The following is a 72,089-nucleotide window of genomic DNA, read 5'->3' as shown; positions in this document are numbered from 1 at the left end:
CATGTCTACCACCACCCCACTCACCTCCCCATGTCTCCTGATAACATATTGTTAACAAGCATGTGATGTGACATAAGAACAGCCCTGCTGGATCAGGCCCAAGACTCATCTAGTCCAGCATCCTGTTTCATACAGTGGCCCACCAGATGCCGCTGGAAGCCTACAGGCAGGCGTACTCTACAAGCATCATTGCTTCCAGCATTTCCCTACTCCCTGCAAGCAGAAGCCAACGTAATGGAGCAGGGATGGGGAAAAGATTAAGCACAATGAAGTTCACATCACACATCACCTTCAATTAAACATCCCTATAAGCAAGCTAAAGGGAGGACATTTATTTCATTTACCTATGCACACACACACACACACACACACACACAAGAGAAGAGAAGCTGGGTTGGAAGAAAATGAGCGTGGTTTTAAAGTCGAAGGAAGAAACATCAATAACCTGCACTACACTGATGACACCACTTTGATAGCTGAGAATGCAGATAATCTGCAAGCTCTAGTAATGAAAGTCAAGGAGCACAGTGAAAAAATGGGACTACAATTAAATGTAAAGAAGACTAAACTAATTACAACAGGTACAACAATCAGCCTCAGAACTGACAATGAAGACATTGAAGTGGTAGATAGCTTCTGCCTTTTAGGATCGACTGTCAACAGTAAAGGATCCAGCAGTCAAGAAATATGCTGCAGACTAGCACTGGTAGGGTTGCAATGAAGGCCTTGGAAAGGATATTTAGATGCCGTGACATGTCTATATTTACAAAGATTAGAATCATTTGGAGAATGGTTTTCCCTGTGACAAAATCCGTAAAAGCTGGACTTTGAAGAAGCAAGATAGAAAAAGCATTGACGCTTTTGAACTTTGGTGTTGGAGAAGACTTTTGAGGATACCATGGGCAGCCAGGAAAACAAACAAATGGATCATAAAACAAATCAATCCAGAATTTTCACTCGAGGCACAAATGACCAGGCTCAAATTATCATACTTCAGACACATTTTGCAAAGACCCAACTCCCTTGAGAAGTCTATAATGCTGGGGAAAGTTGAATGCAAGAGAAGAAGATGACGACCAGCAGCAAGGTGGGTGGACTCGATTACGACAGCAATGAATGCACCACTGAGAGACCTTAAAGGCCAAGTTGAAGACAGATCATCCTGGAGAGAATCTATCTATGTGGTCGCTAAGAGTTGACACCGACTTCACAGCACTTAATTAATCAATGAACCAACCAACCAACCAATCAATGCACAATAGTCCAAATTCTAAAGCTCTTCCCTGCTTTCCATTCCTCTTCTGCTCCAAACTTGTCTGGAAAACAAGGTTCATTTTGTAGCTTTGGGTCCATCCAGTAATCTGACTAATGTTTCATAAAGCCCAAACTTAAATCTTACAAGATTGAATCTGAGGTACACACATGATCCTCCCCTTGACTACTCATATCTCCCAAATAAAATACTCACATCTCCTCCTGCACCTTAAGAACCAAAGCTTCTTAGGACCCCTTTGTTTTAATATGGATCTCTCCCTAATCACTTCTAAAGTGTTAGGTGAAGGGTCCTATTTCTAAATCAAAAGGCCTCTGCAGTGAGGAGATTGAACCAGTGCCCTCCCCCATTTCCTTCCCCTAGCATCCCAGCACTGTCCTCTCATCCAAGCTCACTTCTGCTATTGCAGCTTAGGTAGGTTTTATTTTGTTAAAAATAGTGGGATTAGTCAAGTCCAATTCCAAACAAGTTCATCCATCATTATATGCCTCAAACTTGCAGAAATCGCATGTACATGCTGGGAGACTCTTTCCCCGGTTAAACTGTTATTTCCTGTGGTGTGGCCAGTTCACCTACATGCTCCAGGTCACCACATGAACATCTCTGACACAAAGAGTAAGTCTCTTGAAGAGGTGCCTTAGCAGCTGCACATGCACGTCTGCTAAAGCCCTGTGCACAGTCGGAGTCTCATCTGACAGAAAACATATTATGAGACATAAGTCAGGAGGACTCAGTGCTTTCTATACATCTCTACCTCAAAAATGGACACCCCCACCATTGCAATGCAATAAAAATTATTGAGAGTATATTTGGATGATCAGCCTTGAGCCTCTGGGAATTGGACCATGACTACATGGTCGTTCTACACCTCATAACAGAGAATGTCAACGTAGATCTTAAAATCATTTCACAGTATCTCAAACTATCATTTGGATTCTTTCCTACACTGCTTATACAGATGATGGTCTTGAGTTTTAAAATCCCCTGGATGCCAGGAGCAGCAGTGGGAAGATGCAGCTGGTGCGCACATTTCTAACTGAGGTTATGATGACGTCCATGAGAAAAAACTGTATCTTAGAGGATGGGAGTCTAGTAATTATTACAGCCTGATGTCAGTATTTTCTTCTAAGGAGTGCAAGAAGCTGTGAGTTTTGCAATAAAATGGGCCAAGCTTTCACAGGATAAATGTGATATCCTCATTTCCTATACAAAAGTGGACCACTGTTTTGCTTTATATTGTACCATCTTTGTTGCCCTCCTCTAAACCTGCTATAATAGGAGCCACACTCAGAGGTGCTCTTACCCCTGGACTTTGGAGCCAAACTCCAGGGCCACCACACCCCCTGGGCCCCCCCAAAAAACCCTCTTTAGGTGTGGTTTGTGCCCTCAAGAATCTACATAGAAATGATGCTTAACTTGCAGCTTTAATGCATCCTCAAATAACTCCTTTTCTATGTGAGTTGGCTTTTAAACTTTTATAAATAATCCCCTCTCACATTTTAAAGATGCTTTTTTGAGGATGGAAAAATTGTGTATCTTTGTAATGAGAACACTTGTAAATGCTGTTAGTATATATATATGGCATCAATCATAGAATGCTAAAGGTGGAAGAGACCTGGGATGTCTTCTAGTTTAAACCCTCTGCTCAGTGCAGGAAACTGCTACAGCACACCTGACCCAGCACAGCACACCTACATGCTACACACTACAGAACACCTGACTCAGCCTCTTTTTTAAAACTTCTACTGAAGAAGAGCCCACCACTACATGAAGCAGATGGTTCCACTGTAGAATGTTTCTTACAGGTAAGAAATTCTTCCTAATGTCCAGACTCAATCTGATTCCTTGCAATTACAGCCCATTGGTTTTGGTCCTGCTCTCAGGAGCAACAGAGATCAAGTCCACTCTTTCTATGTGATAAAATCTTCTTCACATATTTGAAGCAGGAGTAAAGCTACCAGTGGCCTTCTCTGTAGCTGCTCCTGGGCTGTGGAATGTACTCCCGGCTGAAATCCATAATTCGAGATCATTACTGTCCTTCAGGAGAGCCCTTAAGACCTATCTGTTTGGCCTGGCCTTCCAGGGTTTAAAATGATGGAAAAAACGTTTTAAAATGGTTTTAAATGGTTGCCCTGAATCTCCAGGGGGTTTTAGCTGTTGAATTGTTGAATTGGTTTAATTTTGTTTTTATAGTTCTGATTTTAACTGTTAACTTGTTTTAATTGTTTTTTACCTTGTTGTAAACCACCCTGAGCCATTTTGGAAGTGCGGTATATAAATCGGTCAGATAAATAAATAAATAAATAAACAAACAAACAAACAATAGTTTGCTGTTACACACATTTTATTCCATAGGATAGTTGTTAAGTTCTGTTAAATCTTCTACAGTGTCTAGGAGATATATAGCCTTGTCAGAAGCTGAAATCACTGATTGAAGGTCACCTCCTTTCTCCTTCCACCCATTCGCATGTTGTTGCCCCTCTAATAACTCATAAGGTTTAAACACTAATTTTCTTTGTTATTTGTGACTCTGCATTTATTTTCTGTGCGTGGATCACAGTGTTCATAAGCTATGTTATGGCCCCATGAAACTAATACTGTAATGATGCAAATAGTGATGTTCTGTTATGCCAGTAAACAAAATTTCAAGGGCTTACATATCCTGCACATAATGCAGGTGGTGCAGACCCGGATATGCCACTGCAGAGCTCTAAATCATTCCTTGAGCGAGGGAGAGAGAGAAAAGCACTCAGCCAACGAAGAGGCAGACAGAAGGGGCATGTGTGGTGTGAGGTAGCATGTATGGTGGCACACGTGGTGGCAAGGGGGTGCCCACCCTAATATCCTGCCCCAAGTCCGCTATCAACCTGACTGTAGGCATTTGCCCAGGGATGGGCTTAGTTATGGTGAGCCAAACAGTCAGCCATCACTACCTGAAGGGGGCACCAATTTGAGTCTGGTGCTTTCTGTTCAGGGAGTGAGCCATGGCAGGGTGGGGAGGAGATGATGACACCAAAGCCACTTCCAGATCTGGTTGTGGGGGATGGGAGAATAAGCTGAGGATGGGGTGTGATGAGTGGTAAACTGTATGTTTTCTTTAGACCTCAGAGAGAGGGGAGCTGGTCTTATGGTAGCACGCATGACTTGTCCCCTTAGCTAAGCAGGGTCTGCCCTGGTTGCATATCAGTGGGAGATTTGATGTGAGCACTGTAAGATATTCCCCTTAGGGGATGGAGCCGCTCTGGGAAATGTATCTAGGTTCCATGTTCCCCCTCTGGTATCTCCAAGATAGGGCTGAGATTCCTGCCTGCAACCTTGGAGAAGCCACTGGCAGTCTGTATAGACAATACTGAGCTAAATAGACCAATGGTCTGACTCGGTATATGGCAGCTTCCTCTGTTCCTATGTTCCATCTCCAAGGGTGTTGACAAAACCACAACTGTTTATGTTAAAAGAAATGTGCCATGCCAATTTTTAATACTCCCTGTAGGGCTGGGAGAGACCCTCTCTTTTCTCTCACAAACAAGAACTCCTCCACCTCTCTCTCTCTCTCTCTTTCTGGTTTTGTAGCTATTACATTATCACTTGTGTTTCACAATCATGTTTAAATCTTTCCTCTGCCAACAGTATCTCAAGCAAGGATCTTTGGTATGGCCAGAATAGCAGCCAAAAATATGTATCCCCTTCTTTTCACATTTGAAGTTGTGGTAGGATAAGGCATCATAATTAATATCTCATCCAATGTGTTATTCCAACCTCCCAGTGAAAAATGGGCTGCTAATTCAATTTTCTAGCTTTAAAAATCTCTTTCTTTTTGTAATGAAAACAAAATCCAAAGCAGATTGGATTTTTTCACATGGTCTTAGGAGCCCGAAACATATCGAGATACGACAAACACAGCAGGAATTGAGGCGAATTGTGAAGTCTGACAGACTTTCACTAAAAATGATTAATGGCAAAAGTAATGTGTCTGTGTGGGTAAATTATAGCCTGAACTGACACTAAGACATGGAGCTATTCTAAATATTTCCTTTCCTAATTAAATATTTTCTTACTGTGATATAAAACTCAGCATAAAGATAGACAGAATTCTTTTTGTTGTTGTTTAATCCGCATAAGCCAGAATCCAAAGCACCGTATTGTAAAGAGGGCTCCTGCCTGCAGTCTCCTCTATGCAGCACTTGACAAACTGCTCCAAAATGCCAGAGATTTACAGGAATGACCTCCAATATGGTACAAAAGGCTCCAATTGGGAAAGAAACTGGGAAAAGCTCTAGCACATGCTCAGAAGCATGACCATGAGTGTCTTTAGAACAATTTCTAATATGTGAACATTGACCAGCACCCTTAGGTTTGAACCTGATCAGGAAGATTGCAACCATATCCAAAATGAACTGGACCCCAGGTCTCCCTTCAGATGAACCAGTACCGCCATCCAGGGGTGTAGCTGGGGAGGACCATGTTCACCCCTCTCAATGGCAACCCCTCAGAATGAGAGAGATTATGAAAAGAATGGGGAAAGGTGGAGCTGGGGACCCCTCAAGAGCTGGGGGCCTGGGTTCTTTGAACCCATCCACTCAACTATAGCTACACCCCTGCCTCCATCTTGTCTGGAGAGAGCGGCAGTTTAATTGCCTTCATCCAGTCCATTTCTGTTTCCAAATGCTGACTCAGCATTTCCATTGGCTTGTTGAAATAAGAGCCTCCCCATCTCTGACCATTTTTTAAAAGACACACTTGTTCACCCAGACTTTTAATTAGATACCATTTTGATTGTTGTTTACATTGTCTTATATTTTAAATTATTGTACTGTTTTAACCTTTCTGCTTTGTTGTGCTTGTATTGTTTCATGTATGCACATCTAATGCAATTTCTGAACAAGGCTAAAGAGATGTTGGACTGGAGTATTTGGGTTCAAACACCTCCCCTCATACCTCTATGAGAGGAGAGCTGGTCTTGTAGTAGCAAGCATGACTTGCTCCCTTAGCTAAGCAGGGTCTGCCCATGTTGCATATCAATGGGAGACTTGATGTCTGAGCACTGTAAGATATTCCCTCATGGGATGGAGCCGCTCTGTGAAGAGCAGAAGGCTCCAGGTTCCCTCCCTTGCAGCATCTCCAAGACAGGGCTGAGAGAGATTCCTGCCTTGGAGAAGCCGCTGCCAGTCTGTGTAGACAACACTGAGCTAGATGGACCTATGGTCTGACTCAGTATAAGGCAGTTTCCTATGTTCCTTAGTTAGCCACAAATCCCCTGGGTGGCCTCGGCCAATCACCACCTATCAGCACCAGCCCCCAGCTTGTAAAACAGGAATGTTAACAAACTCTGACAAGGTTTCTGTGATAATGAATGAAGCAATTATTATAGGATTCTGCATGCCCTGCCTGCTGTGCTTTAGAATAACTATAGTATTAAAATGGTAAACCTCCATACCTAGAGAATTCATACTGAATTAATGAATTAATTAATTCCTAATTAATTAATTCCTAATTCCTAGTTAATTCCTGATTCTTAGTTAGTTAATTAATTCCCAATTCCTAATTAATTCCATTATTTCCTAATTAATTAATTAATTAATAACTGGAGAATTAAACCTCCATACCTAGAAAATATGAGCAGTCAAATTTGTATATAGCCAAGAATTTTCCCATCTTCAAGATGTGAGAAACTACCAAATGAAGGTGTTCCGAGCATGGTTTTCCCACAGGAAATCTCTTCTGCTCACGAACACACCCAAACCCCAGTAGCTTTTCCTCCATGGCGTGTCTACCTGCAAGGAGCTTCTTTGAGGCAGCTGAAAGAAACATCTGTGAACTGCTTTCCATTTTGCTTTAGAAGGCTTAAAATTGCCTTGGGCCCGGAGAAACACATTTTTGGACAGCTTTTAAAGAACAGTTTTCTGCTTTGAACTTTTTGTTCTACAGGCAACTACTAAATTAATGTACACCAGTAATGATAGTTTGCATGAGCTCAGTTCACTTTGTTTTGACAAATATATTTCCTGAGCTGGTCTATTAGGCTTAATAAAATGTAGCCGTTTAGGGCTGCAATCTGTGCTCACTTACCTAGGAGGAAAGCCCCACTGAACACAATGGGCCACACTTCTGACTAAGCATGCCTGGGATTGGGTCATTTTACTTCTAAATATTACAGTGGCTTCTGCATTTTCACATGTCAAACAAGGAGGTCATTCACATGAGCGGCCCAGCCCACGCTTGGAGCCCAGCCTGGGTTGGACTGCTTGTGTGGAGTGCCAGGATCTGTCCCCACTAGCCTGACTTTTTAACCAAACCTGCAGTTTGTTCATGTGCACTGTTGCCAGCAGGTTAAATGGCTCCCCCCCCCCGACCTGCCGTTATTGCCAGCAGCGAGCCGGAGTGGGGGAGGAGTGGCCACGCTCATGCTGCATGGTCCTCTGGGAAATGGGAGGGAGAAGTCCTCACGTTCCCAGCTCCTGCTGTTGCTGCACCACTGCTTGTGTGGGCATGGAGTCCAGTGTAGGGGAAGGAAGCCACTTCTTGCCTGCTGAGGAAGGAAGGCGAGCTCCTTTCTTCCCCTCCGCCCTTAGGAGTGGCCACCAGAAGCAGGGGCGTAGCAAAGTTGGAGCAGGCCCAGAGACAAAATTTTAAAATGCCCCGCTCACTGAAGCTCAGCTCATGAAGTAGAGAAATCTTAATTGAGGCTGAATAGTGGTAACAAAAAGCATAGTACATGTATATATCATCATCCTAAATTATTTTTTTTAAGGTTTTGTAAACTGTGGACGATGCAAGTCATTGAATGGGACTAGAGAAAGACATGCTGTTCTGGTAGCTCCAGGTCTTAAGACTCACATCAGTTTGGGAGGATGAATACAACTGAAGGAAGCCCGGGTGGGTGCGCAGCTGGGGAAGTCAGTCATGTGACCTGCCTCTGGGGGGGGCCCCAAGGCAGTGGGCCCCCAGACAACTGTCTCCCCTTGCCCTATTATAGTTACACCCCTGACCCGAAGTCATGTGCACAACCTCATTATATAATTTATACTAAAGGGCCACTGCACTATCAAATAACAGAGAGAATATGGCTAATGAGTGAGAGCAATGCTCCCATCCATGGCCGGTGCGTTATTTCAGTAACAAAATCACACAACCACCAAGTGGATCCAACGATCCTGAATAAGACTTCTGACCTGAGAACTACTTGAGTGCAGTGGCCAGAAGAGTGAGCTGTGCACCAGAACGTCTCCGGCTCAAATCTGACCTTCGCCAGGTAACTTTAAGCATGCTGTGCCCCAGAGCTGTAAGGCAGGGGTGTTGACTTGGACGGAAATCGCCACCAGTGATATTCCCAAATGGGGTTTTCCTACTCCCTCCTGCTGCAGCTGTTCACAGTATTGAAAAGCCGCTCCTAAGAGCAGATGGACCTTCCAGAATGGTGCATGGAAAGGAACTGCAGTCAGGCAATCCACAGAAACTGGGCCTATGTGCAAGCAAAAGGGGCACTTTGGAGCCAAGCCAATAATACTAATCTACCTGACAAGGCTGTTGTAAGAATAAGGGCTTAAATACTGTGCAAGGGAACATGGGAAACTTGAGCACCACCTGCCCCCTTGTGTGCTTGCAAACAGCTGTGAAGAGGCTGTGCCACAGGGCGGCAGCAGTTGGTGGTCAGAGTGCCTTGTACAAAGTTGCATGATCTGCCACCCATTGGAAGTAATGGGCAGTGTGACACACAGCTCCCTGCACTGAGCCCTTACTGCTACGAACTGCTGCCCTGCCACCCACATTCTGTTGTGCAGTATGGGGAGCACTTCGAACACTCACAAGCGCCATATACTGTACATGCTCCTCATTATTAGGCAACCCTACATCCAAATAAACTTTGCTTGCAACTTGCCTGCAACATGGCCTTGTTAGAAGAAAAAACATATTTCACTTGTCACGTTGTGGGGAACCTTCCCTGGTGGCAGCTATACCTGTATATGCCCAGAGCCCACATTATGGAGGTGGCAACAGCAGCAACACATTTGCTCCTGCAGCAAAGCTGCCCATTCAAGTACAGTCTTGATGAATACATATCTGTTGCTCAAGAACTGCAGGAGTAAATGGAGAATGCTTAGTGAAATAAGCAAGGAAGGGGAAAAATATGGAGCATACAATAGGCAAAGGAATCTGGTGGTGGCAGCAGAAGATGGGCAAAGAGTCCAGTAGGCCTAGGGATCGTGGAGAGTCATGTGCAGCTTTCTGGGATATCGTCGCTCATTAAGCTGTGTAGGTGGGAGTGCAGAAACAGGCAATCTCAGGTTTGATGGCTAGCCAGCGGAGTTAAATGAGAATCCAACAGGCGGTGAGATCATGTAGAATCCAGGAAGGGATCAGATGCCAAAGGAGCACCAGCATCTAGGTGAAGTGGGACATGTAGAATGTCACTGAACTTTAAAATTTGAAAAGCCAATCCTGACTTTACCCTGACTTAATATTCTGTTATAGGAACTTCCCAATCAAGCCAATACTCTTTATCTAAGGATGAACACAGCTTTCAGATGGACAGAAGTTCTAATTTATTACCCCTATAAAAAGGCAAAGCAGGGATTAACCTCACCCTGCTTCCAGGTGCTGGTGCATACAGATTTTCATAAATTCCTAACTAGCAAATAATAAGACTATGTAGAGCAGATAACCACCAAAGAACCACTCCCAACCATATTTCATTTGCCTTTGATTTATATCCATGCAAATAGTCCTGTTCCTTCTAAATGTACTGCCTATGAAAACAGTAACCAGAAGAGCACGGCTCTTGAACACAGCCTACATTTATTTCGCTCACAGTGGCGTTATCTGTTGTCTCTTTTGTTTTATTTTCTTCTGATTGCTCTTCCAGTTTGTTACAGTTTCATTTTTAGGCCTCCTACCTACCAGAATTTAGAAGAAAGCAAGGCAAAGCAGGAAAATTGTTCCTTTCTTTGTACTTGCCAGGTAAACATTTTTAATTAAAATGGTTTTCTGACAGGCATACTATATGAGGGACTATGAGAGACAAACAAACTTGGATTGACACCCAAGGGCCATTTAGTCCAACCTTTTCCCACAAAGACCATCCCTGCTATGTGCCCCACCACCACACGCACCACTCCAGATCAAACTATGTGCCATGCAGACATGAGTCTACTAGGATGTGCAAAGTTTCAGGGGCCTATTTGACTTCCATTTGTTTCAGCTCAAAGCAAAGAACCATCTGGTTGGGTCATAAGTACATAAGAAGAGCCCTGCTGGATCAGGGTGAGGACTGTCTAGACCTCCCGTTTCACACAGTGGCCCAGCAGATGTCTCTGAGAAGCCCACAAGCAAGAGGTGAGGGCATGCCCTCCCTCCTACTGTTTCTCCCATGAAACTGGTATTTAGAGACATCTTGCTTCTGTGGCTGGAGCTGGCCTATAGGCACCAGACTAGGAGTCATTGATAGACTTGCCCTCCATGAATTAAGCCCATTTTAAAGCCATCCAAGCTAGTGGCCATCACCACATCTTGTGGCAGAGAATTCAATAGATCAGTTATGTGCTCTGTGAAAAAAAGTACTTCCTTTTGTTTGTCCTAAATTTCCCGGCCTTCAGTTTCATTGGATGAGCCCTAGTTCTAGTGTTGTGAGAGAGGGATAAAAATTTATCTCTGTCCACTCTCTCTACTCCATGCATAATTTTATACACCTCTATCATGTCTCTTCACAGTTGCCTCTTTTCCAAACTAAAAAGCCCCAGAGGCTTCAGCCTTGCCTCATAAGGAAGGTGCTCCATGCCCCCAATCATCTTGGTTGCCCTCTTCTACACCTTTTCCAATTCTACAATGTCAGTCTTAAAATACTGTGACCAGAACATCATGCAGTACTTCGAATGTGGCTGCACCACAGATTTGTATAAGGGCATTGTACTATTAGCATTCTTCTTTTCAATCCCCTTCCTAATGATCGCTAGCATGGAATTTGCCTTTTTACAATTGCTGCACTCTGGCTCTATTCTCACAAGCAGCAAAAATCGGGCTAGGGGAGCCTAGCCCAGTTTTTGCTGCTCATGTAAACCACTGGCTTACAAGCGGCTAGCCCACTTTTGTAGCCCTCCCCTAAGGCCGGGTTTGCGGAACGAGTGCTCTGCAAACCAGGGCTTCCCGATCGTGAGTAGCTGTGCCACAGTTACTCATAAGTAGACCCCCAGAGGGGAGGCGAAAAGCCGCCTCCCGGTTCCGGGGGTCTCCCCCAGGGGCGTAACTACTATTAGGCAAGGGGAGGCGGCTGCCTGGGGGCCCCCACGCCTCGAGGGTCCCCCCAGAAGCAAGTCACATGTGAACTCTCTGTGTGTGTGTGTGTGTGTGTGTGTGTATCAGTGAGGGGCCCATTTTAAAATTTTGTCTCTGGGTCCACTCCAGCCTTGTTACGCCCCTGGTCTCCCCAATATGCCCTGCGCACTTGCGCAGGGCATACTGGAGCTTCGGGGGCTGCGTGGCCCCCGAGCTCCCCAGCCCCCGCCGGCTCTGTGACGGAGTCGGCAATTGTGTGGCAGCCAATCCAGCCACCCAGGGCTCCCTCCCTGCTCATGTGCGCAGAGAACGGGCTTAGCCTGCTCTCCCCGCGCACCCTCCAAAACCAGGTCTCACTAATCGTGAGACCCGGCTCATTGTCTCAACAGTTTCAATGAGCTGTCCACCACTACCCAAAATTCTCTCTTCTGGTTAAATACTGACAGCTCAGACCCCATCAGTGTATATGTGAAGTTGGAGGTGGGAGAGTTTGCCCCAATATGCATCACTTCCCACTTGCTTACATTGATCCACATTTGCCATTTTGTCACCCACTCACCCAGTTTGAAGAGATTCTTTTTGAGCTCCTCACAATCTGTTTTGGATTTCACTACCCTAAATAGTTTAGTGTAATCTTCTAATTTGGCCACTTTGCTGCTCACCCCAACTTCTAGATCATTTATAAAGAAGTTAAAGAGCACTGGTCGCAGTACAGATTCTTGAGTGATTCCACCTCTGACTTTCCTCCATTGTGAAAACTCTCAATTTATTCCTACCCTCTGATCCCTGTCCTTCAACCAATTACCAATTACCAATTACCAATTCACACATGAGTTTACTCAACAGCCATTGGTGGGGAACTTTGTCAAAAGCTTTTTGGAAGTCCAAATATACTATGTCAATGGAATCACATTTATCCACATGCCTGTTGACATTCTCAAAGAACTCCAAAAGGTTAGCAAGGCAAGACTTGCCCTTGCAGAAGCCTTGCTGGTTCTTCTTCAGCAAGGCCTGTTCTTCTATATGTTTAACAATTTTGTCCCTAAATACGCTTTCCATCAATTTACTTGGCACAGAAGTTCAACTAAGCCTTTTGGTCTCCTTGCATTTCTTTTGCCAGAGTTTATGCTCCTTACTGTTCTCTTCATTTGAGCAGGACTTCCATTTTCTGAAGGAAGTCTTCTTCCTTGTATTGCTTCCCTGACTCTATGTGATAGCCACACTGGTGTCTTCCTAAACTTGGTGGTACCTTTCCTCCTTCTTGGTATACATTCCAACTGAGCTTCTATTATTGGGGTTTTGAATAAGTTCTATGCTTTCTGGAGTGGTTTGACCCTCCTAACTGTCCTTTCATCCAGGGATGTAACCAGGGTGGTACAGCCAGGGCACGTGCCCTGGATGCCACTTGAGGGGGGTGCAATTGCCATGCCCCACCATGCCCCCACCCACCACCAAAAAAATCCCCCCCCAAATAATAATAACAAGAATCCAGCAGGTGGTGGCGGTGCCAAGTGGGCCTACTGCCACTGTCTCCGGACGCCTCAACCCACACACACCCCACTCACCCCATCCCCCCACTCACTCAATGAGGTGGCATGCAGTGGGTGCGCGCTCCCTTTGGCGGGTGGAAGAGCATGTGCCCTGTGCTGATTGGGCGGCGGGCCAATTGGGTCATCTGTGGCTGCACAGCACAACCACTTGGGTAGGGACTTGGAGCGACTAATAGCAGTAGCAGGCAGCAGGTTGCAACTCATCAGCATTCAGCATTGGAAACTGAGCAAAGAAAGAAGTAAGTGTGGATCTTCTGGTCATCTTCCTCCTCTGTCCTGCTCTCCCCCCAAATCAATGTATTATATTATTATGTGTGTGAAAAGAATCCTTGAGCAGAGGGTTTCCATGGGGAACTCTCCATGTCCATTGCTAATGCTAAGGCAGGGGCTGGGCACACCACTGCTGTGCGTGAGATTGGGAACCTGGTGGTGGTCACTGGACATTTGCCTTAGGTTGATGTTGGGGATGGTAGATGTGTGTGCGTGCTTCCTGCCTGGATAAAGCACACTCCTAGTCTTCTTCTGAGTCCTGAGGGCTGAGGGACGTAATCGCAGTGGCAGCACATGGGCCGAATCCTTGCTCGACAAGCCGTCCCGGGCTCTGCTCCTGCATGTCTCGAGTGTCTCCTGCCTGGCCGGGGGTGTTTTGCCACTCCCAAGATGGCGGCTGCTTCCTTGCTCCACTTCTCTGCCCTTCCCGGGCTGTCCGCCGCTCCGGCCATCACCGCCTTCCTTCCTCCATTCCTTGTCGCCACCCACCACGTCTCTGGGCAGCAGAAGCAGCAGCCACTGCAGCAAGGAGGAGCAGAGGGAGAGAAAAAGAGAAGGGAATTGGGAGGGAGGCATTGCATAGGAGGAGTAGGACGCAGCAGGGCAGGGGAGAGGCGCGTGTGTGTGTGTGTGTGAGTGAGAGTGAGAGAGAGAGAGAGAGAGAGAGAGAGAGAGAGAGAGAGAGAGAGAGAGAGCGCACCGCATGCCCTACCCTGCTGCTGCACTCTGCTGCTGCCTAAGTAAAGCCTGCCTGAGCCTCCCCTAGTCGTAGATGTTTCATGGGCATCTGCCTCAGCTATGTAAACTTCTGGGAGAATTACTGGCACAGCCTGCATTTTGGAGGAGCACACAGGAGCAGCAGCTTAGTAGTTCATCCTCTGGATGCATTCCAGGGAACAAGTTCAGGCACCTGCAGATCTCCATTGGCTGCCTAGGGCATAGACTCCATTGTAAAGGGGAGGAAATTAAGCAACAGGCATTCAAAGAAAATAACCTTCTGGTAAATTTTTCAGTGGCAGTGGGGGGCACAGAAGGGGCAAGGTGAATTTGTGGGTGGGCAAGCTTTTGAAACAGTCTCTGCATATAACACACATGCAGCAATTTGTTGCTATGGGTTCTTACAAGCAGGGTTTAATCTGAGCCAGGTCTCAGTTCCAGGAAAACTTCAACCCCAGCAGTTGTGAAGGCATAAAGGGGATGTCTTGTGCTAAGAGGTGCTGAGGCGGGTCTCACGATCAGTGAGACCCACTTTGTCTGGGTTTGTGGGGAGAGCGGGCTAAGCTAAGAGAATGGGCTAAGCCCACTCTCTCTGAAGATGATTGGGCAGACCTGCCTGGGCGGCCGGATCGGCCACCCACAGGACTGCCGGCTCCGTGACAGAGCCGGCACGGGCTGGGGAGTTTGGGGGCCGCATGGCTCCCGGAAGCTCCAGCACGCCTTGCGCGGGCGCGCAGGGCATACTGGAGAGACCCCTGAGCCCGGAGGCTACTTTTCAGCCTCCCACCAGGGGTCTACTCATGAGTTGCCATGGCACTGAGCCATGCCATGGCTACTCACAATCCCAAAAACCGGGTTTGCAGGGCACTCTCTCCACAAATCCGGTTTAAGGGGCGGGCTACTTGAGCAGTTTACCTGCTTAGGAACCACTGAGCTCACAGCCGAGCCCGGTGGTTCCCACAGTGGGGTGAAATCGGGCTAGTGGAGGCTAGCCCGATTTCGTCCTATCGTGTGAATAGCCTCACAGTCTTGCTACTTTAGCTAGCACCTTGTCCATCCATGTCTGAGCCTATTCTACAGGGGTGGGTGTGTACATAATTATGTATGTGCGGGGCAGAGTATGCCTTTGAACAAATAATAATAATCCTACAGTTCATACAGGAAGCTATATGGGGAGGTGAAACCACATGCTGATTACTGGAAATCAGTCTCCTTTGACTTTTGAAATTCCATTAGCTATTTGCCACCACACTCATAAGCCTATTTTTGTAGTGTTAAGGGCTAGAAGCTTTGTTTTAAGTTAAAGTTGAGAGTCTTGGGATATTACCCTCTACCCCCCGCCGCCCCAATATTTGTGCCAAATCATTGGCAGTGTTTTAAGATCAAGATATAAGTAAGTGATGCTCAAATGGCAGTGACTTCTATCGGTTACTTTCTGTTCATCTAAGGTACAGAATAAAAACTATAATATATATAGTAGAAAGCTATCTAAAAATGAACACTGGCAGGTTTAAAATTTGACCACTTGGAATAATGTGAAATGCAGTTTAACTCAGTGAAATTTAAAAAACAAACATGACAATTTTGCTGGTACTCCCCTCGTGCCCGCCACCCCACAAGAGAGCAAAGGCTAAAGCATAGAGATTTGCAGTTTATCTGATCAGCAAATAAAATTGCAAGAGTATTCTAATGATGAGCTATTGTTGTTTTATATTGGAACAAAAGTAAATATTTTAAAACTGAACATGTAAAACATGCTGTTAATAAATAACAAAAATGCATTTATCTTAACAATCAGTTATTCATAGTTGTTTGTATGAATCACAGCTTAGTAAATGAAAGATGCATGTCAGATGTTTGGACAGGGGGTGCGGGGGGCACAATTTCAGTGCTTGCTCTAGGCGCCATTTTCCCTAGTTACGCCCCTGTTTTCATCTACCATTTTACCAGTCCCCTCATTTTGGAGAAGTTTCCTCTTCTGAAGTCCAATGCATCCATGTTGGACTTCTTTGGCAATGCTCTACTCGCATATAAACTGAATTGGATTACACTATTCCCCTATGGTTCTACAACTCTGTCATATTGCACCAGGTCCTGGACACCACTCCAAGAACACCTTCTCTCTGGTTGGTTCCATGACCAACTGTTCTAAAGCACAGTCATTTAGCATGTCCAGAAATCTGGCCTCTCTGTCAATGCCCAAATGTGAATTTGCCCAGTCTATGTGAGGTTAATTGAAATCACCCATCATTACAATTCTGTCTATCTTTGATGCCTCTCTGATTTGCTTCTCCAACTCCAGGTCACTCTCAGTGTTTTGATACCGCCCTTCCAAAAATGGCTCAGGGTGGTTTACACAGAGAAATAATAAATAAATAAGATGGCTTCCTGTCCCCAAAGGGCTCACATTCTAAAAACAAAAAACAAGCTAGACACCAGCAACAGTCACTGGAGGTACTGTGCTGGGGGTGGATAGAGCCAGTTACTCTCCCCCTGCTAAATAAAGAGAATCACCATGGTAAAAGGTGCCTCTTTGCCTAGTTAGCAGGGGCAAAGAGGTTGATAGTACGTCCCTAATAACACACTTCTTTTCAGTCCTCGTATTTTCACCCATAATTATTTGGGATGAAGCAAAGCAAACTAGGATGAATCCTCCACCCTTCCCCACTCAAAGCTTTGTTTTGCATCCCCCATCTCTAAAATTACTTAGAGGGCCTGGCAGGAGAAAGGCCACTTTCCTGCATCTTCACTCATAGATAGCTATCTTCCACAGTTTGACTTTTAAAATGGAGTGGTTTGTTCTTCCCCTTTAGTCCTGGGCATAGTGTGGGCACTCCTGAGATTCATAGTTTTTTCTGAGGCTGAAGCAATGGCCACAGTCTCAGGAAAGACTACAAACCCCATGAGCACTGACATCATTCCTAGGATTCAAAAGGAAGAGGAGGGGAAAACATTTTAAAAGTCAAGTCTCTTGCCACTTTAGGGAATGTCCAAAGTAGGCCCCAATTTCAATTAAATCATCAAAGACAAAGGGCCCAGATGTTGCTGTAAAGTGTGCCATCGAGTCGATGTCAACTCCTGGTGACCACAGAGCCTTTGTTAGAATACAGGAGGGGTTTACCATTGGCTCCTCCAGCGCAGTATGAGATGATGCCTTTCAGCATCTTCCTATACCGCAACTGCCCAATATAGGTGTTTCCCATAGTCTGGGAAACATACCAGCAGGGATTCGACCGGCAACCTTTGGCTTGCTAGTTGTCATTTCCCTGCTGCACCATTCGGTGGCTCTAGATGTTGCTGTAGAGTGGCCTAATTTAGCTGAAAGGAAAAACAACTTTAACGAGGAAAATCCATCCACTGAGTCTTCTCAGAGCAAATTATATTGGACACAACCTGCTGCAATCAAAATCCCAATTTAAATGTGTCACTTGAGGACTTTAAGGATGTGGGGGAAAGCGATATTATACATCAGAAAAATAAAAACATCTCCCATCCATAGCAGGTCACAGTTGAGACTCCAGAATAGATATCACAAGACATATATCACAAGCGAGGAGAGCAGGTCTGGTGGTAGCAAGCATGACTTGTCCCCTTAGCTAAGCAGGGTCTGCCCTGGTTGCATATGAATGGGAAACTAGAAGTGTGAGCAGTGTAAGATATTCCCCTCAGGGGATGGAGCCACTCTGGGAAGAACTGCAGGTTTTGAGTTCCCTTTCTGGCTTCTCCAAGATAGGTCTGAGAGAGATTCCTGCATGCAACCTTGGAGAAGCCGTTGCCAGTCTGCGAAGACAATACTGAGCTAGATAGACCAATGGTCTGACTCAGTATATGGCAGCTTCCTATGTTCCTATATATTCAATAAACCCTGGGCAGATTAAGAAAATCCTTTTAGTACATAATAAGCAGCTGATATGTGGTAAAATTTTCCCGGTCACTTGGCAGAACAATATGTGTTTACCAGTCTAAGTCGGGATGACAGAGCTCATCCAAAAGTAGTTTATTTGACCTTCCATTTTACCAGTGGTGTGCATGGTTACATAAGCACACACATGCCACAAATGGTTGTTTTTACCCTCCTTCTTGAAACCACCCAGTGCGAGGCTTTGTTCTCCTATGTTGAGAATGAGAAAAATAAGTTCCACACAGGACCAGTCCTAGAATAAATAGCACTCTGGCAAGGTGTGCCTTCTGGTTAATTTATCAGTCCTGCTAAGTTGTGTTGCTTGTATAGGATTGCAAAACCTCATAGTACCAGGAGCCCTACTGTTCCCAAACTTTCCCAGCAATGTCCATGCAAAGGTTCAAATCAAGCTTTGCTGCCTTGCTGCCTGTGCTTTCCTACTCTAGTTTTGGAATTTAGCTGAGCTCTCACAGACCATACACACAATGAGTCACCAAGCTCCCCTCATGTAGAAGCCCTTATTCTAAGAGAAGAATGAGATTCTGAATTATAGAGAGACTGTAAGCTCTCAGATAGATAGAAGCCCTGTTTCTGAGTTCCAGTTAAGTTTATTTTGTTTGTTTAATACATTTATATACTGCCCCAAACCAAAGTCTTGGGGCGGTTCAGAATCATAAAACAACAATACAAATAAATAAAACATTAAAATCAATTAAAACTCCAAAAAGTTCTTCCCCCTTACCCACTTCTTTTCTAGGTCTCTAGACATTCTCATTCACTATGAAATAAGAAACCTTCTCATGAACTTGCTTATGCTTTTATAACTTGTGGAACAAATGGAGGACAGAAGGAAATGTTCTTGGACAATAAACTTGTAGGCCTTTGAACGGCTGCCCTGCTAGTGGTCAGTTTGCGTTTGCTCAAGGATTGATTCTATCCTGCCAATTCACCTTAAGCAAAGGTAGAATGGGGAAATTCCAAGCATTGTTTGTTTAAGCAGCAGTATCTCTGCAGAGATCAGTATGCACTGAAAGCAAAACTTGCAAGTAGGAAGCAAAGAATAAGCAATTTTCAGTGGGCAGGAAAGGGAAGGGAAGTACTCACCAGCTTATCAAGGAGGCCTGGAAAAGCTGTATCGGTTGCAGCCAGGTCTTTGGCTTTGCCAGATGTAAAGAGCTATATCCCACCAACATGCTGAGGGAAAGACTCTGGCTTCAATCTAGCTCTAGTTGCATGGAAGAATTAGTGGCTCTGGAATAGGTTGTGTATCCCCTCCCATATCAGGAGATGCACTGAACATCACAGTGCCGACAAAGAAGTTTAATCAGATGTGTATCTGCATTTACATTGACTGTTCACACTCAAATCTGCTTTGCATAAGCCTGTCCCTGGATTGGGCCAACTCTTTCCTATTGCAATGAGGTTCAGTGACAAAAGGATTGAGAGAGCCGAAGCATTTGTAGCCATCATGATGTGACTAATTGATACTTGCTTCTTTTAATTTTAACATTGCTCCATGTTTTAGCTTTTCCTTCCTACTCTGAGGGAAGCATTTGTGTCAAGGTAAGTGCAGGATAACACCAGAAACCCTTTTACTCCTTATTATTTTTCTCTACACTAGAGTTGCAGAGAAACTCTTCTCTAGGGTTGGAGCAGAGACGTGCTCCCCCTTTACTGCTCTTAAAAGAATCACCTCAGCATCTGATTATCGCACCCCTTATTTTGGATTGGTTACTTTGGTTACTTATTTTTGTTTCTTGCTGTAAGAACTGAGTCCCAGTCCAGGTTCAAAGTACTGGAAATATTTTAGCTTTGGTTTAAGTTCTGGTATATCTGTAGAATGGGAAACGCTATCAAAAATAATATTTAGGTCAAGTTTAGTTTGACTCATATGTGTTTTAAAGGCAGCATTTTAAAACCAATTTAGACTTAAAAGCTTCATTTAGAAAGGCTTTTGTCTATTCTAGATGGGGTCAAACTTCCTTTCGGCAAAACAGGTTTGGAGGTTTAGGGCCAAGTTTTGTTTTCCTGTTGACAGCTATGGCCAGAAGTCCCTCTCATTAACCAGCTGAACCACTTCCAGAAGGGAGTCTAATTGATATTAGACTGTATTTCTCATAGAGATGCTTTGAAAACTGTCCATAAGCTGCAGTAGGTGTAGAATGTGGCTGCCTACCTTTTTGTGAGGGAGCAGCCATCTCATTTCTAGAACATGCAACAATTGGTGCTCAAACACTGATCTTATATGTTTCCAGAAACATTTCAAGGTGCTGGTGTTTACCTATAAAGACTAGAGTATTTTACAGAGTGCCTCCTTCCATGAGGCTGGGAGCAGAGTGGAGCTTAGCTGTAGCTGGAGGAGGAGCCAAGCTGAGCTGACGTACAGAGTGCTTCTGATGCATAGGCAGAGCTGGGAAGCTTTGCCATCTGGCATAAAAGCATGCATGGATGACTGGGCCCCCATCATGTCCCTACAGAGCCTCCTAATGTGTGCACTTTTTTTGTTAGGATGTCAGTCAGAGGGACTTACTCCCAGGTAAGTGTGCATACATTGAAGCTTATGCCTAATTAAATGGTTGCTGTGTGAGCTTCTACTGTTTGGTGTATCAGCAGATGGAAGGAAATCAACATAAGCCCTAAACTCAAGGACCAAAAAAAAAAAAAAATGCCTAAGATAAGTTGTTCTGGTAAGAACTAATCTGCCTGCTTTCCTTTCACTATAATCTTAATTGATTACTATCTTCACAAGTTAGCCTACTTCAGCCTTAAACATTCACACGCCCACCATCTTGAATTAGAGTGGATGACACCATCACAAACAATGCCATCAAAGTGTCCTTCATGTATCACTCACTACAACTGGTGGCGCAGTGGTAAAACTGCCGTCCTGTAACCAGAAGGTTGCAAGTTCGATCCTGACCAGGGGCTCAAGGTTGACTCAGCCTTCCATCCTTCCGAGGTCGGTAAAATGAGTACCCAGAATGTTGGGGGCAATATGCTAAATCATTGTAAACCGCTTAGAGAGCTCCGGCTATAGAGCGGTATATAAATGTAAGTGCTATTGCTATTGCTATTGCTAACTGTACCAAATTTGGTTCAAATTGATTAGACGGTCCATAGGTCAGCCCACTTACACCTCAAATGTTCACATGTCCTCCAACTTCGAAACATAGGAAACTTCCTTCTACCGAGTCAGACCATTGGTCCATCTGTCTCAGTATTGTCTACACAGACTGACAGGGGCTTCTCCAAGGTTGCAGACAGAGACATGATCTTATAAGCTTACTTTCTTTAAGGAAAGCAGGCTAAAAAGATGAAAAGAGATGTGTCTCTGATGGCAAAAGGTCTAGGAGAGAGGAGAACAAAACAGAAGCAAAGATGCATTCTGCTTCTCTTCCCCTTCTATAGGGGAAGAATGGCAGTTCAGTCTCCAAATAGCAAAGCAAAACCAGTTTGGGTGAGAAAGCAGCCAAGAAAGAGGTCTGGAAACAGTTCTTTAAGTCTGAAGAACAAGGATTTATTTAGAAGTTACAAAATAATAGGAAAGCTGAGTTTAAGGCTGAAAGGGCATAGAGACTAAACAGACAGCCATCTCTGGAGAGACAGAATGGAGACTAATAGTGGAAGAACAAAGAGGGGAGGAGTCCAGCACTTTTATCCATGACCCTAAACACCACCACCCTCCACCCAGTGGTCACTATGAGACATTGCAGCTGAGAGCTGAATGCTGCCAGGGTCTTAGCTCCAACACCTTCACCTTTCTAGTGTTGTTTTCCCCCAATCCCCAAAGGCTGCCCTACTATGAAGTAGGTTGAGGTGGTCATGCAGCACATTTGCTCTGCTCCCCCATTTCTTGCCCCCTGCCTTTTCCTTGCTTCCTCTCAACCCTACAGAAAGCAGGAGCACATCAGTTATCTTAAGTGGCTGACACCTTGAGCCCCCATATTTCAAGATCACTTCTAAGTTCTCTATACAAGAGTACACTTGTTCTGCTGCTATCCAGAACTTAAATTCTAGCCAGCTAGGGATGGCCACTCATCTAGATCATTTCTCCCCTTTTGCCATGTGACTGCCAGCCACCACTTCACACGATCACCTGATGTGCGCTCTCTCTCTCTCTCACTCACTCACACAAACACGCTTCATCAGAGAGAAAGAAACCACATTATTATATTACTTTCAAGACAGTATCAAACAAAAGACATTCACTGAAGCTATTCTCACGACCAGGAGAAATCGGGCTAAGGGAGCATAGCCCGATAACTCCTGGTCATCTGCTGCCACAGGAGCCACACGGTTCCTGGCAGCAAACTGCCAAAAGTACCCCTCTCCTTAAATGAGGTTAGCAGAGTGAGCGCTCCGCTAACCCTGTCTGGTTGATCGTGTGCTGACGCGACGCGGCTCCACACCACGGCAACACACAAGGAGACTCTTGCCGGAAGGCTAATACAAGCCTCTCGGCCCCAGAGGTCTCTCCAGAATGGAACTTCCTGGAACTTCTGGGGGCCATCTGGCCCCCGATTCCCACCGCCCCTGCTGGATCCATGATGGTGTCGCCAATTGTGTGGGCAGCCAATCTGGCTGCCCAGGGACGGCTCCCTGTACTAACCTTAACGGCACTTCACACCAATCGTGTGAAGTGCCTCATTATGTCCAAACTGCCTGAAGCCCACATTTTAAAACACTGCTAGGATCTCTCTATAAAACCAAGTCTAGAGTAAGCAGAAACTCTGCTACTTGAATTGTTATCTGCCAGGAAGGTGGAAAAGAACTTTGATTTCTGACTCAAAACTACTGCCTTTTGCTATGAAGCTTGAAGTTATGTAAGATATAACCTAACTTCCTATTATATTAAGTGGGGCAAGTGTTAGGAGCTCGGACCAAATTTTTGCTCTATTTTTTCCTTGACAGCAGTGATATGTTCTTTGTGTTTATAATCAAATCTAACTTCTTCATTAAGTAAATCTATATGTTTTGATCTGGGGGAAATTTGAACTAATCTTTTCTATCTTCACCCATTGATGCCTTGGTCTTCTCAGCCAAATTTCTGTAAAAGTGTACGCTAACCCTCTTCTGTAGTTAGGTGGAGAGAGATTGTATTTTTATTTATTTTATTTTATTACAGTCAACCTTTGTCCTAAAGCAGCAAAAGAGCACATGTACTGAGGGCAATAATAATAATAATAATAATAATAATAATAATTTAGCCCAACACTACACCTAGTCTAAGAGTACACAGTTATGGATAAACATAATGACCTAGATAGTCTAATACAATATGCATGAAGCTCTGTGCTCATTCCACAAGAACTGATGGGGCAGCACGCAGACTGGTCATGACTAAGCACCATTCAAATCAATATGAGTCAAGTTAGTCATGATTAGTCTAATGGCTGATATGACATGCAGTTTCAGTAGGATGGGAGGATATTATGGTGCCACTGCTGTGGATACAGAAGCCACTGCTGTGGACACTGGGATGGACACTGATTTTGCTACCAGCTTTGTTATCATTTCTCCCATTGTGGAGAATGGGAAAAACTACAGTAACACTGGCAGTACAATCAGCATCCTCCCCAGTGGTGCCACTGCTTCCATCTCCACAGAAGTGCAACCCTCCCATCCCCATTGAGACTGCACGTCTTGTCAGCCATTCATTTCAATGGGACTTAATCATGACTAACGTAGTCCAGGTACTGCCCATGGTGATTTCAGATCTGATATCAGCTGGTCCCAGCACTATATATACACAGTAGCATAACTCAGTAGAACTAGTTTTTCCCCCAATGCCCTTAAAAAAGGTACTACCAAAAATAAATTCACCAGCCAACGAAGGAAAGCTTAAATAAACAACTCTATAGCCTGCTACAGCATTGTACACACAGAGCAAGTAAAAATGTAGTCCATTCAAATATGTCATTATTGAACTACCCACTCTACACTGGGCCATGTTTTAGTGGAGCAAAGGGGAAATGGTGGCACCCAACTAGCAGCAAAAGTAATAGATGAATTCCAACACGGTGCCAAATGATGTTTGGTATGTGCCTTTTATGAAGTTTCATCACTAAAATGTATTGGACACATAGAGATCATATCTCCACAATAGATTCCACACTTGGATTGGCACCCTGTGGTAGCTTTAGTCTCCTTTCTCCCCTTTTTGCTTGGTTTAATTGGACCACAGACTTGCATTTAAGCCAGGCTAGGGCAACCCCTATATCTATTGCTAATGTGGTGGTTGTGTGGTGAGCTCAGTATCAGTGGAGAATTTGACCTGATAAATTAGGCTTGTTGCAGAGCACAACTTGCCACATCCTTCAAAACGGTTTGAGGCAGAAGATAGGATGAGTTAGAGCATTCAAAAAACTTGGAATCTTACCAAAATCTTACCAAAATCTTTCCTTTTAAAAAAGAAAATCCATTAACTTCACCAGATGTAACCTGCGTGTGTGCACATATGTATAAATTGCCTGAATCATAGCTTGGCCAATATACATAAATGGATTTCGAGTCTGCTTTCAATTAAACATGGGCAACTATGCCCCAGATGAGCAAGGGTGATGTGTGTATGAAACTAGGCTTGCAGGTATATCCTCTACTAGACTGGGAACTGCATAAGCAAAAAAGGTGCTATGCATGCAGTTCTAGACAATAAATTACTTCATCCAGCACACAGAATTATGCATGATTTGTACATATTGCAAGATTGGAATCAGTCATAATTCCAGGACTGTGGAATGTAGGAACAATTAGATGGTAGCTACTGTCAGCTACAATAGCTTCTGGGGATGCCAGAGAGACGGAATTTTCTCCTGCCCAAAGCGGTGATTAAGAGAGCCAGTGCTGACAGCACCAACCACCTGGTCTGATGGAATGTGCAGCAAACTGCATACATACACAGCATATCCACAGACCACTGCTGCATGCACATCTGGACTGAGGCCAGTGGCTTAATAACCAATCAGGTCCTCAACTGTTTTAGAGAGATGGTTAGAATTGCATGTATTCTGACACTTGTATTGCTCTTGATAATTTAGATTTTGATCTTATTGCAGATTTAATGGTTTTTTGCTGTTTTCTAAACAACAATGATAAGGAAAGTGTGCCTGTATAATTTTTTTAAAGTAAATGTTATAGTAATTCAATGCCGGTTGATTAGCACCTTCTTTAAGTTCTGTTACATATTGCCATAGTTATATAACTCATTATGAAAATAAAATACTTTCAGCATTTTTAACCAAAAAAAAAACCCCAATAAATTTTTTCCATACTAAAACACTTAGGATAATTTCTTAATTTTGTCACAAGATTTTGACAAATGGGTTGGACTCAATTTTTGTAGGTATAAAAATTAAAAATAAAAGTTTATCATGAAAACCCAGACCAAAACCCGCAAAACTTAAGAAATTGTGAGAGATATTTCAAGATCAAAGAAGGAGTTTTATTTCAGGAAAGAAGATACAACCTTTAAAAAGTATTTCCCTTAAGAACTCAGCAAAAAGGCTACTCATTTCTTTGGCTCTTCTTATCAGACCTTCATTTAATCAATGGAATGAAAGTGTCGGGGTTTATATTGATTGCTTTGCCCTCCCCCTTTGCAATTCAGTTCTTTAAATGTTCCTCTTAGTTGAAGATTTGGTTCTCAATATCATGGGATGATTACCTAGCCCATACTGTAATCTCCTTGCAGAATCTAGCAGCTGTATGTCACTTTCCATATGAAAGAATATTTATTTATTGGACTTGCCGCCCATCTCATCCAATGGTCTCTGCACAGATAAAGGTATGCTAATTATTTCCCCCCTATCTTGAACTATTTCCAGCATTCATGTAACTTGGTCATACAAAATACACAACGTGATTTCAGATGGGAAAGTTTCCCTTTCGTTATTCACTGTTGTATACTTAAAATACATACATTTTTATTATGTTTACATTGACATGTTTGGGGTGTTTGGGGGGCTGGGTTTTTTTGGTTTGTTTTTTTGGCAAGGCTGCAGTTTTAGAGAATTGCTTCAAAAATTATAGAGCTTTGGCCAGGATAAGAATGCTATAGGAGCAACACACAGATAAATGCGACTGAAATCTAAAACCCATCTCCTCATTCTGTCTCTAATGCAGCTATATTCTGCTGCTTCCAATATATAAATTTGTTAATTTCCCCCAGAAATGCTGACCTACACAAATAGAGGTCGGTGTTTTTGCAATAAAGAACACTGGTCAATATACAAGTGAAGAAAAACGGAACCAGATGTGAATAATAGGACCACAGAAATTGCGTTTACCCAGAAGTGCTATTTTAAAGCACACTACATGTTGATCTTCTGTTTTTGTGGCATAATACATTCTTGGCAGCCAAAGAGTTTCAGTACGGTAGGCTAGCTTTTCTGAAAAAGCAACTAATCTAGCAGATTTGCTGATGTGGCAAAGATTTCAGAAATACATTCAAGAAATCAATGTGGAGTAGGCCAAATTGCTTTTTGTGTCGTGTACTATATATTTCTTTCAGTTCAGTAAAGTCTTCACTTCCAGGTATTTGCCATGCTTTTCCCAAGGAGAATTCTTTAATCTTATCACACATTCTGATTTCCAAAATATAAGTGCTGGTTCAGATGTTCCACTTGAATAGAACACTTTCTTTTAAAAGAAAGCCAACAAGAGTCCAGCCTAAACAATCCATAGCCATATCACCTTGTGCTGATAACATTAAAATCAACCATTCATACAAGATTTCTAAATCATGAATTACTAAACTCCTAAAGCAGCACACAAAAAGGTTGAATTCATTTTGTTTTTAAAGCAAACTTTGGTAATGCGAGTGAACAAGAGACAGAGAAGTGCTACCTGGTGATAAATAAGAGAGCATCCCATTGGCTACCAGCTTTTTAAATCAATATCACTAATAGAAGCATACACCACCTCTGGCCTCACCACCTCTGGCCTAATCAATTTAAAACAATATCACTAATAGAAACATACACCACCTCTGGCCTAATCAAGACATCAGACACAAGTTGGACTATTGAAGAGGTCATTAACAAACTTGTGACTTCTGCTGTTGTGTCTGCTTTAGTGACACTCATCTCTAGCTTGGATAATCATAGCTTTGGCCTCTTAACCACTAGATTTCATGCCACTTACCAAAAGCCGCATGGTTAGTACTGTTCAAAACATTCAACAATATTCTACTTTCTGAAATCATTAGGGGAAAGTGAGATTTAGCTCTTTAAAATATGTATATTGTCATAAAAATCATAGGGTTGGACATTTTTTCCCTTTTCTCCTCACTTCTCTTTTTTCTTGTTTAGGATTAATTTTGCAAACCATCACACACAATCTAACAGTCTAGCACAACTATCTCGACATGAGATGCAGTCTAGCAAAGCAAACATGAAGCATTTGTGCCTACATGCATGGAACCCTGTTTACAATAAACAAGAGTCAGCTGTTTATTGTGAGGGGGGCAGCAGGTTGGAAGACTCAGTACAGCTCCCTTCATTAATAGCTTATCAGATGTTAGCTTTAATTTTAATTTTTTTTAAGACCTGTCAGCTGTTAAATCAGGGAGGGGAATAGTACAAAGGCATGATCTATTTACATATGTGGTTGCTCATCCAGCTAGACTCATCCATGTATAACTTTTAGTTGGATCAGGGCACTATTTAAGGAATGAAATCTAGGAAATCTTAATACTAGTAGAATGTAATAGGGATGAGTGAAACTGAAGAGTTCCATAATTGTTCCAGGATTCCAACTTCTAGCTAATTCTTAACTTGAGTTTTGGTGATATTCTGGAATATTAGAATGGGAATTGCACCCCAATAAAACTGCTAGGTGGTGGCAAACAGCAGCCCACTCCAAAAGAACCTCTTTTTCCAAGGGTCTCCAGTTTCAGAACTACAGTTTCTTTACAATCTCCTTTTACAATTCAGTGAAAACATAAGAACAGCCCTGCAGGATTAGGCTCAAGGTCCATCTAGTCCAGCATCCTGTTTCAAACAATGGCCCACCAGCTGCCTCTGAGAAGCCCATAGGCCGGAGTTGAGGGCTTGCCCCTATGTTACTCCCTGCTATGTAGAGGTATCCATTGGATTGCATAGAAGAACCTTGATATCAGATTTGGGACAGCCAAATTCTGAACTTGAAGACATTTCTGAAAATACAGAATTAGGAAATATGGGGTGGAATTTTCAAAAGCTGGATTCCATAAACATCTCTAGAACTTGGCAGCAGCCTCAGGATACCACAGAAGTCTCTATTCTTAATAAGTTCTTACATCTATAAAATATCATATAAAGCAGTAAAGTGTTTTATAAATGAGTGCTACTTATCTTATTTTACCACACAGTAGTTTTCAAAACTAGCATTGACAAACCCTGTTAAAAAGAATTAAAACCACCTCCCAATATATAACCATCATTTTATTTTTATAGTCTATCTTCCATTATGGCATATGCCTTTTTAGAAAAAACCCAGTGAAATATACAAATCACACGATGGAAATATGTACATTAAATGTACAGAACAAAGAAAAGGACATAGTAGATTTACATAATATCTGAAGAAAACAAGCAAAATATTTTACATTAAATAGCACTTTATTTGCTAGGATCATTAGACTCCACTCTGCTCACAAATAGGAATCTCTATAAAGAAAAGGTGATTTGACATATTAAAAAATGATTATGGTTTTTGTATAATAAAAACCAAAGTGACATATTTAATGAACTAGTGTTTTATTTTTATTTTTTTTAAGTTGATGTTGGTTTGTGAACACCAGGAACCAAGGAGGTAAATATCTTCTTGCACAATAAATTAAGAGCAATCATTTTGAAAGCTGATAATCACAATTAGATTAATGTGACAGCTCATAGGCCTGTGAGAAATTAATGTTAACATGGCACTCATTCCAATTCACTTATATTTATTGGGCAGGGCAATTTTGGAGAAAGGCCTTGGAAATACAGAAAGAACACGCTGAGTTTGTAGCAAAGAAAAGAGCAAAGAGAGGTCTTGTTTAACAGGGCAAATGGACCACCATTTGTGTGAGAGATATTTGTGTATGTGTTTCTTTTCCATCATCAGCAATAATGCCCTTGCAGAAGTAAAGAGAGGTTCTAAGCCAGCATGAACCCATGCATTATGTTGTCTGTACTTATTGCCCCAAAACACAACCTACAGTAGAGAATATATACAGAAGGAACATCTACTGGACTGAGCGGAAAGAGAGTACACTTCCTGGGGGAAAAGAATGTTAACTTGTGAATGACTTGTTCAACACCCATACATTATGAAACCCACAAAGAGAATTTAGAATCCAACTATAAGAAACCAACCAATAAGAACCCTTAAGAGATTCATTAGGGCTTCCCCTCACCACCCCACAAAAAAAGAAAGAGAGAGAGGGTGAGGGAGAAAATAATTAATATGTTCATTTTAAACAAAGAAATTGTCTTGGTAACTTGAATAGCTTTTATATGCTTTTTTTAAAAAATCATTGGTGTGCACTGACAACATACATGTTTTTGTTTTTTTAAGGGGCTGAGATACCAGACACCAGCAGACCATAGTTTTCCCATATATATAAGTAAACCACTCAAGTACAGTCTGAGCGGTTTGTGCATAGCTGCAATATATTTCTAAAGCTCTGTGCATTAAAACAAGAGAGACACAGGATGGCAAAATGGGCATTTCTGCAACACTGCATGTTGACCTGTAGTAGCCATGGATTAATATATATCTTACTACTGTATTCCCAACTCAAGTGTTGTTTTTTTCAAATTCTACAATGCTGTTGATCAGTTTCTGTTTCAAGAGAAATAAATTTCCCATACCACTTGAAAAATAAAAAAATGGTTTTCAAATTAAGACAACTTTAAAAGAAAGAAAGAAAGAAAGAAAGAAAGAAAGAAAGAAAGAAAGAAAGAATCTTTTCAGACTACAAGTATGTCATGGCTGCAGTTCCAGCACAGTTAAAGTAGCAGATGTTCTTTAGGAAATTTGACATGATATCTATTAGATAGTCTCTTAAAGTAAGTCAATAATGCTTTCTAATTGTGCATAACATGAAATATGCTATTTTACTGGAAGCTCATATTTTGCTTTGATCAACACTGTCCAAGTCAAATTCTCTCCCTCTTGAGTTTTGCTAGTTATTCAAAACAATTATGGTCCTAGCCTATTCACACAACACATATTCTTCTTTCCACTCTTGCTTCTGGGAAAATGCATGATGTGAATGGGACTGACAAGGGAACTGCATCTTCCCATCCTAGATATCTTTCATGTGCAGTTCCTGTGTTGGCACCACTCAGAAAGTGCATTTTTACAGGAGTTCCAAGTATACATGGAAAATATCAAGTTAAATTAATGGGCCTCTAGAGGTAACCTAGCAGCATAGCTGTGGCTTTTGGACACTTATGCTCTCACCCATATATTAAAGTTGCCATGTGGCTGATGCAAGGCGGATTCATGCTAAATCTTGTGAATATACCAATCAATATTGCATCAGTCTGTTTCAATTCTTTTTCGACACTAAAGTTAAGAAGAAATATCATGTCAATATTTGTATGTCACCAACTCCATACAGATAATGCTCCGATCCCAAGTATGTTACACTGATACAAACTAGGAGAGTTCACCAAATCATAGCTGTACCCAAAGAAAACCTGACCTATACTAAAGAGCCAGATAAATTAAAAAATACTCATTTAATATGTTAAATGCAGAATAATTATCATAAAATATAATACAGTGAGATTCTAAAATGGCATGGAATAATTGTTTCTTTCCACAAATCCATCATCATTATTGGCAGATTTCTGGAGTGGCAATGGGTTGTAAATTTGCCCCTGAACTGGCTGATTTATGGATCATTTTGAACAGTTGTACAGTACATCCTTAAAAATAATATATTTGTTGAACATATATACATCTATAAAAGATATTTAGATGACATCTTTTTAATATGGACAAGTTCAGAAGATGGAGTCTTGAGTTTTAAACAGTTTTAAAATAATATTCATCCTACTATAAAATTTGAAATATCTTATGGACTGGATAAAATCAAATGTTTTGATATGGAATAGAGAACAGAGGAGGAAAGTTACACACAGATCAGTTCAAGAAAATTTCTGATGTTAATTCGTGGTTAAAATTTGATAGCTTCCATCCGGAATCTTTTTTTTTTAAAGTTTTTTACCTTATTCCCAGATGCTGAGAATATGTAGGAACTACAGCACTATATGGGCTTTTGAGAAACAAGCTGCTATTCTCACACGGCAACTGCAGGATAAAGGTTATCCCAACTGGATTAATAAACAGACCTGGATTAATAAACAGGAGACACTTCTTTCTGGATACGTCATCAGAAGCACACTGGATAGAATGATTATCCTTATAACCTATGACATGAGCACTGAATGCATCATGAAGAAACATTGGCATTTAATACACAACATACCTAGGTGTTCAAGACCACCATTGTTTACATGGAAGCGTAGTTTCAACATTAAGGACCTTCTGGTTCATAGTAGATTAATTTGAGGAATAGTCAACATATCCAGATGAGTACTTTGGATAGACAACTTCTGTTAGGACAGTTTCCATGTGGTAACTGTTCCATTTGCAGAAATTGGATTAAATAGAAAATTTATAAATCCTTTGCACCTAAAAATATATCACTCAAAAGATTTCTTTACATGTAACATGCAAGGTGCAGTATATGTAATATATCCTTGTCCCTATTGTATGTTGGAATGACCACTAGAGCTGTAAAAACTAGAATTATTGAGCACAGGAGTTGCATTAGAAAAGGTAAGATCCAGGCAGCTCTAGTGAAACACTTCTTAAAATACAATCATAAAGCAGAGGAGATACGACTTTTCTGCACAGTAATGACAGAAAAAAGCATCGGAATATGAACAACTTTCTGTTACATAGAGAACTATTCTGGATTTATACTTTAGAAACATGGAAACCATGGGGTTTAAATGAAGATATAAACTGGCTTGCAGGTAGCTGAGGTTGGCCGGTGTTTAATACTATTTTTCTATTACTGTTTTCTATTGGTCTTTTCATTGCATACATATTAAATTCTAGATCAGGGCTGCTCAATTTCGGTCCTCCTGCAGATGTTGGCCTACAACTCCCATAATCCTTGGCTATTGGTCACTGTAGCTGGGGATTAAGGGAGTTGTAGTCCAAAAACAGCTGGGGGGGTGCTAAATTGAGCAGGCCTGCTCTAAATGCATCAATTGTGTTTAGTTTTTTCAGGATTAGGAATCCAAACCATGTAAGTTTGTGTACTTGTTCCACGGGTAGTTACTCATAATTGGATCATATGTGGAGGGACTCTATGTACCTGGGAGGATCCAGGTGCAGAGTAGTAACAAGTGATTGTGGATTAATGAGTGAGAGTTGATGCTGTATTCTTGAAAAGGAGCTACATTACACTTGGTGATATGCTGGTTGTTAAGATAACTTCTAATATAAAAGTCTAAAGTGCCCCTGGGATTACATATTACTTTGAACTAAGGAGTTAATATAATGCTAAACCATACCATGCAGAGTATACCTTACATTTAGTTTGATTATGATGTTGTTTTTGGTTTTTCTTCCCCTGGTGTTTTCAGTAGTATCTATTATCAAGTTAACTGGTCAACATGGTTTTAAGGGAAAGCAATTGCTGCCTGGGTAATTTTACTTCAAATATGGGCAGCTATTGTATTGGATATGGTTCTACAAATTATAGAGAGAGAGACTCTGAAGATATAATTTTATTGTACACTACCTACAAAAAAGTTGAAGTCTGCATAGTGTGCCACTGAGGAAGACCCAGGAGGGTCAAAACGTGAAAGGCTGATAGGAACCACAAAAGAATGGTTATCTAAAAACCAGAATCCTACACTGAATCTTCTTCTCTACATATGAGGACTACATCACACAGTCGTCTTGTACCTTGAACAATTGGATTATTGGACCTCTGTAAGAATTCTGAAAGAGTTTACTATTTGGGTTATACAAGAAATGTGAAAGACTTTCACAGTTCTGGGACTTTTAAGGTTTCATTTTAAATTTTTGCAGAAGAGTATTTATATAAGGAACAATTATTACATGCCATTTTAGAATCTCACTAGGTTATATTTTATTATAATGATTCAGTATTTGAAGTATATATTCTTAATTTATTTCATTCTTCGTTGTATAGTTTTTCTTTGGGTACAGTTGTTACACAGATACTTCATCTACAGCACATGTACTATGTCCCACAAAACTATATGGGATAGAGTATTTCAAAGGGAAATTTAACCTGTTTTTTTTTTTTTAAGTCTTAATTCTGATTGTGTAAAATAAATATTCTCTTAGGTTCTCCCACATTATCGTAAAAAATATAAAACACAGTCTGGGCTGGGTGCAACAAAGTTTCCCCATTGCTTCTCTTTGCAAAAGATTGTTTTTTTTAATATATAAACAAGGAAAGCAACCCATTGGGCTCTATAAATAAGAGTGGAGATCATCCTGGGGCAACAGCGCCTGCTGGTAGACTGGAACAGCTCTTCCCACCCATTCCCACCTATTTGCAGACAAACTGGTCCACAATTTCTGTGCATTTCTTGCATTTCACGTAGCAGCACCAATGGAACTTGCAGTGGCAGCGCTCTGTCTGCACCGTCTTGAACTGATCGTAGCCCCGGCCACAGCACATGAGTTCACAGCCATCCATGCCTTCCGAAGTCTTATTGCAGAGCCGGCCCTGGGTGCCCAGGGAGCCAGTGCTCTCATTGCGCACGCAGTAATCAGGGCTGGGGTCAATGTACACAAGGTCATGGATGGTTGGTGGGTTGAAGCGACTGTTCACTTGCACCAGCTTGCCCCGGGGGTTGAGTTTCATGGCTGCTGCACTGTCATATTTCTCCTTCAGAGCATCGCCAACTTTACGAAAGTCTGCCAGCTGCAGCCAACAGGTCTTCAGGCTGCATGATCCAGACACCCCATGACATTTGCAGGCCACATCTGCCAAACTGTATACTGTCTATAGGAGTCAGAAAGAAGGAAAAGGTCAGTGCGAGTGTTGCAATAATCTACCCCCAGCTTATAAGAAAGGTTCAGCGTGGTCTTACCAACAGGTAACCATTTCAGATGTGCTGCATCTCCTCTCCCAGCCCAGTGCTGACGCTCCACCAAGATACAGACACTGATCGTTTTAAGTGATGTGTTGGAATCCTTCAACTCATCCTTGCTGAGGGTAATTTGCTTTACCTTCCTTCATGCCCTTTACAAAAAGGTCCACCTGCCCTTGGCCTTTAGCTGATACAACAGGGCAAATGCATGACACCCTACACAAAGAGGACTTTGAGAGGTTTGCCTGTCCATCTTTCTTTTCTTTTTAAAACCAGTTGAGATTATTAGTTCACCTTTCTAGGAAGTTCACCCAAGCAGATGTATAAAACATAGAAGCAGAGGTAAATCCCACTTGTGTCTCTCCATTCTTTTGGAAGACCTCCCATGTAGCATAGAAGTTCCTTAAAGTGCACTGCCTCCGCCAGCCGTGGGAACAATATGCATAGCTGTCATGTATAAATTGAAACAGACTCCTGTTTATTTTGCAATCTTCCTAATGCTCTCCAAGATGGTATTGCCACCACATGGAGGCTGCCATAAATCACTCCATGGAAAGCTATTTGCATACAGTGGCTCACCACATCAATGGGGTAATTTGCTCCACATCTCTGCAGACGTTTTTCCTGGCCAGTTTAACAAGTATCAAGAAGGGAGGGACAACTCACTGGCAGAGCACATGCTCTGCATGAAGAAGGTCCTGGCTTCAACCCTCACCTTCTTCAGTGAGAAAGATCACAGTTGCTGGCAGTATTAGGGCTAAAGGGACAGATGGACTTAGGCAGCTCCTTATATCACCTCTAAAGTCTCCCAAGCTGTGCAGTGTTCTGCTGCACAGAAACAGCTCACCACATGTTAATGGCTACCACATGAAGCCATATGAAGTATTTCCCGTCTGGAGGCTATAGCATCTGAACTGGCTGAAGCAGGGCTGATCAAAATGATACTCTGCAGCTCCTAAGCCTGAATAATAGTTTCTCTCAGACCTTTCCACTGAAGTAATGTCCCAAATACTCTAGCACATTCTAATGTGGAGCCTCATATATGCTCCAGAGTGTCCATACAGTCTTGCCTGGTCCACACACAAATCTACATCCTCGGAAATGAATGGGCAAGCTGTGCATGGAGAAATCATCAAGTACTCACTTGGAGCTCTTGTGCCCACAAGACATTACTAGATCAGGGTCTTGTACTCATGTAGAAAAGCTCTCGCTCTAGATTCTGCTAAAAGACTGCAATGTAGAGACATTTCTGAAAATAAATTCATATGTCACTGTGTATTACAGTCAGGATGTCAATTTCAGTTGACACACAGGCCAGATGCCATGGCTAACCCTAGTTTTGTCATTTTTTGGTGGTGACTGTGAAATCCCCTTCCCCTTGATGTCAGGCAGGCACAATACCTCCCTTTCTTTTGGAGAGAAATATTTTTATTTCATCATGCTTTTTCTGTTCTTGTTTTACCCAACAATTTTGGAGGTTTGACACAGTGCCATTGTGTGATCTGCTATTTGCCTTGTTTTAAGTGCTTGCTGAATATAGCTTTAAATTTATTGACATGCGGCACTGCTTTATGGAGTCAGGACACTGGCTATGCTGCAAGCTCACCTCACAGCCCAGCATGTGAGGAGGGAGAAGTGATTTTTACTTTTCTCCCCTACCTGTAAAAGCCCTGTTCGCAGTCAGAAATGTGTCTCTGAGGATCATGCCGCCTGCTATTACACAGTCCCCAACCTTATCTTTTAAACCCAAGGGAAGTAAAAGGAAAGTGATAGAGGAAAAGGGAAACAGAAATCAATGGGTCCATATGCATCCCGCTGGATCCCAGTCACAGCAAAAGCCACCCCTTTCTGATCACCTGGGAAGGCTCTTTTGTGTTTCCCACCACTAGATGAGGTGTGATTGGCAGGGACAAGGTAAAGAGTTTATCAAATTCCCTGACTCAAAGGAGTCATCTTGCCCTTTCCTTGATAGTTTAGTGTCACCACTGAAAGGCAAGTATTTGTATGTGCGTTTTATATACTCTCATTTGGTATTTCAGTTGGGTCTGGCTGCTGCTTTATTGTTTTGATATGTTTTTATTGCCATTAATAATTAATACTGTAAGCCGCTTTGAGTGCTCTTTTTGGAATGGAAAAGTAGGGGGAAAAGAAACCTGAACATAAATAAAACAATCTCATCAACTGCCTTTAAAAAACAGAAATTAGTGAATACTTAACCAGTCAGTTGACTGGCTTTCTGATACTAGACTTGCCTTAGAGATCAGATTTCCTCCCCATCCACCCCCTCCCTCCCGCTGGAAAGATGTACTGCTCTACTGAAGATTTTCCACTCTTGGTTCAGCAGCTCCTTCCCACACCAATCTTCATGCACAGCAGAGTGACTCCATCCAAGAGAGAAAACCCCAAAACACCTCTGGGTGGGGGACAGGCCTGCACCGCAATATCCTCTTTGTAAAGCCTTGGCAAAGAGACCTTGATAATTTACCCTGTATAAATAGACATGAGTCAGTGTTGACACAGCCCCAAAAATCCTGGGGTCTGACACATTAGGTGGATGCTGAATGCCACTTCCACCCAGCATTAAATAAAAAAAAATTTTAAAAATGGGGAGGGGGAGCACAAACTCTGCCAAATGGCAGCTCAAAGGGGGTGGGAGTGGCGAACTACTGGAAGCCTATGAAGGCAACTGTGAAAAGTCATTTTTCTTCTGTCTAGCAGCAAATTGGCCTTTCCATTGCTTTCAGATACCTTCTTCTCACATTTAAATGCTATTAATTTTCAATTATCCTTCATCCTAATTCACCTTGAAACACAAGTGTAAAGTCTCCAGCCGACTATTCCTGGCACCGTCAATTCTAGGAAAATAATGACTTTGGCTCCTTTCACTTCAGGGCAATAAAATGAAGTTTACACTCATTCATTTAAAAGATTCTGAAGATTAAAAAAGCCATAAAAACCAACTTCTACCACAGAAGAACAAGTTTTCTAATAATACAGAGAGAAGGTTGCTTTCCCCCACCCCACACATCCTTAGAAGGAAGAGGGCAAAGAAACGCCACACACACACACACACACACACACACACACACACGAACATTTCGCTCTGGCAAATATGGGGCTTCTTCCTTCTTCTCCAAAGAAAGCTTGGATTGGTTGGAAATATAAACTAACAACATTCTATTCTGCAGAAAATTGACTGTGACTGGCATGATTTTGCTATAACAACCTGGGAGGGAGGGAGGAAAAGTACACTTCAGCCCTATGCATTGGAAGGAAATCAGTCAAATGGCTCTTCTATTGCTGCTCATTCTAATCTCTTCTCCTACTCTCACTCCTTCCCATTTAAATTGAACCACAATTTCCTTCAGTGTCTAAAGAGAATTACTGTACCTTCTTAAAATGTTTCTGAATTCACCCACATCAGGTGTCATAAGAAAACTGATTCAGAAGAAAATTTCACTTGCAAGACAAGCATGTAGAAATTCGAGACAAATATTACTACAAAATAAAATGGAGTTTAGGAACCATACACCAGCAGGAATGGTTAGAATAGATGACATAAAAAGCTCTTCTGGACTACTTACTCTTCTTCCTGCCTCATTGTTATGTAGATTCATCAAGATCCTGGAACTCTCGTAAGATCCTTTCTGATATATTCTCTCTCGCTCCCGGGCATCCACAAATTCCTTGGCAAAGCGATAGCCATAGTCAATGTTGTCTCCACAGCCACCCCACAGCCAGTCCCGAGGCAAATCTTTTGGTCTAGCCGCCCTGCTGCAGCCACAGGAAGAGAGCTCCCCCTCTCGGCAGGCTCGGCTCATTGCATTAACCACTCCAGCAGCACTGACAGCATACGTGAAAGCAGTCTCCCTGCTGCCTGCAAGGAAAGAAGTAGCAGTTTGGTGTTACAGGCCAAGAGACATATTTCCAGTCAATACTGAATATACTGGATATATTGCCTTTACACCATGAGTTCCTCCCTGACAACTTGACTAATGTACTTGTTCAAAGTAAACTGTAACACATGAACTAAGTACAACATCTCACCAAGGTTGTTGATATTAGATAAAGCTTTCACTGAAACAACTATACAAAAATCCTTTGTCCAGTACACTGGCTTTGAGTGGAGCTACTTAAAAATAAATCCACCATCTTGAAGGACCTGGTAAGCCAATTATTCTAATAAGAAGTGATCCTATTGGACGAAAAGCTTCTGGGCATAGAAGGCATCCATAAGTAGCAGAGAGAAAAATGAGTGAGGGCTTCTTTAGAAAGTTTATTCAATATACAACCACCATATTCTAAAGTAACTTATTAGAGAAGATTTTATAATAGATAGAAACAATGTAGCTTATAGTGGCTAATTACTACACATCCTGAAGACAATTCATTAGTTAATGCATTATATGGATGCATTTTGATCAGCTATTCAAATTTCATTCCATAAGCCCTATTAACAATAATAACAACCACCACTACAAGTTTTTGCTTATCATCTCCTCAAAATCTATAGTTCCAATTCTTCAGAACAAAAAGCCAGGACATATATTTTGTAATGCTGTGGTTGCAGTCCTCACACTCTCACAGCAGACAATCCCAAATGACTTGTGAAATCAAGCTAAAGCTATTTTCAAGGTTAACCCCCAAAAGGTTCTCCCTTATGTGCACTTAAAGTTTCTAAAACCCATAAGCTTCTACTAAAACAGTTTTGAGAATGTTTATTATATCAAAATGGCAGCTGTTTATTCAAAATCCAAATTTCAGAGTACAGTCTTCAATAGAACCTTTAGACTAGGGATGTGCACACACACAAAAAAACCCCGACCAAATTTATTCAGATTGATTAGACTTGAAACTGCTTGCACAGAATGGAATTTGTTCAAATTGATTTGAATTTGAGTGAATTCAAATAGAATTCAAGTCAAATTTGAGCTATTTCTATTCGAGTTCAGGCAAATTCAAATTGATTTGAATGAATCCCATTCTGTGCAAGCAAGTTCAAGCCAAATCAATTCAAATTTGAATTGATTCAGTCAAATTTTTGGCACATACCTACTTTAGGCTATGATGAACACTCACATCATCTCCTGGAGGCAGCCAATCAACTTGGTCAATCCAACTTTGCTACAATTACTTATTCTAAAGACATCAGAAAACCAAACCTTCTTAAAAGGTTTATAGCTTAACTGGCCATATAAAATGGCCAGTCAAGAGGTATACAATAAAGTCCATATCAGAGAATACAGTGATACTGCAGCAATACAAGTCCTCCGACTTATGAATGACCTTGGTCTATATTGATCTACATTTAGCTATGTATCTATGAAGCTACTTATCCCAATTAATATTTTTATATCATATATTTAAAGTAGATTCAAGTTACTCTCTGCTATGCACATTTTGGAATAAACCTAAAGTTCTTATTAGTACAATTCTCAGTTAAAAACACAAATGTTTTTTCCATTCCCTTCTTTGCCTTCCCTTCTTTGCATATATTTATATGTTTCAGTCTTATCATTTAGAAAAATCCCGTATTTAGGTTCTTCTCACTCTGTAAAACTGTGTAAAAGCACACAGATGGTGCTACATACATACATAAATTCTCACAAACCACATTTTAAAAAGAATCATTTCCAGTGCAGATAGAGGCAAAAAAGTAGTGATACATGTGTTCGTAGCAGAAACAGATGAAAGAAATTTTCTTGCAGGAGAGAAAATAGTCTGAGAACCCCCTCTTCGTAGACTGCAGCTTTAGATGGTAGGAGTATGTTTAAAGCCAGTCTCATCACACTTGACAGTACTATAAGCCTCACTGCCAGCAGATTTGGTTTGCTTAGAAGGACTTCATTCTGTCCTAGGCATAAACATGATTCCACTACATTTTCAAAAATGTTTTTCCTTTATATTATACGAGTCTCTAAAATCCATTTCAGAAGAAAGACCTCCCCACGTCTGTCATTTTGAGGGTAAGTCTACAGAGAAAACAAGAGGATTTGCTTACTCTTCCCATAGACAAGACTGCAATCCTGCAAAACATGGCTGTTTATACCCCATTGACTTCAGTGAGATTTTAGGTAGAGATGTGCAGAACGTTCTGAGCTCAGAAGACTCCGACTCGAAATTGCCCATTTCGAATGTTCTGAGTTTGAGACACTCAGATTTCAAACTATATGCAAACAAGAACGTTTTGAGCTCGGAATATTCCAAGCTCGGACCACTCCGTTCCAAGTCAGAATTTCTGGGAATTTGTGATCCATTCCAAACTCTGTTCCATGAACATCCCTAATTTTAAGTAGCCTCCCTGCATGCAGAGGTGAGCACTGATTTTTACTCGGCTACAAAAACTTATTCAAAATATATGATAAGACGATAAGACAGAGAGAGTTATATTTAGTTTGAAGCACATGCCAGGTTTGAAGCATTATAGCCAGGGCAGCAGAGAGGTCTGTTCTCACCCTAAGAGCTCCAGTTATTGGCAATTTAAGAGTTATTCATTGCTTTGGTGCAATGAATTTTTACTTTCTCCCTCCAAGATAAAAAAAAAGAGAACAAAAAGACCACTTCCCTAATATTATACAACCAACTTTGCAGGATCGTTCCAAAGCAAGGAAATGGCATGTTTTATTGAAGCCAGCAATACTGTGGCACCGATTCACATCTCACTGAAGCCAAGGCCAAAGTCTGCAATGGCTTCCATGAATTAGGATTATGACTCTAAAAGATTATGAATCCCTGGGAATAGATGAAGAGGAAGGTTTAAGTTCTTTCAAACACATTTTTTTATGTCTTGGTATCCCAAATACTGGGCAAGTTAGTCAAGAGTAAACACCCATGAAATAAATGAGGCAAGATAGTCCTAACTTAAGTTCCATTAATTTCAATGAGACCTAGTCATAACCAAATTAGTCTGGATTCTGCCCATTGTTTAGCTCCTGTTTCAGCAGCAAAATATACAGTTTAGATCTCTGAAAAGTAGATTGGAAATTTTGCTATCAACTTCAGTTAAAATTTGGATTAACAGTAGCCTGAAATTTATCCTGGATTTTCATGTGCTACATCCAGCCTGTATCACCTTAAAATTCTTCCCATTCTATCAGCAAAAAAGTCCTAGAGAAACCTAGCCCTTCAGAAATTCCAGCTACAACTGGCACTATCATCACTGCATTCACTGCTAGCACTGTAGAACTGGGCAGTGTAAAAGCAAGAAGCAGGCATTTGCAGCAGAGTTCTTTTTCCCCATTCAGGAGAAACAGCAACCAATCAAATAGCTTATTCTGGGAAACTAGGCCCAAGTACAAAATGACAACACACACTTGTTCTCAATGAATACACACTTTTCAGAATTTAAGAGCTGGATACACACTTTACATCCACCTCTATTTTCAATTAATCTAAGTGGCCAATTACCCAGCTAAATCAAACAAAATAAATGCAGATGTGTTATGAAGAGGAAGTAGAGGCCTGAAACCAATAGGGACAGTTCCAATATTTATGGTTCCAAATTTTGCATAAGAGACCTTGGCAACTTAGACATCAGAGAAGCAGTCTAGAAACCCTGAACAGACCCAGCCTTAAGAATGTCAGGCTTATAGAAGTGCTACCATCCTCTCAAGTTGATGCTTAATGTTTCCGTAATTTAAAGACTTTGCTCTTTTGTTTTTGTTTGCTTTTCAGTATAGGGCAGTGACAATCTAACCAGTTATGCTAAGCCTCTCAGTTTGGCATCATCTGTAATGCAAGACTGCAGGAGAATATCTGAATCTTCAAAAAACAAGGTTTTCCACTTTAAAAAAATAATAATAATAAAGAATGGAAAAGGCTTAATATGATATTTTGTAAAACTTATTTTACATAAAATTAACTTTCATGCTAAGTGTGACTTAACAGCATCCCTTAAAGCAATGCAGAAGGCCATTCAGTTCATTTATGAACTAAGTACCCTTCTGCATTACTTGAAACGATGCTGTTAAGACATACTTACTTCAGAAGTTAATTTTATGTGAAAAGTAAGCTTTACTTTAAATATAGCTTTTAAGTCATTCCTATTCTGTTTCAAAAAGAGAAATTTCGAATTCAGGGGTGTAGCTATAATTGAGCAGATGGGTTCAAAGAACCCGGACCCCTGAGCTCCTGAAGGTCCCCCAGCTCCACCCCTCCCGATCTTCTTCATTGTATCTCTCACTCCAAGGGGCCACCAGGGAGAGAGGCCCCCTCTCCCCTAGCTATGCCCCTGTTCAAATCAGATTTAGATCTCAGCATTTTGAAATGCTACTATGCGTAAGTTGCAAATTATACTGAGAAAAAAACTGGTTAGAACAGAGATGCAGATTTGGATATCAAGAAGTCATTGTCACCACTGGAAAAACATCAACCCACCAGAATGATGATGCTTCTGAGCCCAATCCTGCACTCCGAGGATCAGCCCTTATAAAATGTAAGTGGGGGCAGGCAGCATTTGAGCTGATGAGAGCATTTCAGCCACAGGGAGTTGTCGACAGGAAACTGACAGAAAATACACTCTCAGCATATAAAGATTGGTAGAAGATAGCATTTTTAATTAACAATAATAATTACTTAAGTGCATGCAACAGCTACATGCAAACTTGGCCTTGATAAAAGTATACCGACTACAAGTACTGACATATTTCACATTTAAATTGAAATCTCCTTTCACGCAAGATGTTGGTCTGATGTGTGGTTAACCTGAAGACAAACGGCTTTGGAATCCCAGACATAAAAATGACCTCGTGTTGGCCCAGCGCCACTCTTATATTCTACCCTCCTAAATTTAGAAATGACTGTATTTTAACCCACATTTGGACAAGAACAGAAGTGCAATGCTCCTCTTTCTTTACCACATCACCAGCAGTCTCACATGTGCTGCTGACTTCTCAGAGAGGACCATCTCTGGCTAAAGGCAGTTTTAACTCTGCCTTTCTTGTCAGGTTTCAGTGGTGCATGCATGAAGAACCTGGCAAGATTGCCTTATGCACAACACTGTGTAAATACCTCACACACACTCCCAGGCACTTCCTACCTATCTGCATGACTCTGCCAAAAACAGAGTTATTATCCACAGTGCTACAATTCCATCTTCTGTGGCGGAACTGATACTGGCATTCCTTAATCCCTGTCTTTGCTCCCTCTCCAATGTACTGCATGTGGTCCTGGTATAAGTGGCAGAGTTTCTTCTGTCCTTGAGAAAGCCCTGCCAGTTGGCTGCAGAGTGGTTGGGCTCCAATTATGTACACCTCTGGCATCTGAACAGGGTTCATAGGATTCATGTGGTTCATACCCAGAGACCTGCAAAGAGAGGATTCTATTAACAAAGGAGAGGCTCAAATGCAGCCTTTTAGTATACACAGTTGATGGATTCTGCAAACATGAATTAATGTGGAACGCATCCCTAGACACATTTACTTGAAAGTAGGTCCCATTGTTGTGCTGTGGATAGCAGCCAAAATGCTGGAAGAGAGGACTGGGGGGGAGGGAGTTTCCAGCTTTGTTTAATGGCTGGAAAGCTAAAGCAAACCACATGCATGAAGTTACTGAGACACATCAAATCACAAAGCTATCTAAATATGATGGTTGCTCCCCTCCAACCGATCTTCCTCTTAGGCTTCAAATTTCACACTATACCCAAAGACCTTTTTAACCTGAAAAAACACATATATAAGATGATCCCCCACAGAGCTACAGAGGACACTTTTCCAGTGTATATATGCATGCACATACACTAGATGCTGTCTAGTGAACCAATATCACAAGTTCACTTTTGTGACCAATACAAAACAGAAATACATGCTAGGTAAGTCAGAGACGATTTAAACAGAATTCCTAGATAAAGTAACTGTGACAGAAAAAACCTGTCATTTCAAATGCACAAGCAAGAATCACTGACAAGTGAATCCAGATAAACTTATTATTCAGCAAAATGTCCCCCAAAATGTGCATCTGTTAAAATGTGCATTTTTTCCTACGACAAATAAGACAAATTCTCATTCACTATATACAAGATGGTTTCATTTTGAAACACACACCAACCAAGAGCCTGAGTCTGTTACTTGGAAGTATGTTCCATCAACTTTCCTTTGTATAGGTGTGCTTAGGATATGGAGTGGACATTTTTTACAACTTCACATTTCATCACCACAGTTTGTTCCACATCAGGATTTAAATAACCACATAAATTGGGAGTGTGTGTTCCTATTAATAAAGATATAGGAGAATCAGGTTCTCCGAGAATGAAAGATCCAGAGTCCCCTTTACAGTTTCCCCCATGACCAAGGGAGGCCATCTTCATCTTACATTTCTAGCAACCACTTTTGGAAAGGAAACTCAACAGATTATGGGGGTGGGGGCTTATATATGAAATAAAAAGCTTACCACCAAGAGCTGGCTTCTATCACACCTTGGATAAGTGAGGAGAAGATGGCCAGTCCCAAGAAGAGGTATTTTGAAGTCATTGCCCCGCCAAGCGTCCACAAAGCTCCCCCTCGGACTAGTGGTCCCATGGAGTTCTGGAGGGGAGGGGAGGGAAAAAGAGACACACACAAGACTTTGATTGTGTGGCTCAGACTCTGACAAGTGAGCGAAGTTTAGCTGCCCCAGGTTCTTTGGCTGGCGTCTGCCCTTCTCCCCAGCGAGTTGCTGCCTGTGTGCGAAGACCAAGGCAGTTTCTGCTCCAACTTCATCCACCCACCCACCCACCCGCACCTCCAGTCTGGGGCTCTCGCATGAATCCCTAGGCGGCCTCCTCAACAGTGCAGGAGAGCGGACCGACAGCAATAGTATCCCCCCCCCCTCCACACACACACAACACACGTTCCTTTTCCTTTCAATAGAAATCGCTATTCGGGCACCTTGGCGTAGCTCTTTCTGGTCGGCTGCGGAAAAAGCAACAAGTGGACGATGCTCTGGGAGGCTGCGGCGACTGTGCGCAAGAGGAAGACAGAGAGCGAGGCAACCCCTGGCGCTGGCATCCGAACTCTGTCCTCCTTTTCCTTCTCCACCGCCCCCCCCCCCCAATAATTAAGAGAGCTGTTTGCAGAGACGAGAACCATCGAAACGGGTCTGGCTCAGGAGGGTGTTTGCGAAGCACGTTTTTCGCTGCCGGCGACCCGCCTCGCTCCTCCCCAACTCCGCTCATAAAACCCCCGATTCCTTCCGCCCCCTCCTCCGCCCGACGGGAGACAGCAAGACCTTTGGCTCTCGGGCAAACCGAGGCCCACAGATGCGGCCTTGGCCCCCCGCTACGGCCCTAGTGAGAAAGCCTACGGGGAGGGCGGTGGGAGGGGAAGCAGAGAGGGGGATGCCCGCCAACGCACCCCTCGCTCCAGTCCTGGAGGAGAAAGAAGAGGATGGACGCGCCGCGGAAGCGCACCGGAACAGTCGCAGGCCAGAGGGCTGGGAATGGAGCCGCGCGGGGCGGGCTGGGGACAGAAGAGGAAGGTGGTCGTGAAGGGCAAGGGCCACCTCGAGGCAACGCACCCCGCGGGGAGTGGAAATCACCTGAAGGGCAGGCTGGACAGAGGTTTCACTGGACCGACTCTAGCGGTTTGAGGACTCAGAAACTCCATTCTCTCTCTCTCTCTCTCTCTCTCTCTCTCTCACACACACACACACCCGATTATGTGAAAAACGGTGTTTAAATATCCGAAGATTATTTCGGTTCGCGATGGGGCAAAGAAGAGTCCGTGAGAGGCAAAACAGGACAGGAAACGCTTCGAAATGCGCATGGGGCGGGGACCACGTCTCCTCCCCCCTCTCATTGTCGGAATTGTAGCTGGGGGGGGACAAGTGGTAACACCCCAGTGTGACTCTTTTCCTGCCCTCCCTCCACTCCCCGGCCCTGATGCAGGTAAACGCAGGTTCTTCTCGCCTGAAATCAAACGGATCTGTGCCCTGGGTTTCCATTCGCCAGTTTTACGCGGATTTACGCGGACTGCTCCAGAGTGTGGCCGCACCTCAGATCACTTACTCCAGAGACCAGCAAGCTGCCGCTTCAAGAAGCCCCTCGGGACCGACGGTGGCGAGGAGAGAGAGAGAGAACTTGAGTGCTGTCCAGGCGGGGCTTCAGGGGTCTCACTGGGCACACACGAGCGCCCAGCGACTTGAGGTCCCCACAGCCTTGGTTCAGCGCGAGAGTGCCCGCCGCTCCAGGCCAGAACGCCGCTGGACCTTCCGAGCACAGCCTCAGCCCATTTCAGCCAAGAGGGTACTTTCCAGGAAAGGCGACGAAGGCCGAGGCCAGGAAACGTGGGCGCGACCGCTTTCACTGACCCAGCTCCAGTGTTCCCACTTTAGGTAGGGACAGAAACCATCACCTGCAGTGCGAGTATGTCGATCTAATAGCTCAAGAGGATTTACTCCGTGTAAACTGAACGTAGAGCGAGCTGAAGGCCCCTACGGCATGCACGCACACAGACCCGGGCAATGCGACCTATAATCAAGAAAACCAGCCGTACAGCCCAGTCCAACACAACTGAGCAACAAGTCTCCCCCGAAGGCATCGGACTTACTCACACGTGAATCTGCACAGGACTTCGACTCCTGCGCTAGGCTGAAGTTACAGTGGCCGGATTACAAGCGTGCCCCGGTTACGGACAGGACACTGCTGCTACCCAAAGTATTTTCAAACAAAGAGAATCCGCTTCTCCGGCTAGTTTCTCTAAGAGCAGCCAGGTTCTCCGTTTCCGCAAATAGGTCGCTCCAACCCGACCGATGCTTCCATTGTTTGCACAGAGGCAAGCAAGCCTCGCTGATTTCCAGAGGAATTGCTTCCACAAAAGGCTGCTTCGGGTGACAGCCCTTGACGTCCATGGCACCAAGGCGGCTCAACTCACAGAGCTCTGGCTTCAGCTGGCCTCAGGGGTGCGGAGGAGTTCCCCTTCATCTGACTGAGCACCCCTCGAATGGCCCTGTCTCCCCTCCACCACAAAGTGTCTTTCTCAGTCTACGTGTGGTGGCTCAAGCTCTCCCTGCATCCCTGGCCAGCCTCAAGTCAAAGAGTGCTTGGATCGACTTGTGGGTCATTGGGTCGCGGCGGTCCCAAGACGAGCGGGGTTTTCGTTTATTTCGCGGGCGGTTCGGCACGGAAGGGGGGAGGGTTGCTCTCCTTGCTTTGTACAGCTACAGCCCCTTAAGCGTAAAGAGGCTTGGTCTCCTTCCAGTGGGGGGCAACGGGGCCGAGAGAGGGTTGGGTTTGCAGACCCGGGGAGAAAAGCGAGCTGGTTTCATCGCCGGCTGGATCCGGTCAACCGGGCCTGAACTTTGGCGCGATCGGAAGATGCCGTGCCTGGCTGGCACCAGGAGATGCTTCTGCCCGGGCAGCGGTCCAGCAGCCTGGTCTTCCTGAGCCCCCCGCCGGGGTTGCGCTGCCTCCACGGATTTTGTACCACTCACGCGGGAGCAGAGCTGTTCCTCCTCCGCCAAGGTCCCATTTAAACCCGCCGAGGGCCTCTCCAAAGAGAGCATGACACAAGGCAAGAGGAATTTGGGGGGACCGGCAGGAGAGGGGGCTGCGTGCCTAGTGACGGCTAGCGGACGGCGCCCGATTTATTTCCTCGGCCGTCTGAAGCTCCCCTGAGGAATGTGGAGCGTCCATGGCCCATAAAGCCCTCCGCCGCGCTCCAGACGGGTCGAAATAGGTAAAAGAGGGGTATTGCGCAGAAGAACCCCGCGCTAGACCGGAGGGCTGTACGTGTGTGGGAGGGTGTGGGTCCGCCGCTGGAACTAGGGTCAAGCAGCTCCTCTGCCACCGACTCCCTGTGTGGCCTTCGGCCAGTTCCCTGCTCCTGGCTTTAGATCTCAAGCGACTCATAGGACTCATCCGTGATGACCTACCTCACAGGGTTCTCCTCCCGAAGGCAAGGCGAAGACAGTCGAGCGCTTTTGCACACACTCAGAATCGCCGGGTGAACAAGGCGGCGGGAGACTCCATGATCCCAGGCTGAACGCCCACTTGTTCCCAGAGCTCGGCGCGTCAGCAGAGAGGCAAGGCCGTGGCAGAGCAGCGGGTTTCTCCGGGCAGCTGGCTGGGGGAGCAAGAGGGGGCCGAGAAGGAACAGGCCTAGGTGCGGCATCTCAGGACGACCAGTTGCGGCCAGGTGCTCAGCGCCGGGGCGGGGGATTCTCTGAGCTCCATTTTCTTTTAAAGGGCATGCCCATTGAGAAGGATGTCAGAGCACTGCCGAGATCCCGTGCTGCCCCACAGCCCCAGAGGAGTCCTTCTCTACGGCAGTTCTGACATCAGCAGGACTTATGGAGAAAACAATCAGCGCGCGAAGAATCGAAATACTACGCTAGGCGGGCGGTGCTAGGGCATGGCTAAGTTTAAGAGCGATCTTCCGAAAACTGAAACTTTATATTTTCTATAGAAAGTGTACATCGCATTCCTTAAGGGGGGGAAAGGAGCAGGAAGTAACAATATGGATGGAAGCTGCCCAAGTGTCGTGCTACGAGATCCAAAGATTTCAGCCGGGCTGGCTTTGTATTAATAACGATTTCTTGCGAATGAGGAGTGCTTAAGGAACATTTTTTTAAAAAAGAAGAACTAAAAAAAACCAACACGTCACGCCTTTTTCTTTCTCTAGAAAGAATTCGGCTAAATCCCATTCCACTGACGGCAATCGCGCTCCTCCGTCGTCTTTAAGAGGTATCAGAAGGAAAACATTGCTAAAGTAAGAGGATCGGGGGGAACCGAGTCAGCAGAGCGAATACAGCAGCCGGCTTGCTTAAGAGGAAGCGATTTGCCTAACGCCCGATAGGGGGCAGCCTCAGCCGCTAAACGCAGAGAGCAGGAGTAGAGAGACAACTTTTCGTAGTTCTCCCTCTTTTTGTTACTTTATTTCTTGGGATTGCCCGAGTCACCGAACTGAGAGCTCAGAGAGACAAGGGTCCCGAGTGAGTCCCTAGAGAAATGGCTTGATACTTGGCCCTTTCTCAGCCAATCACTATTGTTTTTAGCCACGTTTAAAAGCCACTTCTGTTGAGGGACCGCTGGCACAAGGCGCCCTAAACTCAATTAGAAGAACGCAACCATTTTAAACTTCTTCGCCTGTTTCAAAGGAGGCCCCTACAGAGCAGCCTGTTGCCTTTGCAACAAGGATAAAAATGAGCTCTTTTACAGAACCCCCCGCCCTCCAGCAGCCTGGGGGGCTCCACCGCCTGCAATCCTGGCTTTTACTAACACACAGGCACACAAAAACAGGGGATCTGGAAAGCCTGTTAGGGCATCTGGTTTTATGGCCTCTGTTTTAATACTAGTTCTACCTCAGGTAAGTAGGCATGCAGTCTCGGCTCTGGTGGGTTGTAAAACGCAGGAACAATTGCGGAGACTGATCGGCTGGCCACTGCCTAGCCAGGAGCAATCCCCACCACCTTGCTCTGGCGTGCTTTGACTTGTTTGTGCTTTGGGGGTTTTTGTTGTTGTTGTTTTGGGGTGTGTTTTTTCCCCTCAGAAAAGAGGGCAAGGTTTTATAGGCTTTGGTTTTTAAACAAGGAAAGCCACTCATACTCAATTCCGAGAGGAAAGGAAGGGAAGAAAGATTCCCCCACTTTAAAAAAAAATCCCCAGGCCCCAAGACTAGTACAAGCTCTCCCTGTACCTCCCCCACCCCCCAATTTAGGTTAGTTTCTGGGTAAAACTGAACTCTCTCTGACCCCGCGACTGTAACTAATTTAGCATACAACTGACAATTAAAAACAAACACACACACACACACAACCTCTTCAACATGGAACCCTAAGAGCATCAAAGGGGCACCGGGTGGGGGAGAGAGCGCGCCTTTCGCCCCCTCAGTACAAGCGGGACACTTTACAGATGCAAAGTGACAATATGCAGAAACTGTGAACAAAATTTTGAGGGATAGGGGTTTGGGGGAAAGGAGAAAACGCATCCAGGTTTTTCACTGGCCATCAGCCAAATTCCTTTAAAGGTACAGGCTGCACGTTTGCCATGCCCGTGTTTCTTCCTCAGCCGTGTGTACAAAAGAAGACGGCCTCTTTTAACACTGTGGTCAGCCAAAAAAGCAATACAGGGTTGGGAAAGAAGCATTAAAAGGGCAAAGGGGTTTTCGAGAGAAATCGATCTTCGTACTTCTGCCACAGCTAGGAAAGTTGACCGGTGGAAGGGGCAGGACAGGAGCACTTTGGAGCAACAGGTTTGCCAGAGGACTGGGAGAGTTGGGTGCGTGCATGTAAGAACGGCTTCTCGGGACGTGGAGAGATGAGGTCAACGGAGGAAAACCTGTAACCTCTCTCGTCAGCCTCGCCTTAAACTCAAGCTTGGGAGAAATCTAAAGCCATCACCACTTGTGCTTTTCCTCCCCAGTGACTGCATTTTCCAGTTCTCTTTCTCTTCTCTTTTCCTGTCCAAAGGTTTGGAGAAAATCCAGAGATCGCAGTCCTTGCCCCCCCCTTCTCCTTTCCCCCTCACCAGCCAGCGAATTGCAAGCACACACCCTTCCATTCCCAAACGTTACTCACCTCCATTGTTGCCGGGGGGCGGCTATGAAGAGGTGAGTGGCGGGGAAAAGAATCAGAACAGAGTCTAGTTTAGCAGCCAAGTAATAATCCAAGCGAGCGAGTCCACAGCCCAGACCCTCGCGGTATCCTCCAAAGCAGAAAGCGGCGGCAAACCGACAAGGCTGTGGCCGGGCCGCCCGCTCCGGCGCCGGGAAAGAGAAGCCTCCTTAGCAAGGTCCATCCGCGATCGCGACGAGGAGCGGGAGGGAGAGACACACACACACACACCGGACGGGACAGGCAGGCAGGCCGACTGGCAGCAACTCCCTGCTCGGCGCTTCAGCTCAAAGCAGCCCAGGTGCCGCCGCCGCCTCCTCCTCCACCGCGGGGCGCGAGACTCCCGGGCGCGCCTGCAGGCTTTCCCGCCTGCCTATCCGCTGCCACCGGGCGCCCTGGGCTGTCGAGCCATGCCCAGGCTGGCTCCCTCCATTTCAAGCAAGCGAAGGCGGGGCGGCGCTGGGCTGCGGGGGCGACGCAGGGCGAGCTCCTCCGGGCTTCAAAGAGCAAGGCGGTGGCGGCGGCGCCTGCGGCCCCAATCCATCGCCAGCAGCGGCGCGAAGGTCCCGCTTTGAACGCTTTCCTTCCTTCCAGCCACCCGACCCGGGCTACATTCTGTGCCGCGCGACGCCGGCTCCCCACTTGGCGGCCGCGCTTCTCCCCTCTCAGCCCCTGAGAAGTGGAAGGAAAGTTGCAGCGGCAACGGCGTCTGAAGGGGAAGGAGCACAAGGGGAGGGGGAGCGGGCGAAGGCACCCTCGGAGCGGCGCGCATGCGCTTTTCCTCGACCTATTGCAACCCAGAGCGAGGTTTTCAGGAGCACCTCAGGCGGCAGCCTCCGGCCCCAGCGCGGAGATGCTCAGCGGGAGGGAGCGACTCAGCGCGAGCTGGAATGGGCGCGCGGCGCGCTCTTGTCCTTCGACTCCCACTGCTGTACTGCTCCTGAAGTAATCCGAAATAGCTGTTCCTCCTCATAGTCACGCACTGCTTAACACCGCTTAGACTCTCACCTTGACCCTCCCTTTTATGCACAAAATCACATCCCCGCCCGAGTTTGCGTTATTTTCTCTGTAATAGCATTACACCCAGTGGCGACATCAGGGGAGCAAAAACGGGGGAAGGGGCGGCACAGACGGGGCAAAGTCCATTTATGGGTGGGCGACCTGTATCCCACACATAAAATTTCTAAAACAAATGGGGAACTGTGGGGAAGCAAGCTATGGAGGCGGGGGTGGGGAGGCTTTGCAGACCTGTGCCACACTCTGGAGCCGCCCGTGATACATCCTGTCCAAGATTATATATCCACCCTTACAATGGTTGTTAATTTACTCAGTTTAAAAACAACAACCAATAAAACATGTTTTAGCATTTTGTGTGTGGTAGCTCGCTCCTTCCTTCCTTCCTTTTTGTTGTCCAGCCTTTGAGCACTAAGGGAAGAAAGAGTTTTGCAAGTTATATAGAACGTAGTCTTCGACTTTCGCACGCCCAGGATCCTATATCGACAACATGCGAGCCACTTGTTAAAAATTTTACGGTATTGTGTCAATCTGCTTCCTTTTCCCGGAGGCGGGGGCTTCTTTGAAATGGTAATGCTGTATTGGTATGATCTAAGCCAACTTAGATCAGGGTAGAACTCCGCGGCGGTGGGGCTAAAAGCTTGATTTGAACTCAATTGCGCCATGCGTGCAAAGACTCCGCTCTGCAACGCGTGACGTAATAAGAACGAAGGTGGCTCTGGACCTGAGGAGAGTGCTTTTCCCTCACGAGTGAATAGCCAAGCTAGAGGCGTAGCTTCAAAGACCCCATGCTTGCTGCGGTATGGAAAACAGCCTCATCCTCTGTTTGGAGGCGCCACACAATCAAATGGAGAGGGGCAGGATTTTCAAAAGGTTACTTCATGCCCGATAGTCGTTTGAATATATGGGATATATAACGCAGATTAGAGTCTCCACTTCATCCACGTGCATACACTGAAGGGTGACAAAAAATTCCTTCTTTACCATGGACAGAACGGGATAACTCAAGAGGGTTACAGGGCAAAGAAACCTGGTTGCGGTATTAATTTTATACATCAGTGCCACATCCCAGGCCCAAGGCACTGTTGCTGGCACTTAAATCTAGTGATTTCCGTGGATTTCATGCTTTATAGACGGACAGAGATGGAAACAGATCTGATTGGCTACAGGCCGATCGTTGAGGATCCAGCCATGTTATGGCGCAGTCGCAGTGGGGAAAGCAACCTGCCTAGAGAGCAGGAGGCTCTTGGTTCGAATCCCTGCTGGTGTGTTCTCTAGAATATGGGAAACCAGGGGCGTAACAAAGCTGGAGTGGGCCCAGAGACAACATTTTAAAATGGGCCCCTCACTGATACACACACACTTCACAATCTATAGTGCACTCACACTCACATCCCCATTATGCCAGCTTCTCTAGAAAACTCCACTGCCTCGCTTTAACCCCGTTCCTCCACCCTCCCATGGGGAAGAGCGCTCAGGCTCAGAGTTGCTTCTGCAGACAAGGACTTTGCTGCATGCATGCAGCCTTTGCTCCGATATCGCTGCTGCCCGATACAGGAGTTTCCCAGGGAAACTCCTGTATCGGGCAGCAGCGATATAGGAAAGTGCAGAAAGGCATCATCTCACAGTCCGCGGGAGATGGCAATGGTAATCCACTCTCCTATTCTACCAAGAAAATCACATGGTTCTGTGGTCGCCAGAAATCAACACTGACTCGACGGCGCAATCTTTCCTTTTTTCCTTATGTATGTGTACCATCAAGGAGTGTATGATGAAGATTTCAGGTGAATAAATATATAAATTTAAAATGTTTGCAAGCAGTGTTTGAAATTAGGTTTTTAAAGATTGTATCATTACAACAGAATTTTTTTTAAACCCTTATGAATGTAATAACTATTTATAGCATTATTTACTCATCCACCCTGCGCAAACAGATCGTATTCTAAACTTACTTTCTAGGAAAGAAGGTTGCAACCTTACTTTTACCGGAAAGTCTCACTGAAAGCCATGGGACTCATGGATTTACTTCTGAGTAAACGTGCTTAGGCTCCAGAGTTGCGCCTCTTCCTACGGTTCCTGACGCCAAACCCCTTTATGGCTGCAGTCCTATGCACTCTGCTTGAAAATAAGACACAGTATTCCCAATGAGACTTGTTTCCTAGTCAACATGCACAAGATCCGGACCGGCCTGCAGGGTGAGTATTAATTGTAGGCAGGCACGCGGGTGCACACATACGTACAGACAAGCAGTGATGACACGCGTGTTGTTGTAGCTTGAAGTGTACCGCTCACCCCCAGCCCGCCTCAGGAGAAGGACTCGACGTGCGGCGGGCAGATCGGGTTCCTCCTTCTGCCGTGCCTGTTTCCGTTGTCAATTTGGCAGGCTGTTGACAAGCCACGGTCGGTTAAGTCAGGCAGCCTCTGAATGAAAGGGTTGCTGGCTGCTGCCACCTTTGTGCTCCCTGCCCTTTGTAGGGCTCCGCCAGCCAAAGCGATCGCTCCGACGGGCCGCTCTCTCCCGCCTCTGCCGTTGCTCAGGCGCAGGGAGGGGCAGCAGCTGCTGCTGCTGGAGGCCTTGAGCCTGGCTTCCCTTTGCTGCGAGCCATGGCGGGTCATGGGAGAGGATCATTATCGCGGGGCGCCGCTGAGGATCAAGTGCCAAGGGCGGACTGGGGGCGGAGGTGGAGGAACCGCGCGGCGCTGGGCTCTGGCGGCAAATGCCCTCTCCAGCCCTCGCCTGCCGGTGGCGGTGCTGCCAGCCAGCCCGCCCCTCGGCACCCTATCAAGACGCGGGCGGCCGAGCACGGATCGGATGTGGCTCAAACTGCAACCCCCCAATCCCCCATTCTAACGATGGTTGTTTAGTCGGAAGTAGGTCCCGCAGCTCTAGTGGCTGTTTTGCCGGCAACCTGTCCGCCGTGTCAAAACTTCACCGGCACTTAGTGGGCTCTACAGGCTCAGAGACCCTTCGCGAGACCCCCCACACGACACAAATGAAATTGATTGCCAGGAAATTTAGGACCAGCAAACGGAGGTACTTTTCCACACAACGCATAATCAACTTGTGGAATTCTCTGCCACAAGATGTGGTGACAGCCCACAACCTGGATGGCCTTAAGAGGGGTTTGGATAACTTCATGGAGGAGAGGTCTATCATCGGCTACTAGTCAGAGGGCTGTGGGCCACCTCCACCCTCAAAGGCAGGATGCCTCTGAGTACCACAGTGGCAGGTGAGTAACAGCAGGAGAGAGAGCATGCTCTCAACTCCTGCCTGTAGGCTTCCAGAGGCATCTCTTTGGCCACTGTGTGAAAGAGGATGCTGGACTAGATGGGCCTTGGGGCTGATCCAGCAGGGCTGTTCTTATGTTCTTAACCCACCCAGTGACCCGCTGCCTTCACTTGCCCTGGAGAAGTGGACACTCTGGAGAGATGCTGCTCTCCCTTCTTTTTCTATAAAAACTTGGATCATTGGTCTTCCTCCATGGAAACAAACCCCCGCTAACTTCCTCCCCACTTTACCCCAAATATAAGACAGCAAGCTGTGGGTTCAAATATGACTTTATCTATGAACACAAGCAAGTGCCAGGTGTGAATGCTCCAAGTGTTCTTTGAATGCTTTCAGGCTGTACACAGGTTAAATATTATTTATAGTACTTGCAGAGCCAGGCTGTACTGTAACATCCAGAGGAGGTACTTTCAAGTGAAGGTGCCAAAGATTCTTGTGCCATCGTATTTATTTATTATTTTTCTGTGTGAACCGCCGTGAACCATTTTTGGAAGGGCGGTATAGAAATTGAATTATTATTATTATTATTATTATTATTATTATTATTATTATTCAATTTTTATACTGCCCTTCCAAAAATATTAATTATTATTATTATTATTATTTATTAAAATTAGGAAGGCACAAGATGGGCCTTCCTTCCTGTCCCTGCAGCAAAACACCCAGGATCCAAGGAGAAGTCCCCCTGACATAGATCAAATTGTCCTTGAGGTGTCCACATTCAAACTTGCCAGGAATTCACAAGAAGTGCTGGGATCGAAACCAGCTTGGGTCTGCTCAGGGTTACTGTACTGCAGAAGGGATGCTCCACATGATGAAAAGTGTGTTTTCACGTTTTCCCTGCATGTGCTTCAGGCTAGAGTCCTCCTAACCATGCAAACCAGGTGCGGGGGGTGGGGGGGCCTAGGACCTGACTGCACGTAATAAGCAGCTAAGGATCGCAGTCCTAGGGTCTGATGATGAGGCAGCAGCCAGCAGATCTGGGTGCCTGGATGATGGACAGCAGGGGAATGCTGCCTTGAGTAGCATCTGGCATGGCAGAAGGGCAGGGCATCCTCGGAAACAAGAAAGAAAGAAATCAGCTATCTTGAACCATCATTGTATCATTGTTATCATTCCTCACCACGACTGCTTCCCAAGCCAGGCGCTCACTTCCCAGGCCTTCCCCTATGAGCCTAATCCCTGTCACTGCCTTCCTTGCCCTGGTGGTGAAGAGCAGCTTGAAGTCCAGGCAGGCACCAAAGAGGATGGTCCACTGTTAGCACAACCAGTCCAGAGACCCAACAGCCAGGATCCATCCAGCACCCCCTCTTTTGCATGCTGTCTTTCCTCAGAAGCCCTCTTCCAACCCAACAGCTGCTGCTGGGTGGGACTGGGAGGGCTGCTGCTGGGAAGCCACTCTTTCTGGGTCATGGCAGGAGCTACGGCCAGGTGGCTTGAAATCCAGGCACTGCTAGCAGACAGCAATAGGATGGTGGAGGAGGAGCAACTGCTGCCACAATGCCACCATTCAGTAGCAGAGGGGGTCCCACTCCAGTCAGTGGTGGGGCCCCCACCTCTGCATGGAACCCAGCAGATGCCCAGACAGGCTGACCACTTGCACCTGGCCTGCTATGGCCAGCCCAAAAATAAACACCTTTTTTCTTACAGCCCCCAACCCATCCTGTTCCAAAATCTCCTGCATTTGGCAAACATTTGGGGGCCAAAGGGTTCCGGCCTTTTTTCAGTTCCCTCTGTCCCTTGTAGAGGAGCCAAAGCCATTTGAGACTTGGAGGAAAGGAAGAAATGTGCCTGCTCACTGGTTGCAATCTTGGTTTCCATCTCGTTAGCGGTAGGTTATCCAAGGAAAGCAAACAACAAAACTCTGCAGAGACACTCTATTTTATATATTAGTTTACTAATGGTTTCCTTGTGGTTTCCCAGTATTTATTTGTTGACTTGTATCCTGCTCTTCTTTTATCAAGCTCAGATGGCTTACATTGGGTGTTCCCCCAGATCGCTCACCAGACAGAACCCATTAGAGCAAGGGAGAGGCCTGCTTGAAGGGGACAGGAAGGAGCCTTTTGTGATGTGCTGGCTGGCAGCTCTGTCTTGATGTTCCATTCCACCCCCACCCATCTCCCTTCTGGTGCAGCATGACAGTAATTGGGAAAGGCTTCCATTTGGTCTGCAGCAGCCTCCTGACAGACTACAGAGCTTGCAGTGTCTTTGCATTTGGAGAGGTGGTGATGTGTTTGGGCCTTTCCTGGCAGCAAGTGGCTTGGCTTACTTTCAGGGATCACTTAGACCTATTTCCCAGGGCACCTGCTGCAGACTTGATTCTGCCCTGCCTGAATTCATCTGTGGAAACCTGTTGGGTTGATGGCCCTGATTTGGGGGTACGAATTGCTACTTTCTCACTCAGAGGACTCATAATCATAATTACCACCACGGTGCTGCCACCATGGTCATTTCTGCATTTCTACCTTGACCTTTTTTGTAATCTATAATATATAGATTCCCTGCATCTATAGACATGCAAGGCATGTCTGTAATAAAAATCCCAATAGGAGTCATGATTGGCTAATTAGAAAGAGAGAGAGAAACTGTCCCTTGGACCATAACAGGATTGCATTCCTGAATACTTCCTTGTTGATGGGGAGGGAAGTTCCTAAACATAGGCTATCAAGGAGAAAGCTAGGCTCCAACTGTTCTCTTCAACAACTAGTGCAGGAAACCCTTTTTGTGGAGCTGCATTCAGTCATGCGAAACTCCACCTGCAGGTGGGAGTGACTCAGTCCAGAAACAGTTTCTCGACCTTCCTCAGTAGTGCTTTTGGTGGGTGAACTGGGCCTCCTGGAAGCTGGTCCACGCGGTGTGTTCTCTGACACGCAGTTGTCCTCCAGATGTGCTGGCCATCGGTGGGAAGGCGAAGACCAAGCTCTTTTTCTTTTTCTTTTTCTTTTTGCGGGGCGGGGGGCATCCTGATGAACTGAGGTGAGCGCCGGCCCGCCCCGCCTCACAGCCTAGCGCTCTGCCTTGTTTCCCCGCTGCGAAATGTAAACGTAGGGCAAACGACGAGCCGAGTGTGTGATGGGACACACAATGAAGGCGGAAAGTTGCTTCGGGCATTTAAAAAGAGAAATATAGAAATGATCGACCGGAGCAGCCGAGAGAGACTGGGGTGGTGATGATGCGACGGGACGCCCCGGACTGGAATCGCTGTAAGTGAAACAGCGAGAGCCCTGCCTGTGGCCTCTTGGCTATGGGATCAAACGGAACCTGCCACAACAGGGTTCAAACCGCGCAGCAGCTTCGTTCCTCTCTCTCCAGTCCTCTTAAAATCCCCCCGATTGCTCTTCCCCGCCTGAGCTCTTATCTCGGCCCGAGTCAGATCGGCTTGTTATTGGGACATTTGATGATCCCGGGAGGGTAACTGGTTCTCTTCTTTCGCAATCCTCCCGGCGCTGGGCGGGGGCGAAGGATCTGCCCAGTCCCTCTCGGGGTGGGACACAAGAGAGCGAAGGGGAGAGGAGCCGGTCAATCAGCATCCGACAGGCAAGCGAAGGCGTCCCGAGAATGCTCCCCTCCCCGCCCTCCTCTTGTCAGGCACAATGGAGCTCTCGATCAGCAAGAGCGACGGTCAAAAGACAACGGCAAAAAGAAGGCCGCCGGCGCGGCGAATAAATCAAGGCAAAGGCGCGGAGTCCTCGACGGGCGGGAACTAAGCGCTTCACCGGATCCACGTGGGATCTCCGGCTCCGTTCACACATCCCTGCGCCGCGCACAATTCTGGGAAAGAGCCATTTTGACATTCAGGCAGGCGGGGCGCGGCACTGATTGTCTAGGTCACGACAACCAGAAATCTAGGGTAGGATCCAGCCAAATGTAAGCACTTCAAAGTAGGGTCCGCTCCAGACATTTGGGCGCCTAAGGAAATCCAATTGGCTCCTTCCCCATGGTAAAAATGTACTCCGAAAATAAATAAACGTTGCTTTTTAATAGCACCCCATATCTGCCCTTTGAGGCAGCTGGCTCACTTTGCTTAAGGCCAGTTCACACTTTCATGCTCATCTTTTGATGAGTCACAGGTGGTGGCAGAAGGGGGGCAGGGAGGAAGCAGCCCACCGGACGAGAAGCCCACCCCTGCCTGCCCGCCCGCCCTCCTCTCCTTGCTTCACCGCTGTGTGTAGGTATATGAAAGGAAATGCTGGCTTTGAACAAACCTGCCCATGGCGAATTAAGATATAGATATGGATTAATATGGGTGATTAATGCCCAAGTAACACCCCCATAGGAACATTGGAAGCTGCCCTATACTGAGTCAGACCATTGGTCCATCTAGCTCAGTATTGTCTCTACGCAGACTGGCAGCGGCTTCTCCAAGGTTGCACCGAACCACTTGTTCACTCAGAACCGCATACTGAGTTTAGGGTAAAATTTGTAGCTCATGCCGATGATGTTACATTACTCTTATTGAATGAAAACGAAATCTCTGTAATACTAGACCTCTTCTGGGAATATGGCAAGATCTCGGGCTCAGAATTAAATGCTGACAAAAGTGTATTTGTTAAAATGGACCCCGGACGCCAGCAACTCTCGTGCCTACCCATCTCTGAATCTAAAAGTGAAGGGGCCCCAGAGTCCAAACTGAAGTGGGTAGATACAGTAAACATTTTGGGGATTGAATATGGGATTAAGGAAAAAGTAGGGGGGGGGGGAATTGGACAGATTGGGAAGAAAAAGTAATGCTTAAAATCACCATGTGGAAAAAATGGAGCCTTGCCATGTACCAGAAAGTGGTTTATATCCGGACTTACCTGATACCCCCGGTGCATAACCTGGCAGTAGTCTATCCTCCCTGCTCGATCTCCTTCGGAGAGTTGAAAGCCAGATCTTCCGTCTAGTATGGCACACAGTATCCTTCCCTTTGGCCCATGCGGTAGCATTTAAGAAGGTTGAGCAGGGAGGCCTAGCCCTACCTGCTCTGCAACCCTATTTTGTAACTGAATTCATGTCCTACAATTTTGGAAACTGGATTTTCGTGAATGTCCATAATATGTCCAACCTCCTGCAAAAAAACCTGGGTCTCGCTTTTCGCTCTGCGTTGGTGCAAGTCAGCATGGGGCATAGCATGCTGGGGGAAAGGATCTTTCAATGGTAGTGTCACACAAGTATTAAAAAATGAACACCCGGACTACTTGAGAGATTTGTTATTCACACTTAAAAAATGGAAGGTTGAACCGGATCTATTTAAAGGATCTTCCTCAGTTAAGCAGCTAAGGAAAACAATTTATGGAGAGATTCTAGAAGTGGGTTTCTTAAAACCTGATTTAGAACGTAAACGCTACAAACACCGCACTTCACAGTACTTGTTGCAACCCGATCACCCTATCGCTCTCTTTAAGGAGAAAAAAGTCCCTTTCCATTTATGGGAAACAAGGTGGCGCTTATACCATCAAGTACTACGACTTAATGCGGCTATGCCATGGCTCCCAGAGGACCAGCAAGAGTGCCCTAAAATCACCTGCAAACAGAAAGGTAGTGAGCTAGGTAAAACATTCAGGGAAACCCACTCACATTTCTTAAACAAGTGTGTGGTAGCCAAAAGAGTGTGGCAGGGAGTAAGCAAGCTGTTAGAGTGGCCTGATTTGGAAAAACAGACTTGGGAAGAACTAACCTCGGGTTTGAGCGATAGAACCCCCTTTCGAGGTCCCAGAAATAAACCTTCAAGGAAACGGGACGGAACAGGTGCCCTCATACTAGGGAATTGGAACGTTCCCCTTCTCATAATCAGGTTAGTAAACCTGTCTGTCATTTATGCAATGCTCCTGCATAGGAATAGGGAGGGAAGATGCGACCAAGAGGTTCACACAGATGAGACAGTAAATCTCTTCTGGAAAAGTTTGTATGGTTATGTGCAAAAAGACAAGAGTATCTCTTCTAAACAGCAATGGGACAAATTGTGGAAATGGACGTCGGACGTAACCCCCCCCCCCGATTACCTGATGTGCCTTGAAATCCCCCACCCCCGAGTTACAGTACTACCTGCATATACTTCATAACCTTGTGGGTTTCCAAATCCTTGTGTGTAAATCTTTGTAGATATATCATGTACAAACAACCACTTTGTATATAATTGTGCTTTGGCAACGTACTGTATGCTTTGGTAGTTTGTTGGTTCAATAAAAAACTCTTGTCCTATTTTTAAAAAAAAACTCTTGTCCTATCTTGGAGAAGTCAGGGCGGGAACTTGGAACCTAGATGCTCTTCCCAGAGCGGATCCATCTAAGGGGGAATATCTGACAGTGCTCACACTTCTAGTCTCCCATTCATATGCAACCAGGGTGGACCCTGCTTAGCTAAGGGGACAAGTCACGTTTGCTACCACAAGACCAGCTCCCATACTACTAGCAGTGTAAAAAGAGTCTCTCCAAAGCCCTAGTCCAGGTGTGGCCAACCTGAGACTCTCTAGCTCTTGCTGGACTGCCAGCAGCAACCAATACTTTGCAGGTTGGGGATTCTGGAAGTTGTGGTCCAACACAGGGGTGCAGATTTCCTCCTTCCAAGCCTTGGAGGAGTTTGCCCCTAATTTTACTGAACACTACCCTGCCAAACTTAATAAACCATGCCTCCTCCCTCAAAAGTGTCTTTCCTCCACACCTAAAAAAAAGTTCCAACAAGGAATTGTTTATTTGTTTGTTTGTTTGTTTAACATATTTTTATACTGCCCAAAACCTACGTCTCTGGGCGGTTTACAAGATTAAAAAGTAAAACATTAATTAAAAACAAAAACAAAAATTAAAAAGCAAGCAATTTAAAACACAATTTAAAATTTAAAACAATCAAAACAGTATCAGTTAAAAGCCTGGGTGAACAGATGCATCCTTAAAGACTTTTTAAACATTGTCAGAAATGGGGAGGCTCTTATTTCACTAGGGAGCACATTCCAAAGCCTCGGGGCAGCAACAGAGAAGGCTCGTTCCTGAGTAGCCACCAGAGGAGCTGGTGGTAAATGCAGACGGACCTCTCCTGATGATCTCAATGGGCGGTGGGGTTCATAACAAAGAAGATGTTCTCTTAAATTCCCAGGGCCCAAGTTGTTTAGGGCTTTATAGGTTATGACTAACACCTTGTATTTTGCCCGGAAACATATCGGCAGCCAGTGTAACTCCTTCAATAAGGGAGTAATATGGTCTCTCCAAGATGACCCAGAGACCAGCCTGGCTGCCACCTTCTGGACCAACTTTAGTTTCCGGACTACATACAAGGGTAGCCGCACATAGAGCACATTGCAGTAATCCAGTCTGGAGGTTACCAGCAGATGCACCACTATTATGAGGTCATCTATCTCAAGAAATGGACACAGCTGGAGTATCAGCCGAAGCTGATAGAAGGCACTTGTGGCCACTGCCATAACCTGGGACAACTAGGAGAGATTTGGATCCAGAAGCACCCCTAGACTGCGTACCTGTTCCTTCTGAGGAAGTGTGACCCCATCCAGAACCGACAGATCAAAATCGTCTCTCGAGTTCCGACCCCGCACAATGAGTACCTCTGTCTTATCTGGTTTCATTCTCAGTTTGTTATCCCTCATCCAGCCCATTACCGCCTCCAGGCAGTAAGGAGTTGCTCCTCAACTTTTCCTCTATCTCCTCTCCTAGTCCAACCACAGGTAGGAGCACCTCAGGTTGGTCATCCCTGCTCTAACACTTGACACAGTTCTTAACCTCTTTGTAGAACGGCACAACATTGCTGGATTCAACTTCTATAGGTCATCTGAGCTTGGGTTTTGCTTCAATGTACTCTCTTCAGAGAAACCATGCTTCAGATGGGAGCATTAATGTGAAAGATGCCCTTATTTTTATTTCAGGAAATATAGCATGTGGCACAAAGCTCACCCCCTGCTTCAAGGGATGCACTTTGTCTTTTCTGCGCCCTCCTCAACATTCTTCTTTTGGTGGTGGTGCTGCTGTCTGGACTCTAGTTGAGGAAGTGATTACTCTGCAGGTGTAGGTGACTCACAACCAGAGGCGTAACTAGGGAAAACGGCGCCCGGGGCAAGCACTGAAATGGCGCCCCCCCCCCCGCCCTCCCAACATACTACATTATACTTAGGATTTTCCTCACAAGCGCCCGCCGCCGCCAAGCCAGGCCACTGACTGGCCGCCAGGCGCCAGCAAAGCAGTTGGGGTGTGTGCGGGGGGCGCGGAAGGGACCGCTCGTGGGGGAGGGGGCGCCGACGCGCTCCCTTGACTGCTGCAGTGCTGCAGGAAGTGAGCAGGAAACATTTGTATTAACAAATTTAAAAAAAAATTTTTTTAAAAAAAAATTTTTGTCATGGCGGCGCCCCCCATGTGACCAGAAAAGATGGCGCCCGGGGCACGTGCCCCCCCTGCCCCCCCTATAGTTACGCCTCTGCTCACAACAGATCAAGCACCAGACCAAACTTTACATCACTCTAGCTTGTGAATGGAGTAAGTTCACAGATACAGCGACCTGTCATCATATGATGAGAAATCAAGTAATGGTGATCATGCATAGGTTGTTGCATAATCAAGGGATGCATTTATATATGTGTGAATCCGCCCAGTCTTGCTGATTTCAGCAGGAGAGTTAAAAGCTCCTACTTAACTCTCCCATCCAAAGTTTCATATGGAACCATTCAACTGAAGTTTGCCAATTAGATTTCACTTGGATGTTGACTGCACCCAATACGTGTGCATGTGCAAACACATCTACAGCAGCAGCACTCAACACCAGCAAACTGATAAAGTGTGGTGAGATGACCACCTTAGATGGTGGATTGGTGGAGTTGGTGGCAGGGTGGTGTGCCGTGCCCCCCTCTTGCACCTGCTTCTGCCAGCCACACCAATGGGCTGCCCTGTTCCTACCTGGCCTCCTGGCAGTGGCAGTGTCATCATGGCAGGGCTGTGGATCAGGGCTGCAGCTGGGGAAACGTTTGGCTTATGACATGTTCTGTGCGAGTGGGGGCAGCAGCTTGCCATAACACCACAGGCACTGAGGATCTGGAGTCTGGGCCAGGCCTGCCCAAGGCAAATTCATATATTTAATGAAACTACATTTGTCTGGAGCATCTGTACAGAGCCAAGGCAAGACAGAAACATCCGCCAAGTGTATCACACCACCTTCCCCCCCCCCCCTTCATGCAGCACAATGTTTCAGCAATACATTAGGGCACACTGAGTGTAACTTTTGAAGTGACTACTTCACCCAACAAACAAACACAAACAACCAACAAATATTTATATACCGCTTTTCAACAAAAGGTTTCCAGAGTTTACAAGGTTTACATAGAGAATTAACTAACTAACTAACTAACTAACTAATAAGATGGATTCGTCCCCATAGGGCTCACAGTCTAAAAAGAAACACAAGATAGACACCAGTAACAGTCACTAGAAGTACTGTGTTGGGAGTGGATAGGGCCAGTTACTCTCCCCTGCTAAATAAAGAGAATCACCATGTTCCAAGGTGCCTCTTTGCCCAGTTAGCAGGGCTAACTGCTAACTCCCCACCCCCTTCCCATTATTATGTACAGAAGCAACAGGTTCATGCCTTAGTAGGGCTGGTCTAGTCCCCGCCCCCCGCCCACCTTTTCCCTCCCCACTCCAGTGCTCTGGAGCATGAATCCAGCTAAAAATGTATGTGAAGTGGTCCTCCTCCTCCTGCTGCTGCTGCTGTGCAGTAAAGCTGGCTATGGGCTGCCCACAGTGCAAGGTCAGCCTCAAAAGGCGGGAGCCAGAGAGGCTAGAACCTTGCCAGAACCAGCCTGTTTTGGACTGCTCACAAACTGCACCCTCCCCCCCCCACACACACTGCCTGAAGTGAGACACCTCATCATCAGACCCACATGGTTTGGAGGGTGTGTTTGTGCTGTGGCCAGTTACGACCTGTTCTTGAATATATCCAAGAATACATTGCTTAGATTCATTCATTCATTTCACATAAGAATACATAAAATAAAATAAATAAAAACACCCCAGCGCTCCCCAGTGGCCTCCTTAAATGGCACCTCTAGCACACATGAATGAATGTGAAAAATGCTGAATTATTCTCTGTGTAAAATGTGGGAGTAGGAACTTATGTACAAGACTTGCCTCATCTCAATGTAGCCTATGAATCTTACATTACTGAATGGAGCTATTCCCCTTGGCATGCGTTACATGGTAAATAAATCAATCCCCATATTAGCCTGAACTTTGATTCATTCAGCAGAAATCATGATCAAGAATGTATAAATTATAGCTCTCTGCAGACGCGCAATTCCAAGCGGGGTAAAAAAAAATGTAGTTATTTTTCCTTTCTTTCTTTTTTAAGAGGAAGAGCATCCTGGGTTTATGCCTAGTAAATAATATTTTATTGCCTTTGGTTTACTGTGGCATTTCAATGATCCCCTTTAGGAGTCTGCAAACGGCGTGGGTTAAAGGTCATTTCTCAAATCACTGGAATTAGTAAAGAATAGCAGAAAACTGTAAAGTGGGGGAGGGGCAGAGCAGTAAAACAAGCCTGCTTGCCCGAAATAAACCAATAAAGAGTCCTTCAAGCTGTTGCTTGGATGTTTCTCAGGGTGTAATTGACCAATGTTGTTGGGCAGAGGAAAAGGTCTAAAGAGGGGAGGTCGTCAACAACCGAGAAGGGAGGGAGGGAGGGAGGGAGGCAGCCACAGGTATTAACAAAATCAAAGAACACACTGCATCCTTGGGGCCTCTGCAAGCTTGCTCTTTTAAACATTAAGTAAACAAGCAGCGATATCGAAAAACCAGGAGCAGCTTTTAAAACCACGACACAGAGAGAAGTGGAAATAAAAGACAGAACTATAAGGCATCTTGTGACATTTGGAAAAATCCCCCTCCATGAACTATTTACGTCCCCCCCCCACTATTAAAACAGCTGGGGAAGCAAAAGGGGGGCAGAGGAAAAAGGGTCAACAACACTGCAAGCTGCTCAGGTTTCCCCAGCTTTTGTCTTCCATCCTTTTTATTAAAGCGGAGTGAGGGAGGGTTGAGATCTGGAGTTAACAGAAGACTTATTCTCCTGGCTTTAACTGCAAGCGATCAAAACATTTGCACCAGCAGAAAGGCAATGCTAATTAAAATGCCTGGTAACAGGCAGGAATTGTGTGAGTGCGCACACACACACACACACACACACACACACACACACACGCCTCATGCTTATATTATTTATTTTATGAATGAAAATACTGCCCTATATGTATATTTTAAACACACACACACACCAACACCAAAACCTGGGCTCTGCCACATGCCTGATCTGCAGAATGGTGTGGTTACCTTGCAGCAGATTTTCCGCAGACTTAGAACTGATGTGCCAAAATATGCACTGTTGCAGACCTAAAGGTGAAAGCCTCAAACGCCATCAACCAGAAGCAAAAGCTACTGTAAGCTGACCAACATCTGCTATTTAATATTGCTTAACTAGCCTAGCAAGCAGGAGGCTGCCGGTTCAAATCTCCGCTGGTATGTTTCCCAGACTATGGGAAACACCTATATGGGGCAGCAGCGATATAGGAAGATGCTGAAAGGCATCATCTCATACTGCGCAGAAAATGGCAATGGTAAACCCCTCCTGTATTCTACCAAAGAAAACCACAGGGGTCTGTGGTTGCCAGGAGTCAACACTGACTTGATGGTGCAACTTCACTTTAATTTACTTATTTCTCAATCACATTTGTAGCCCTTCCTTTCTCCAAAGAGCTCAGAACAGCACACATGGGCAATACCTTTCTAATTCCACAATGATCATGTGAGGTAGGTTAGGCTGAGAGAGATAAGTGGCAAGACGAAGACCACCCAGTGGGTTTCACCATGGAACATGGCTTTGAAAAGGTAAAGGTAAAGTGTGCCATCCGTCATTGAGTCAGTGTTGACTCCTGGAGACCACAGAGCCCTGTGGTTCAAATTTCACTGGCTTTCCTAATATGTATTATCCATGGCCAAAGAAATGGTACAACAATATGCAAATATTACAAATATATCCCTATACAGAGGGAATACTTTTGTGTTGGAAAAGATTATATGCTCATGAGGATCATGCAATTGTATTGGTCCTATAGGAATATTGGACTGATATGACTGCTATTGGGCATTCTTGGAAGGATTTCCAATAGGGCAGCAGTAGGCCCTCATTGTCAGAATTCCAGCTACCATCTTTGCTCTCCTATTGGAAATCCTTCTACTTTCGTTAGTAATACTTGGAGGGCAAGAAACAGCCCCAGTTCTTGGAGAGATTTTCTTTCCAAGTCATCTCAAGGTCAGTTTTTATGGACTTCACCCCCAAAATCGATAGGTGGGGTGGCAAAAGGAATGCCCCATAAAGCACCCACAGGGCCAATGGATGCTTCCTGAGGGGTTAGTGTTGCCCACCCCCAAATTTCGGGGAGGCAGTCTTTAAAAAATAGGACAGGAGCCAGCTTGGAGATAAAAGTCTCTCCAAGGAGGCTTCAGACCTGGTTTTTAAGCACTGCAATCCAAAAATTGGGGAGTGGGGGGGAGTAAAAGGAGTACTCCCCCTCAAAGCATCCATGCTTTGTCTCCAAGCTGACTCCTGGCTTTATTTTGAAGGACAGGGCCCAGTGGGTGCTTCCTGAGGAGTCACCTTGACTCACATCCCCTGACATTGGGGTTGCAGTCCTTTAAATCCAAATCTGGAGCCAGATTATCGGTTCATTGTTGACCGGATACTGATAACCATCATGTTAAGGAGGCCCTATTGGCCTCCCCAATATATTTCTTCCATATCATTTTTGGATTGGCATTGATCCAATATTTCTGCTGGTACACAGGCCGCATACAAAGTGACTTCCAGAGCCATTGCTGCCCATAGCCATGGCAGGGTGCTGTTTTCTTTTCTTCTGCCTACACTTCCCCCTTCACATGGGGAATAAGTAATATGGATTTTTGACTAGAAACACAAACTATGAATTGGTGCTCTACTGCTTCCTAATGTGGGTTGTGCAGTGGCACGTAAAATTATTATTTATTTACATTTTTATATCCCGCTCTTCCTCCAAGGAGCCCAGAGCAGTGTACTACATACTTAAGTTTCTCCTCACAACAACCCTGTGAAGTAGGTTAGGCTGAGAGAGAAGTGACTGGCCCAGAGTCACCCAGCTAGTATCATGGCTGAATGGGGATTTGAACTCAGGTCTCCCTGGTCCTAGTCCAGCACTCTAACCACTACACCATGCTGGCTCACAAACCAATTCAGTTGCTGGCAAAATTCATTTCCAGATAGATTGACAGCTGTACAGACAAATATTTGCAGCATTCATTTTTCAAAAAAATAAGCATTAATATGTTTTACTACCACAACAATAGCTCAAAATTTGGTATTTAAGATATATGCTAACTCCCCTGCTAACTGGGCAAAGAGGCACCTTTTACCGTGGTGATTCTCTTTATTTAGCAGGGGGAGAGTAACTGGCCCTATCCACCCCCAGCACAGTACTTCCAGTGACTGTTGCTGGTGTGTGTCTTATGTTTCTTTTTAGGATGTGAGCCCTTTGGGGACAGGGAGCCATCTTATTTGTTATTTCTCTTTGTAAACCGCCCTGAGCCATTTTTGGAAGGGCGGTATAGAAATTGAATAATAATAATAATAATTATTATTATTATTATTATTATTATTATTATTATTATTATATGGACATTGATCTAGCAAGGCACAAACCACATATGGAAATGCCCATTTTCAACAGGCAGCTGCAGAAGCACATAATGCCCCACATCCGGCAGCTCAGATGGGACAAATACACACGTCCAGCAACAGTTTTCAGGTTCACTCCTAGATTCACTGAACATATCTTTTCCTACTTGAGATGACTAGGGAATTCACAAGTAGAGACACACATGAAGGGCAAACTGAAATCACATGCCTATGAAAGCACACAGTGAGATAGTGGAACTGGAGCTGGACGGGAAGCCGCTTGGGAATGCAATGTATAGCGCCTGAGCACCATGCTGGAAGAAAGTGGCAGAGGGTATGGGAGGATATCAATATAACACATGTTTTGCTATAGGACAGAACAATGATGGAATAAAATACTGTATTGTCCATTCTGAAAATTATACATCTACAAAACCAAACCTATTTTCCTCCATACTTAATACTGTGCAGGTTAAAACAAAAGAACAAAAAAAGCACACCACATTCCTAGAAACACACACTTTTACAAACTTTGCTAACCTTTTTCTGTTTCTTTTGGGTGATGGCTACATTAGCAAGTATCCTCTGGGAACACAATACTGACAATGAGTAATTTGTAAGCAAACATAGTGCTTTTGCTTGTATTGACCAGAAGTTTGTTTTAGTCACCTTGGGATTAGCCATTCCTCATTCATTTCATAAAATCATGTACAAATCTATTCATAATGTCCAGCCTTGTGTAGCAGTTCTAGCTGTGGTGGCATCACAATTGATACCTTGGGCCACAACAGTTGAAACAGCATTCTTGGCCATGGCAAACAGAAGAGAGACAAGAGAGGCTCTTCCCATTCTAGCCAATTCATCTACCCCTGACCATGTGCTGAAAAACGTGGTGCATAGCACATCAGCATGTTAGGTTAACATAGGACTGAAAGGTCCTTAAGATGCCAGAATTCATTTGCAAGAGTTACTTATGCCCCCACCTCCAGGGCACCAACAGCAGAGCACCAGTTAGTTATTAGAATTTGGTCATGTGGTCTAGAATTTAATTCACACATCTTTCTTTTATATGATGACTAAAGCTGGTCCCTTCCACTGGAACCCATTAGTATTTGGTCAGTTGACTGCCCACCCCCCAGTCAGATTGACAATGGAAGTCAATGGAAGTGGCTCAGTGGAAGTCAATGGAAGTAGACTTGCAGGGCCACAAAACAGGGGAACACTTATCCTTTATTATTTGACATGGCCAGGGTAACAAAAATCTTTTTAAAATGCTTTTGAATTTTATTGTTTTTAATATGTTAATGTGCTTTTTGTTTTTTGTTTTTAATGTGTTTTAAATTGTATGTTTTATTGTTTTACTTTGTGAGCCACTTGGAGAACTTTTGTTGAAAAGTAGTATATTAATAATAATAATAATAATAATAATAATGATGATGATGATGATAAATGTTTTTTGTTTTCGTATCTGTGAGCTGCTCAGAGAACAATGGTGATGGGGCAGCCAATAAATAAAGCTATTGGTCTTGTTGAAATCCAGAGCTATGCGGCAAGATGGCAATATTCAAGGCATCAAACTGTACAATAAAAATGACACAATCTTTCTTTATGTTGGTGATTTTTTTAGGTTAAGTAAGTTCTCACAGCTCTGATTTGTTAAAATGGATTCAGGATATAGAATAATATATATATAATATAGAACAATTTCTATATTATATCAATATAGAACAATTTCTAGCTATAAACTAAATGAATCAGAATTTGAAGCTTTAGGTCTTTGGGGTGAGAGGTTTGTTTTTCTTTGAAAGATTTTTTACCATTTCACCATTTGCCACAGCTTGGAGAAAAGGTTCTGTGAGATATTTGTGTGTGTGTGTGTATGTATATATATATATCCATGTTTGTGTCTATATATTTGAAATATCTATATAAAGATAATTATGAAAAAATAACAAACGCAGAGCTCAGTTCAGAGATATTCACTGCAAAATGGGTAATTTGATACTGATATGTATTTGTTTCCCAGACTATGGGAAACACCTATATTGGGCAGTAGCAATATAGGAAGATGCTGAAAGGTATCATCTCATACTGCGTGGGAGATGGCAATGGTAAACCCCTCCTCTATTCTACCAAAAGACAACCACAGGGCTCTGTGGTCGCCAGGAGTCCACACCGACTTGATGGCACACTTTACCTTTATGTATTTGCAGCCAGATCCTGTGGCGGATAACAATTTCAGTCCTCTTGAATGCAATGGCATCAGAAACAAGCTAACATAGACAGAAGGCCAAGCTCTGGACTTTCCCCATGCATAGCAGCACAAGGGAGCATGTGAGTAAAGCAACTTAGCTGAAGGACCTCCCCAAAGGAACACCTTTCCTTTACATACAGATGGAATATGATGCCACTCAGATACTGCTGATTGGTCTATGCGGTTTTGCCATGCACTGTAGGAGTCATTCACAATACCCTCTTTTGTGTGACTCTGAGTTGGGGCCATGGAGTTGTAGCAGAAGGTAACTTTCTATAGGCAGAAGGTACCTTCTGCTCACAAAAGGGCTGGTTTACACTTTAGGCATATACAGCACCTAACTTCCCTACACTGTTTGCCTCACTCCCAATACCTGTATACTAAGCACAATGTCAGGAAAGGGAATATGTGTGTGCAATAAGTTTCCCACCTGATTGTACAGCCTGATTGAACTAAGATATACAAAATGGGCATTACGATTGAAGCCACTGATGAACTTTACAGATATAATAACAAATACTGGCAAATACTAGAGGCACTCTTACCTTAGGCCTGTCAGATTTAATTTAATTTAGACAATGGCCTTGATCCAGAGAAAGTTAGTCATGTTTAGGCTGTACCAAATCCATGGGGTCTGAGTTAGTTGTGACCTAAGGATGACTGACTTTCTCTGAATATACAAACATCAGTCAGAGCTACAATGACTTACGTCTTGAGTCAGTTTTTTAACCTCCCCAAGCCCCTCTTTTCCATTTGAACACTCCCCACTTAGCAATTCATATGAAATACTTAAGCTTGTAAGGAAAAATTGGTACAGACACATTGATACATTTCAGTGAACATATCCTCATGTTATCACATCCGCAGTGCATGTGCATGTATGCACACACACACACACACACACACACACACACACACACACACAGAGAAAAGAGTGGGGGGGGGGGAGGAAAAAGCAAAGTGAAGTCCTAGTCCATGACATCAACCTAGCTGTCCCTCCAACCTCAAGATCACTAGGTAAGGCAATCAAAGCACAGATAGGTCCAGAAAAATCGCCCCATATTCCACGAAACACCTGATCATTATCAGATTTGTGGAACAAGGTTTTTTCAGTATTAATAGATGAATTGTCCACTGACCAATTATTGGTGGGTATTTACTTTTTCAGAGCTGCTGAACCAGCCATTTGGTTATGCCCTAAGGAGCCATTTTCTCTGGTGTTTCCACAGTTTCAAGTTTGGT

General features: G+C 44.6%; 1 protein-coding gene across 5 annotated transcripts; it reads right to left on the bottom strand.

Annotated features, from left to right (window-relative positions):
* Positions 1 to 28,377: 28,377 nt before the first annotated feature.
* On the bottom strand, positions 28,378 to 50,821 carry WNT5A (Wnt family member 5A). 5 transcript variants are annotated; one of them, XM_053296641.1, is made up of 5 exons: positions 50,587 to 50,821; positions 44,485 to 44,618; positions 43,136 to 43,401; positions 37,683 to 37,975; positions 28,378 to 34,010 (listed from the first exon to the last, which is right to left on the bottom strand). In XM_053296641.1, the coding sequence occupies exons 1-5, from the start codon at positions 50,590 to 50,592 to the stop codon at positions 33,552 to 33,554; spliced, it is 1,158 nt and encodes a 385-aa protein (XP_053152616.1). In that variant the 5' UTR covers positions 50,593 to 50,821; the 3' UTR covers positions 28,378 to 33,551. The 5 variants fall into 5 exon arrangements, with proteins under 5 accessions (XP_053152616.1, XP_053152620.1, XP_053152618.1 ...); XM_053296645.1 differs by lacking the exon at positions 50,587 to 50,821 and adding an exon at positions 47,944 to 47,964; XM_053296643.1 differs by lacking the exon at positions 50,587 to 50,821 and adding an exon at positions 46,624 to 46,999.
* Positions 50,822 to 72,089: the final 21,268 nt, after the last annotated feature.

Source organism: Hemicordylus capensis, chromosome 2, assembly GCF_027244095.1.
Source record: "Hemicordylus capensis ecotype Gifberg chromosome 2, rHemCap1.1.pri, whole genome shotgun sequence".
NCBI lineage: Eukaryota > Metazoa > Chordata > Lepidosauria > Squamata > Cordylidae > Hemicordylus > Hemicordylus capensis.
The sequence above is the reverse complement of the archived record's forward strand: the minus strand, read 5'-3'. Positions and strand labels throughout refer to the sequence as shown.

Coding starts and splice junctions, on each gene's coding strand:
- WNT5A (XM_053296640.1), bottom strand. CDS start 45,080: ATGCCAGCGCCAGGGGTTGCCTCGCTCTCTGTCTTCCTCTTGCGCACA. Junction 44,619..44,960: donor CCAGAAAGAGCTACGCCAAG/GTGCCCGAATAG, acceptor CCTCCCCTCCAG/AACTCCATGGGACCACTAGT. Junction 43,402..44,484: donor ATAGAAGCCAGCTCTTGGTG/GTAAGCTTTTTA, acceptor CTCTCTTTGCAG/GTCTCTGGGTATGAACCACA.